The sequence below is a fragment of the Octopus bimaculoides genome, chromosome 4 (genome assembly GCF_046866305.1).
Source record: "Octopus bimaculoides isolate indiv1 chromosome 4, ASM4686630v1, whole genome shotgun sequence".
In the NCBI taxonomy this organism is placed as follows: domain Eukaryota; kingdom Metazoa; phylum Mollusca; class Cephalopoda; order Octopoda; family Octopodidae; genus Octopus; species Octopus bimaculoides.
The window spans coordinates 85,524,063-85,581,562 of record NC_142931.1 but is presented as its reverse complement, the minus strand read 5'-3'; the positions used below and the strand labels follow the sequence as shown (position 1 = coordinate 85,581,562).

At 37.5% G+C, this 57,500-nt stretch overlaps 3 protein-coding genes across 5 annotated transcripts in view; 2 read left to right on the top strand and 1 right to left on the bottom strand.

The window, feature by feature from the left end:
* Positions 1-16,137: 16,137 nt before the first annotated feature.
* LOC106870726 (uncharacterized) lies at positions 16,138-23,736 on the top strand. The gene is made up of 4 exons (XM_014916897.3): positions 16,138-16,231; positions 19,153-19,325; positions 20,147-20,228; positions 23,433-23,736. The coding sequence occupies exons 1-4, from the start codon at positions 16,219-16,221 to the stop codon at positions 23,588-23,590; spliced, it is 426 nt and encodes a 141-aa protein (XP_014772383.1). The 5' UTR covers positions 16,138-16,218; the 3' UTR covers positions 23,591-23,736.
* Positions 23,737-37,079: 13,343 nt separating this feature from the next.
* LOC106870724 (uncharacterized) lies at positions 37,080-49,294 on the top strand. The gene is made up of 4 exons (XM_014916894.3): positions 37,080-37,189; positions 44,837-44,997; positions 46,783-46,864; positions 48,673-49,294. The coding sequence occupies exons 1-4, from the start codon at positions 37,177-37,179 to the stop codon at positions 48,828-48,830; spliced, it is 414 nt and encodes a 137-aa protein (XP_014772380.1). The 5' UTR covers positions 37,080-37,176; the 3' UTR covers positions 48,831-49,294.
* A 6,324-nt stretch (positions 49,295-55,618) lies between these two features.
* Positions 55,619-57,500, bottom strand: part of LOC128247685 (chitinase-3-like protein 1) — a 64,399-nt gene continuing 62,517 nt past the window's right edge. For all 3 annotated transcript variants that reach the window (XM_089350913.1, XM_089350914.1, XM_089350915.1), the window contains exon 9: positions 55,619-56,909. In XM_089350913.1, coding sequence (XP_089207039.1) covers positions 56,772-56,909 — 138 coding nt within the window. In that variant the 3' untranslated portion in view covers positions 55,619-56,771. The remainder of the gene's footprint in view (positions 56,910-57,500) is intronic.

Sequence of the window (57,500 nt, the reverse complement as noted above, 5' to 3'; positions counted from 1 at the left end):
AGTAGTGAGCTGGCAGAATCATTAGAGCATAGGAAAAAGCGTTTTACGGCATTTCTTTAGGCTCTTAAAAGTTCAAACTCTGCTGAGGCCATCTTTGCTTTTCACCCTTTCAGGATCGATAATATAAAGTACCAGTCTCGTTCTGAGTTCGATAAAATCGACTTGCCCCCATCACTCAGAATTGCTAGCTTTGTGTCAAAATTAGAAAGAATTATGATAGTTTTTCCTGAACACTGAATTTTTTTTCAGAATATCACAGGTTCTTCATATCTATACATAACACTTCTTCCTTCTTCCCTTCAAGTAGGGGAAACCTGATCTAGTTGTTACACGGGTAGCTTGTTACAAGCCCATTGTTTCCAACTTCAAAAAATAAGTGGCACTCGGTCTCTACCTCGTGGAAGCGAACTCCTTAGCATCATGACTGCACATGTGTATTGCACAGGCGGGATGTCACCAGGAAAGGTATGGCTTAAAAAACGATTTTTTACTCCAAAAGTGAAATGTTGCCACAAAGTTATTTCCTTAACTACTAAAGCACAAGTGGTGTTACTAAAGTAGTTTGTGGCTCATTAGGAAGTGTTGGAAGTTGCCTTCGATACATGAAGGTATGTCCTGGATGCCATACATTGCTAGTGCTGTGTCCGAGGTAATCCCCAGAAATCCATGGTCGGGGCTTATTGTCACAGTGTATCAACTTACCCTAGGCATGTAACAACTTATCCCTTCTATTTCAGTTTAACACGCCATGCATAGAAATTACAAAAGGAAGACTACAAGGGGGTGGGGGATACCCCTCCTGATGTCATGGAAAGAGCCGCCAGAAAAGTTGTGGATGAAAAGAAATTATTACGGGATGTTGCCGTAAAACAGCGAATAGTAGATGAAATAAACGAACGGAAATCCAAACCAAAGAAGGCAACTGGTACAGAAAAGGCAACAAAGGAGAAGGGAAAGTCAACTAAAACAGGTAAAGGCAAAGGTAAGTAGACTCGCAGCTAGCAAGTCGCCAATTGGAAATCCCCTGTCCGCTCAGATCGGTATTCCAACTGCCTTCCAGGTGAAGAATGGGTGCAATTCATGATCTGTAAAGACTAGGCACACACCGACTGTACCGATGGTCGACAGGACTTTCTGTGTGATCTGTGTGGCGAGAAGTTACTGGAGGACGATTTCGACTAGATGGCACATATAACAATGGGGTAATTGGCTGATGAGGACTTTCAGTATTGCAGTTAGGATATGAGATGGTTCAAAGCACAGTTAATTAATTAAAATAATACTTCCTAGATGCAAGAAACAGGAGACGTATTTATTTTAAACTTGTTTGTTAACATAATTCCGAGTTATAGATAGTTGTAACAAAGTAGCCCAGTAAGCGTCACAACGTACCCCGCACACGGGGGAGATTGCTACAGCTGACACCTGTCTAATTATTGTTATGTAATTTCTGGGGTTTTTTTGCTAGTGATAACAATAAATAGAGATGTTTTACAAATTAAATCTGAAAAGAAACTTCAGCTGTGTTCATTTATGTGGGTGCCAAGGCAAAAAAATGAAACAATGCAACAACTAGACCCGTCTTCCCTACCCACAGACTTCAGTCCAACATGCATCACACTTACTAAACCTTGCTAACACAAAAAATAGCAACGAAGGAGTTAGCTATAGCCGCCAATGAGGAAGCTTCTGCATGGTCACCCTACCTGCAGGAATAGCACCTTAACGTCTTAAAAAACATAAGAAATGTATAGGACAATGTAGTTTTTGCCGCACAGAAGGACAGAATGGTCACGGCTGAAATTCCTTTGATCATAATACTATTCATTCAGGAACGACCTTGATCTAAACAACAAAAATCATAACCGAAATAGCAGCCAAATCTTCCTCATATCACACCCCTAGAATTCTAAAAATAAATACAATTTTTGGCTTACTGTATTATGTTATTCTCAGTTCAACTTTATATTTGCTCTGAAACATAATCTCTTTGTGTATGGAAAATCCACGCCCTCACGACAAATCTCTCAGACATTGATATTAGCAACATTAACTTCTAGTTACTCTTGCTCAAAGCCTCTGACTCACTTTCGCGGTCTATCTCTCTCTCTCTATATATATATATATATATATATATATATATATATATATATATATATATATATATATATATATATATATATATATATATATATATATATATATATATATATATATATATATATATATATATATATATATATATATATATATATATATATATATATATATATATATATATATATATATATATATATATATATATATATATATATATATATATATATATATATATATATATATATATATATATATATATATATATATATATATATATATATATATATATATATATATATATATATATATATATATATATATATATATATATATATATATATATATATATATATATATATATATATATATATATATATATATATATATATATATATATATATATATATATATATATATATTACAACCTAAGACGAGTAATGATATTGTGCTCAGGTAATAACTTTATAAACGAACGAAGAAAGCATTGCAACAATTCCAAACCGAAGTACAAAATGGCGAACTGTAACTTCAATTGTCCACAATGCAAAAAAAACAAAAAAACAAAAAAAAACAGCAGCTAGTGTGCTGAGGCGAAAGGATTAAATCCACAACAATGAATTAATGTAAATCGAACGTCACCTGATAGAATCCATGAAGTGTCCCCTCGGACGAATCGGCGTAAGCTTAAATAATAAACGATGTGGGAGTGAAAAACATCACATGATAGAATCGTGTCCATTGATTGGATGCATCTTAATAAACAATGTTTTGTGTCGAGACAACTGGAGTTATCTCAATTTATCAATCTGTCTAAGGCGGCGAACTTGGCAGAAACGTTAGCACGGCAGGCGAAATGCTTAGTGGTATTTCGCCTGTTTTTACGTTCTGAGTTCAAATTCCACCGAGGTCGACTTTGTCTTTCATCCTTTCGAGGTCGATAAATTAAGTACCAGTTGCGTAATGGAGTCGATCTAATCGACTGGCCATCCTCAAATCACTATATCAATTTGTTTATATATACCGAATGCGAAAGAACCTCCGCGCGCTTTAAATCATCAAGGCCACTGGCCTTGACTACGTCCATTCGAATATCCCCAAATGTTGCCTATCAGAGCTTGACTCTTAACTCAATAAACTTTTTAATTTTCATTTTCTTAAGGGTTATACTCTAATCACTGGAAAGACTATAATGTGTCCTATTCCCAAGATAGATAATGCACTTAACTCGCCAAACTACTATCTAATTACATATGCTTTCAATATCGCAAAGGCGCCACTAGCAATAATCTCCAATAATCTTAAATCGCTTACCCTCTTTCACGACAGCTAATAAGGCTACCGTAAAGCTATATGTATGAGAGGGCTATTCTTCATACATACGTACCACAGACATATGTATATGCTCGCATACATATATTGTATAATTTTCGGAAAACAATGTAGTTGGTCAAGATATCAGCAAAGCTTTCGACATTGTCTGGCATACAAAGCATGTCGAAACTGCCTATCAGCGGGCCCCTTCTATCCGTTTCTCGGATCTGTAGCTTTCTATCAAATCGTACAATCACAGAAAATGTTTCTGTCCCAAACGCTGTCAATTCAAGTGTACGCCAGGTTTTGATTTTGTCCCAATCTTTTTTCTTTCTTTATACCAATGACCTAATTTCAGTCATGTCCACAGGCGCCCACTCTACCCTTCTTCAACCAGGCATAATCTACATACAACTTAAGGAACTCACGCTAAATTTGTATTAAATCCATGAACAGAAACCTCAACAGCGACCACCTATGGGACCATGCCAATCTGGACTTTTTCAACAGAAAAATATTTTTAAAAATGAAAGCAGAAAAAAATGAAAATGAAGCAGAAAAATCCTTGCAGTTTACCCTTAAGCATAAACAACACTCAACTAGAACATTCACAGTCGACCCAAATGTTAGGCATGTTAGGCATCCTTTCTACTACCAGGACCGCATCACAAAGTCCTTCTCTTCGCACTCCAACGTCACCAAACACGCCAGCCCCGATTAATTAATGATAATCTACAAAGCTCAGGTAAGGACCACACTAAAATATTTCATATCTGCGACGGTGCTCCTGCTGCACACAAAGACATCATTCGGCTGACTGGAATAAAATCATTCCCAGGCATGTATATATACATACGTGAAGGCACATAGCTCAGTAGTTAGAGCGTCGAGCTTACGATCGTGAGGTTGTGAGTTCGATTCCAGGACTGGGCTGCATGTCGATTTCATGAATAAGATATTTTATTTCACGTTGCTCCAGTTCACTTAGTTGTAGAAATGAATTGCGACGTCACTGGTGCGAAGCTGCATCGGCCTTTGCCTTTCCCTTGGATAACACTGGTGGCGTGGAGAGGGGAGGCTTGTATGCATGGGCGACTGCTGGTCTTCCATAAAAACAACCCCAGATTGTGCATTCGCCAGCGAGGCGATTTTCAGCCCAGACTTATATCCCGGGGGGGAACCTTTTAGGTGCACTCATGGTCATTCGCGACCGACGGAGTCGGGTTTATATGTACAGACATGTATGTATGTGAGCATATGCATGTGTGTGTGGTATGTATGCATGTAGTATGTAATATGACAGGAAGTATAGAAAGACAGGTATAATGTCTTGCGGCTTTTATCTAAAGTGCTCCCCTTTGCCGTTCTAGCTCGATAAAAAGATATTGCACCGATTCAATTCGTTAGAGCCCTCCCCAAACCCACAAAATTACAGCCTTGTGTCCATATTGTAAATATTTAGAGTTAATTCGTTTCCTGGATGTTGAAAAAAGAGTTTGAGCTACTGGGAGAGACTGAAAGAGCTACGACTCTACTCCGTGGAGCGAAGATGGGAGAGGTATGCAGTGATATATGTGTGGAAGATACTGCAGGGGCTGGCATCAAACTTTGGAACTGAAAGTTATACCGGACTTCGAATTGGACGTCACTGCACTGTTCCAAACTTCCCGGTTGTCCCATCTAAGGTGAGGAAAATGTACTGCAAAAGCTTGTGATTCAAGGACCCACAGCTATTCTACGCCTTGCCAAAACATCTGAAAGATCTGAGCTTGACTTCTTGCTATCCAGGATCCCAAGCGAACCAATATCAAGTCAGGAAACTCAAAAGAGGGCAGCGGTGTCGAACTCCCTTCTTCACCAAAAGCCAGTCACATAGAATTGGACAATTAAAAGATGATTACACTGGCGGTGCCCCAGCATGGCCACAGCCTTAGGGCTGAGCTGAAACACATAAATGTATAAAAGAATAACTTATAAAAAAACATTTTTTTTAATAAGCATTCAAGGGAATTGACTCTTGACAACACGAGTGAATATTTGAAGAGTTATTTCCCTTTAAAATTTTCTTCACAGTCTGATTTTAAAGCTGAAAAAATAATTTTTTCCCCCTCTAAAATGCGAGAAACTTTTCCACCCGTCCTGCTGTTTATAAAGGAGAAAATAAAATAGAGTCTGCTTCCATATGCTTCTTCTTTCTTCTTTGTTTGCCATACTACTGGACAAGTTTAAAGCTACCTTTATCTTATGAAGCATGACAAACGTCCGCTTCTTTTCCATCAGCACTGCCCTATTCCTGTGAAAATCACTGGTTTAGATCTAGGTCAGTGCTGATTGAGCAAACCTTTCTTTTATTCGATCACACTGTATATGGAACTTCAGTGCCCACTATTTGTACCTTCTAAAACAGTAGGGCATGATTTGAGGGAAATTTAGTTACTACTTCTAGTAGATGAAGCGACTACATAGAGGCTCCTACCTCGGCTCAGTTGTTGTTTAGTCCAGTTACTTATGATCGAACTAACCTATGATCAAAAGCGTTCCTAATTTGACCATCACGTCTTTTATTCAGATATATTGAACCTATGCCTCTATAATCCAATGTGCTTTTCCTTTTTAAAACATTTAGCGACCGTGTAAAGACTCCATTAGTTTCGACTAGGTGGTTGGCTTCGCTTACTCACACCTTTTCACAGCCCAATAGTAAGAATGCATCTGGTTTAAAGTACTTTTAAAGAATCATCAAATGATATTGCTATGAATGTCTTTTCTATATTGCCTAATCACACGATGACGGACTGCAATCTTCTGCTGGATCAGAGTTGACCTGCGTTTAAGCAGCAATAACACTATGTAACTGACCAATAAGAAGCATTATAACTACCAACATTGCCGTAAATAACTCTGCATATTTGTTTTATTTTACTCTGTTTATTTCGTGCATGCAAGCGTATTCAGACAAACTGAATGCACTCTATCTAAAGCAAGAAAAATATTGGTTTCAAATTTTTGCTAAAAGGCTAGAAATTTTGGGCGAGCAGTTAAGTCGATCACATTGACTCCAGTGGTCATCTGGTACTTATTTCATCGACTCCGAAAGGATAAAAAGCAGTGTCATCGTCTGCAGAATTTGAACTCAGAAGGTAAAGGCAGACAAAACGTTACATGCATCTTTGTAAAGCATACTAACGATTATGTCAACTCGTCACCTTAAAAGCAAGAAAGATATTACGGAGGTGTTCTTTCCTGGCAAGCGTGTTGATCTGAGACTGAGTGTTAAAACTAAAACGGTTGCAGTGTAGAAGATACGTGTTAGATATTCAAAAACACACAAAAACTGTTGACTTCTCTTAAACATTTATTGTTTGTTTTGCGGCATTAATATTTTCGTCGCTGTTGAAGGCGGCAAGGTGGCAGAATCGTTAGCACGTCGGGGAAACAGCGGCATTTCGTCCGTCTTCATGTTCTGAGTTCAAATTCTATCGAGGTTGACTTTACCTTTCATCCTTTGGGGTTCGATAAAATAAGTACCAGTTGAACACTGGGATCGATGTAAACGACTTACCCATCCCCCGAAATTGCTGGCCTTGTGCCAAAACTTGAAATCAACATCGTCACTGTAGTTTGACGTTGTCAGTAACCAGACCACAGATTCGAACGACGAACATTTTAACACGATGTTATAAACAGTAAATGGTTGAGTGAAGTTAACAGTTTGTGTGTTCCTGAATTGCTAACATGTGTCTTCCATCCTGCAATCGCAAGAAAGATAATTATATAAATAAAATTTTAGTAAGAGTTGTTTCCTTTTACAATATGAGAGTGGGCTGAAAAGTTCACCGGCTGACTATTAGTGATGCCAGAGCTGTGAAATTTTGCATGCATTAATTTTAACTCTTCATATTGATAATCGAATAGTTGTTTGTTTTTTGCAGGTAAACTGATATCTGTTCATAGAAAACTTCAAAAGTAACTAGTAGCGACTTTTCTTGGACATGGACAAAATTTAGCTCTCAAGACCAAACAACCAGGAAAACTGACAAAATGGGTCTTGTTTCCTCAGAACAATGCTCCAGCACACAAGTCCTTGATTTCAATGGCTGTCGTGCATGACTGGCTTTCAACTGGTTGATCGCTCTCTCTATTCTCCTGATTTTGCCCCATCTGACTATCATCTGTTCTTCCATCATGGAAAAACACTCGACTGGAAACCAGTATCGCAGTGATGATGACGTCATATCTGCTGCTGATGACTTTTTTGAGCAACGGGATCAAAGCTTCTTCACCAATGGGATTCAAGCACTGCATCACGATGAAAGAAGTGTGTGGACCGCATGGGGGACTAGGTTGAAAAATAAACCTCATTTGGTCACATTCCATGAGAGTATCTTAGTCAACCTATGAACTTTTCATCCGACCCTCGTATGTCTCGTGAATATATATATATATATATATATATATATATATATATATATATATATATATATATATATATATATATATATATATATATATATATATATATATATATATATATATATATATATATATATATATATATATATATATATATATATATATATATATATATATATATATATATATATATATATATATATATATATATATATATATACATATTATTGACTGGTGAGAGAGTAGATAGATTGAGAATTATTAAAACGAAGGTATGACAATGCGATTAAGAGGTTCGTTTCGCTGCAAAGTAGTTCTGGGTCCAATTTTATTATGTGGCATTTTGAATAAGTCTTTTCCACTATATTCCAGTATTGGCCATATAATTAGTACTTTAAATTAGTTAAACAGGAACTGTACTGACGTATGTGGCATGTGCGCGTATACGTGAAGCATGTGTGTACGTGCACGCGTGCGAATGTGAGTGTATGTGTGATATATGTATACAGACAGACAGAGGTACGTAGGTACGTATGTACATACATAGATACATACGTACATGCATACATATATTCATGCATATGTATGGCCGAACACTTCGTCGGTTAAGACGATGAGTGTTCCAGTTGATTCGATCAACGGAACAGCCTACTCGTGAAATTCACGTGCAAATGGCTGAGCACTCCATAGTCACACATACCCGTAACATAGTTTTCAGGGAGATTCAACGTGACACAGAAAATATGAGAATCCTGGTCTATTGCATTGCAGGTACAACTTATTTTTGCCAGCTGAGTGAAATGGAGCAACGTGAAATAAAATGCCTTGCTGAAGGAGACAACGCGCTGCCGGAATCGAACTGAATATGCTAACCAACAATCCACGCGCCTTTATGTGTGTATTATACATATATACATACATGTACATATACACAACCTGTATAATTATATTGCAATTGTACTTTTAGGTAATATTTATTGAAATAACTATTGGAACTAAATATTTGAAATATTATTGATGTTGGTTGCTATTCATTGGAATTTGTCTTATCTGTTGCAGCCTATTCCATGCTATATGCAACGTTGTACATGGAATTATTATGTAAATTTTCAGAGTTTAACACGGTGTAGTATATCGGTTCCAAATTTTGGTACAAGGCCAACAACTTCCCGGGTGAGGGTAAGTGGATTACATTGACCACAGTGATCAGCTGGTGCTTATTTTATCGATTCCGAAAGGATAAAATTTTATCGATTCCGAAAGGATAAAAGGTAAAGTCGACTTCGGCGGAATTTGAACTCAGAACTTAAAGACGGACGAAATGCTGCTAAGCATTATACCCGGCGTGCTAACGACTCTGCCAACTTGCCGCCTTAAAACGCCTTAAATTCTGATATTGGTTTTAGTTTTAAATTTTGGCACAAGGCCAGCAATTTCGGGGAGGGGTTAAGTCGATTACATTGACTCCAGTTCTCAACTGGTACTTATGACCCCGGCAGTATTTGAACTCAGAACATGAAGACGGACGAAGTACCGCTAAGCATTTTGCCCGACGTGCTAACGATTCTGCGAGCTCGCCTCCCTAATTTCATAACTAATATTAATGGCTCAATGGCTATTTTTCATGGTTAAGTACCACATCATAAAGGAGCTAAGGCACCATACTTTTCTCACGCACTCTTATAGTTCGTGCGTGTGAAAGCGGGTACATTTGGTGCGTGTGTGAATACATATATGCTAGTTAATGTGCTAGGACATATAAATGTGCTAGGACATATAAATCTAAGCGATAAATATTGTGCATATGTGTTATAAACGTAACGTGTGCAAGACAGTGTTGTTGTTGTTGAGGATGATGATGATAACGATGATGATGATGTTGTCAGTGTTGTTGTTGTTGTTGTTGTTGTTGTTGTTGTTGCTGCCATCGTAGTTGTTTTGTAGTTCCAGATCATTCTTCGTTGAGTGAACTCTTGATTAAAGGCATTCCAGCCATAACCATCTTGTCTGGTTAGCGGTAGGTAGAACTATAGTATCTGTAGCGTGGTTTCCTTTATTCAAAGAACATTTGCTGCTACTTATAGCACATCGAGTAATCATCTATAGTCATTGACTTGATATATGTGATGTTGGTGAGATTAGCTTCACATATTTTAATTGTACCAAACTGAAAGTAGATCGATTGTCTTCCAGAATGTTCTATTTGACACAGAAGCCATTGAACTGAGAAATACTGCATCACTTTTGGCCTACAATGGCAGTAGCGTATCTATATAGTATAACCATAACTCCGTCTTAAAAACTATGGTTCTGATTCTTCTATATAAAAAAAAACAGCACTTGCGCTGAACAGTAGGTCACTTCATACAAGTTCCAAATGTAACCTGCACTAAAGTACGACACTTATGCGTGACACAGCGAGGATACTTCACGTACTCACGCCCACACCCACAACACCTACAAACACACAGACAGTTAGAGAGAGAGAGAGAGAGAGAGAGAGAGAGAGAGAGAGAGAGAGAGAGAGAGAGAGAGAGAGAGACAGACAGACAGACAGACAGACAGACAGACAGACAGAAACAGAGGGATGGCTGACTGGCTAGCTGGATGGATGGATGGATGGATGGATGGATGGATGGATGGATGGATGGATGGATATGAATGAAATGACGAGGACTGATAGATTTAAAGGAATACGTATGGTTGAATAGAAGTAGTAGAGAATACAGGTAGAATATGTAGTATGTCTGTATGATTGTATTGTATGAGGACTGGAAGGTGAAAAACAAGTGCTAAAGTATCGTCATATGTAAGCTGTTAAGGTGCTGAATCGACATTCTTGTATCCATCTACCAAGCAGATTTGTCAGTGTGTTATACTTTCAGTGTGGCTCCGACAAATATCCCAGGAAATGTTTTCGTTGGTGTGTGCATTTTCCTAACATTTCTGATTTTAAATTGAAACAGATAACTGCTATCTTGAGTGTTTCAAAATTAAACTTTTAGCTGATGATCAATTACAGTTTTCAATGCCGATCCTGTATGGTCTGTTTTCGTTTTATTCTGAAGGAGGAGAGGAGGTCTAGTAACTGTAAGGAAAATTTGTTGAAAGATTCTAAACTTTCATACGCCAGCACAATCATTGCAGGAAAAGTAGTGATGATCAGCGTCAACAAATATCATTTAATGATCACAAAATTTACCAAGCTAGAATATTGTGTTCGTTTTATGTATATATATATATATATATATATATATATATATATATATATATAAATTTATTAATGAGGGTAGAAATCCGAAGATTAAAGGATGATCCCGCAGATATTTACTTATGTAAATGTTAACAGGTGAAACCATGGTACGTAAATTAATCGTATTTTAGTATTTTTTCATTTGTCTTACTCATTTACAGTCTGTTGTGTCGCTGATTTTTTTCTACTGAGAACATTCTTTTTCGTGGTTGGATGATTCAGCATCTATTTCTAGCATTCAGGAATCCACATTTGCTGGTCATTCCTCTTATTCTTATATATATATATATAATGTACTCTTCCGTGATCGTAAGATCAACAAAAAAAAGTATCCATCTGGTGAGAGATAAATATTATTTAATAGACACAATACATGTGTTACTAATAGTTTTTTTGAACATGTCAAATGATCTTTGTACTGTGCATGCAACCACTAACACTGATTCTGAGGAAAGCAAAGGTTGGGTATGTATTCAAAAGCCGCCAACAAAAAGTCAACCACTTGTTATTCATGGATGACCTCGAACTTTATGGTAAAGATGAAGGCCAAGTCAGTTACCCTGTTGATACGGTGTATACTTTCAGTGCTGATATCAGAATGGAGTTCGGACTGAGAAAGTGTGGTGTGTCAGTCTTGAAGAGAGGCAAAATCAAATGTATGGACGGGCTAGAGATACCGTCAGGAGAGGTTATGAAGCAGATAGAAGAGACTGGCTGTAAGAAAGTGGGGATATTGGAAATGGATAAATTGATGGAGAAAGAAATGACGGAAAAATTTAAGGTGGAGCACTTGCACAGTCTGATACTTAAGTCGAAATTTAATGGACGAAATACGATTGAAGCTATCAACACTAGGGCGGTTAACTACTTAGCTATGGATCAGGGGTAATCACATGGACAATAGACGAATTAAATCGCTTAGACAGAAAGACAAGGAAGTCACTGACTAGATATGGGATACGCCACCCAAAAAGTGACACAGACAGACTGTATGTACCAAGAAAAAGAGGGGGAAGAGGACTTATTGGATGCGAACACAGCATCAGAGCAGAAGAAAACAACAAAGCATGGTATGTAAAAAATGCCGCTATTATTAAAAGTAGGAAGGTCAGGCTGGTGCAGGATGAAACATTGCAAAGATAAAGCAGTATACAAGAAATTGAAAACGAGTGAAACTGAAATAGGTGGGTAAAGAAAAGAATGCATGGTCAATTTCATAGGGATGTTGAAGATAAGACAGACAGAGAAAAAAGATGGCTGTGGATGAGTAAAAGTGATTTAAAACCGGAAACGGAGGCCCTAATCTGTGCTTCCCAAGAGCATGCACTAAGAATAAACTACATAAAATACAGAATAAACAACACATCAGAAAGTGATAAGTGCAGAATCTGTGGACAAAGCGGTGAAACCGTATGGCATATTACCAGCCAATGTACGCCACTAGCCCAGAAGGAATATAAGAGACGCCACGACAATATGGCCAGGCTTGTCCATTGGACACTTTGCAACAAGTATGGACTTGACAGAGCAAAATATTGTTACGACCACAAACCTGAGGGCATTGTCGACAATAGAAATGCAAATATCCTATGGGATTTTATGATGCTGTGCGACCACGAGATTGAGAATAGGAAACCGGATATAGTGTTGAGAAAGAAAGCAAACTGTGCTGGATCATAGATATAACATCTCTAGCTGACAACAAGGTATGCGATAAGGAAGAAAGATAAGTCGAAGGATATAACAGGTTAACTTGGGAAGTTAAGCAGTTGTGGTCAACGAAAAAGATAGCAGTAGTACCAATAATTATCGGAGCCCTGGGAACAGTGAGCAAAAATCTTGAGAAGTACCTGGAACAAATAGGGGCTGCAATAAGGGTGGAGCACTTGCAGAAAACAGCACTGCTTGGAACCGTGCTCGAATACTCCGGAAGGTGCTCGAAAAATAAGAGTCGTTACCTTAGTTCACTGGTAGTGAACAGTTGATACTGCAAAGGTAACAACAACAACAACAAAAACAACGACAACGATGACGACGACGACGACGACGACGACGACAATGATGATGATGATGATGATGATAATCTATCCTGATGCAGTAGCAAGCAGTGGCTGTCATGGCTTCTGATCTTAAACCGATTGGAAGTGTTATCATCTACATTGTTTTGTCTTGTTATAGAAGTGGGACTACAGCAAATATTCTGCTTAATACCACAGATTTGGCTGTCAGTTGGTTGACCTTAACCAGACGACCATGTCCCTTAGTGGCTGACGATATGTGCGTCTCTGATCACGAACAGAAGTAGTGGGGGAGTATCATAGCCATGTTTTGAGAGGAATCCTTTGGGGTTTGGATAATTCACCTTTGGAAACATGGGTGTTGTGTTCATTATCCTTAAACAACCCTTTTCAGAGATCTTTTTGAGCGGGGTGGGCTACTCGACTTGAAGAAAATTCTAACTGGGCCCCACCTGCAAGGCCACGAACTGTTTATCTTGATATGATATCACTATGTTGCGCACATATGGTTGTGATGCATGTATCTGGTATACCCTTATCAGACGGGTAGTCATGATGGGTATAATGGGCTTCTTATAGTTGTACCTCAGTGTCACTTTGATAGCATGCACTGATCTCTCACTCAATAATAATAATAATAATAATAATAATAATAATAATAATAATAATAATAATAATAATATGCCTGCCAATTTAGCCATTTCATCAATAAGTACACTCGTCAATTTTTAAAAGTGAATGGTTTCAATAATCTTGTTCAGTCATGTAAAAGAAGTGAAAAGAAGAGTTGAAGAAGAAGCAGGAAGAATTCGCAAAGATAATTATCCCATTAAGCGGGAAATATTCTTGTATTGATAAATCGAGTGATCAAGTTTGAATGGAAATAAATATTTTGTCAAATTGTTCTTACTTCTTTTTCCTCCTCTTTAAGTTCTCCCTTTGAGTGAATAAGACTATTTGGAACCGCCTAGTTCTAAATAATGACAAGTGTTCTTACTGTCAAGCTCGCCAAACTGGTCAGTGTATTATATTCTTGACGATGTTCTGAGTAATCAGTTCCCATAGGCGCTGGGAATGATCACTTACGTGGTGCATAGAACTAACTCAATAACTGCTTATATTTTAATGAACATGAAGAAAGATTGGCTGAAATATAAATAAATGTGAATTGGTGAAATGATTGTAAATATTCCATTAAAAGTAATATCACAAAGTTCCATTCTTCGATGCTTGGATACTGTTGCTGATTATTCGCAATTTACGATGAGATCATGTTATATAACAGTCCCATCTGCTGGCGTTGGCGAAATTTTGGTCTGCTAATATTATCTGTGCTTTTTGCAGCACTTAACATTTATACTAGATGATATCTCTGAACGATAACCGCAGTCTACAGCGTTTAAAAGAACGTATACGAGTCAAGCTGGTCATGTCAATTAATATTCGCTATAGATGTTGCTTCCATCGTTAATAGCTAATACACACACACATACAGACACACACACACACACACACACACATACACACACATTAATATATACGCATGTATGCATGTATATATATATATATATATATATATATATATATATATATATATATATATCGATTTAAATGAGAGCTCAAAACTGATCCATTGAAAATACTTTATTATAATAATGAAAATGACTTATGATCATTTCGATGCAATATCCAGATTGATTCATGCATATTATAAAATATGGGATACTGCATCTCCTCAGGGCCTTATTATTAGTAGCAGGCAGACAATAAAAATAGATAACATTCATATACAACATTCATAGTTGACCTATGAAAACATGCAAAAAAAAACAAGTTGAAAAGACATGAGATGTTATACAACCGTACATCATAATGGTGTTGAAATCATGAACATATCAAGCAAATGATTCAAATTAATGATGCTAGACTATGAAGTTCGGTAATTAACCAATCCGGAACGCTGTACATTTCGAAAAGGATCGTTGGAGTTATAAACATAAATACAAAACTCAGACCGGAGAAAAAAGCAGTTAGATATTAAAAAAATACATTTTTAATAGAAGATCCTGGTCAAATAGAATAGAATATTTTTGCCTAATTTTTGGTATAAAAATATATATAAATATATATATATATGTGTGTGTGTGTGTGTGTGTGTGTGTGTGTGTGTGTGTGTGTGTGTGTGTGTGTGTGTGTGTGTGTGTGTGTGTGAGTGTGTGTGCCTGTGTGTCTGTGAATGTGTGTGTGTGGGGGTGGGGGTTGTGTGGGGGTGGGGGTTGTGTGTGTGTGTGCGTGTGTATGTGTGTTAGCTCTTTAGCTGGAAAACATCTCAAAAACCTTAACGAAAAGTGACGAAATAGCAAGAAGCCAAAATGACACAAATGAAGAAAGCCTCCGAATACACACAGCAGAAAAAATTTCACGACTCTTACATACTAAAGCCTCGTTCAGGTGCACCAAATGTAACCCAACCCAGCTTTTTGATATTTATATAACTATCAATATTTTGTTAGTTCTGATTGATAAAGTTGGTTTTCGTTTATCAGGATTCATGGGAAAGAAAGTATGTTTGATAAAACTGCGGAAAGCAATTACTACATCACACAATAGAAGGATATTGATAAAATATAAACAATACGTATAAATAACTGTGCCTGAGTGTGTGTATGTGTCTGTATGTGACTCTGTGTGTGTGTGTGTGTGTGTGTAAGTATGTATGTACATATATATATATGTGTATATATATACGTATATATATAAGTGTATATATGTATGTGTGTGATTGTGTGTGTGTGTGTGTGTGTGTGTGTGTGTGTATGTATATATGTAAATATATATATATATATATATGTATATATATATATATATATGATTATCTACACACACAACACATACATACATAAATACATATATACTTACCATTGTGTGCGTGTTAGTGCGTATATATATACACATAGATATTTAGACACGTACATGCATACATACATACATACATACATACATACATACATACCCAAACGCACACGCACACGTTTATGTATATCTATAAGTATATATTCCTGCATATATAAATAGGAGATACATAAGACACTTCAACAGTTCATTTACTGTTAAACAACAACAATGAGACTTTCTCGTAAGTAAGATGGAATCTTCTAATCTTCCTTTCTCTTGATTTTCATCATACTTTCAAATCATGAACGTTTTTCACTCTACTGTATTTTTTTCCCTTTACTCTTTGTTAACGTTTGCTCACTCCTAGTCAATCAGCCCTACGTATGATGAAAACCCTTTTAGCCATCATTATTCTACATATTTCTGTTTCAGGTATAGTATATGCATGGAGGCGCAATGGCCCAGTGGTTAGGGCAGCGGACTCGCAGTCATAGGATCGCGGTTTCGATTCCCAGACCGGGCGTTGTGAGTGTTTATTGAGCGAAAACACCTAAAGCTCCACGAGGCCCCGGCAGGGGATGGTGGCGAACCCTGCTGTACTCTTTCACCACAACTTTCTCTCACTCTTACTTCCTGTTTCTGTTGTGCCTGTAATTCAAAGGATCAGCCTTGTCACACTCTGTGTCACGCTGAATATCCCCGAGAACTAGATTATGGGTACACGTGTCTGTGGAGTGCTCAGCCACTTGCACGTTAATTTCACGAGCAGGCTATTCCGTTGATTGGATCAACTGGAACCCTCGACGTCGTAATCGACGGAGTGCCAACAACAACATAGTACATGTAGGATTATATTTGTTGTTGCAGTGTAACACCTGGACTATCCTGTTCCAGTATAATTATTTCAAGTTTGTTTTTTCATGTTCTATGCATTATTAATGTTATATAACTCATTGGGAATTGACATTGTATTGCGAATGTTTTTCGCTGTTGGCTACTAAAGATATAGCTTATGTAAAATTGATATAGCTTACATATGTACATATATTTATTTTGAATCCGAACACTTCAAGAGATGAAGAATAAAATACGACGAGGAAAACACCAGGGCAATGGTGATGAAAAATCAACTGACTGATTGTTTAACCAGTATATTAAACGAGCAATCGATTAGTTAGCTAGATGTTTGACCAATGTGTGTTAGCACTCCGTCGCTTACGACGTCGAGGGTTCCAATTGATCCGATCAACGGAACAGCCTGCTCGTGAAATTAACGTGAAAGTGGCTGAGCACTCCACAGACACGTGTACCCTTAATGTAGTTCTCGGGGATATTCAGCGTGACACAGTGTGACAAGGCTGACCCTTTGAATTACAGGCACAACAGAAACAGGAAGTAAGAGTAAGAGAAAGTTGTGGTGGAAGAGTACAGCAGGGTTCGCCACCATCCCCTGCCGGAGCCTCGTGGAGCTTTAGGTGTTTTCGCTCAATAAACACTCACAACGCCCGGTCTGGGAATCGAAACCGTGATCCTATGACCGCGAGTCCGCTACCCTAACCACTGAGCCATTGCGCCTCCACGTTTGACCAATAGATTAACAATAAAGAAGTGGCATTGAACCAGTGTGAGTGTAGTTATTATTATTAGCGTTACGACCTTCTCAAAACACATGATATATATATACACACACACACACACACACACACACACACACGTGTTCGCGCGCGCGCATGTGTGTGCGTGAGCAACCATTACTCAAGTTTCATGTCCCAAACAAAATCTAACAGTACATCGTTATCTCAGATTATCCATAAACTAAAGAATGACTCAACTCCTTACACTCTCCAATGGTCCACAGTCACCCGCGCCAAATTATACAGCGGCTATAATAACAAGTGAGATTTCTGCATGGGTGAGGTCTTACCTATTATGCAATCCACAGATTGTCTTACTGAACGCATCATTATAATTTCTACCTTCAAACATTAACCATTAAATCTATTCTCAAAATACAAATAACACCCTCCCCCCCCCCCTACCGCCGCATCTTTTTCCCTAGCCTTCTTAAACTTTTCCTCCCTTATTTATCCTCACTACCACTATATATCAAACCACCAATATATTCTTATTATTTTCTCTTTAATTCCTTATTGGCGTTTATATAGTTTTCTCTTTATCTTTCCTTATCATTTATAATCTTTGTTTCTCTTATTTCACCTGCCTTCCCCCTCCTACCCTCTTTGCAAACTTACAAGTGCATACGCCCACATACACCTCCATTACCTCATACTGTAAACACGCTCGCCGCACACAACATACATTCCTTAAGTGGTGGCTAGTAATAGTCGCTACAATTCTTCCCCATTCTCTCTTAATTTCCATTTCTAATTCTACCCCATCTCTCTATGCATACTTTTTTCTCCCCTTGACCGCAAATATTTTCCCACCCTCTTCTCTCCACATTATCTTTTTTCTAATACCACTCCCCTTGTTAATCTCTATGATTCGGCCAAAATCACACTGTGGGATACTACTGGTCAAATGACCTTTGTTAAATTCCTCATTCTTCTCACTCCCTTTGTTTTTATTCCTTTTTTTATTCTTAATTTCTCTCTACAGTTATAATCTCCACTCTTACTACATTCCCTACACATTCTGATCGAATCTTCCATGTGTTAACATGTACCGCCTTGCGATAATGTAAACTTTCATTTAATAGGGATATCCGTAGCCTGACGAGTAGCCTGCGGTATACACCACTTCGGAGGTTCCGCTCGCTATGAAACATATGTAGCCTGGAGCTTATCTAATCCATTCCGTAGCTCTTGTATTCTTATTTGCATACCCAGCAACCCTGGTCGCCTACTGTGAAATATAAAAAGAACTTTGTTCAGTTTATCATACTTCGATATGCAAAGATCGACAATCTTCCGTCTCAATAAACCACTATTGTCCGTGGAAGTTGTTTTTTATATTTACTACGGATTGTTTGAAACTAACTTTCTTCCTACACCTCGATCCTTGGATAATATATTTACGCACACACACACACACACACACACACACACACACACACACACATACATACACACACTGATATATATACATACAGACAGACATACATACGTGAGTACATATTCACATTCATATATATATTTACAGTTGTATTTTTACTTGTGTTGGTCACTGCCTATTGCCAGTTCAATTCCTGTGAAGGCTTTGATGTACAGCAAACGCTTACCAAAATAAAAGAAGCTTTAGAAAAAGGATTTGGAAATAAATTTAAAAAATTCTTCCATGGCATCACAAAGTTTTTCAAAGAAATAAATGGGAAGGTATGTAAAATGTCTTGTTCATCCCTCCCCATAAATGAGCTTTTGATACAATAATCCGAAATTACAGTTTTGTTACCAGGGTTTCGTTACTACTATGTCCATTTTAACATGTCTATATGTGTATCAACTAACACTGTGTTACCATGATTGCAACCAACACGTTTATACAGTATGTTTGTGGATATAAAAACAGCAATTGTACATGCTTGATTTGATTTGTGTGGGTTACAAACAGTTGTTAGATAGAGAGGGTACACACTTGCTGATAAAGATTCCAACAATAAACATATACAACTCTTACCCCCGCCTCTCTCTCTATTTTCCTCTACCCCCCCTCTCTCTCTCTCTCTCTCTCTTTCTATCTCTTTATCTAACTATCTGCCGACGATCATGTAGGAGTTGAATCGATATATATATATAGAAACACAATCTCAAAAGCTTCACACATCATAGAAATTTGGAAAAGTACAACTTCAGACATGTCTTAGCACCACAAAAACGTAGATATTCAAATATATTTTGAAACAAACGCTACTACATAAAACTTGAAATAGGTCATATACGTTTAAAGAAAAATGCTTAGATATATCCGGCACACGGGCTAAAACGGCTACTTATGTGTGTGTGTGTGTGTGCCTCTGTGTGTGTGCCTCTGTGTGTGTGCCTCTGTGTGTGTGCCTGTGTGTGCGCTCTTGCACGCGCGTGCGTGTGTGTGTGCGTGTGTGTGCGTGTGTGTGTGTGCTTGTGCATGTATGTATGCGTGCGTGCGTGTGTGTACAGTAACAATTTTCAACATATCTTCCTTACTATCTCTTCTCAAGTTTGAAATCGATGGAACCCCTCTGGTGATTACCTTCTTCGCAGACGACTGTGAAATGAAGATTACCGGAAAACGAAGTCTATGTAAGTCTTATTTGGTTTATTGCGAAATATTAGACACACATGTAATTTTATAATTGTTAATATTTATACATCGGAACAGATATCATTTGTAGTAGTTCTGTCTACATCTACTTATCTATCTGTTTCTCTCTCCCCAACACAAAAACACAACCGCACGCCCCCCCCCCACACACACACACACACGCATACACATACACACAGAAGAAGAGAGAGAAATAGATAGACACCCAGAATTTAAAAAAACTAATTCAGAATGCATGAAACAACATGACATGTCGTACTCAGTTGTATTTATTTATCCAAAAGCCTTAGCTTCAGCGGTTTAAAAAAGATATAGAAACATCCTGCTTTCCTAAGGTAAACAGAAAAAATACTAGGAATCTTCTTAAGGATATATTTCGGAATAATTGGCCCTCTTCAGAAGTGTACTAGGATTCCTTGGTTACCTTGAGAATTTTAAATTGAAATCGCTATAAACGTATAACAGTAGCTTTCAAAAGTACATTAACAGCTATTTTGATTTGCACGTTACTTTGGTTATTTCACCTGAAAATGAGTATAAGACCAATTGTAGAACAGATTTCTCTTCGTCCAACTGCCTCATCCAGAGGTTGAAAGGGCCAGGAATGTGTCTAAATCTCTTTGTGATTATATAGGCACCTACAATAATTAGCGAAAGCATGATACATGCTACCATATCATGCTCACTTGTGAATGGCGGTGAAGGTTTACGTCTATAAATATATGGTGGGGTATATATTATGTAAGTGTGCTAAACCACAGCTGAAAGTCTATATATATTTTATTTTAGTTGTGTTCTTTGGCTCTAGCCATCAGAGCTGAACCATCGATTTCAGAGTAAAACTTTTTGTCCTTCGTGTCGTCTCTATACACATATCCAGGGCCAAATATTTTGTTGGCTTTGTCAAATATATATGAGATTTTTTAGATAGTGGAGCCACGAACTGGTAGCTATTCTCTGTTTTGGACGAAGAGTATTGAAGATAACCGATGCAACAAACTGGTGTAAAATACATCTACATATCTCTTAAAATTCTCAGAAAGGCTTGATTAGTTTACGCAATCATTGCGTAAACCGGCTGTATATTGGAGGGTATCCAAATACGCAGGTAAACGAAAGTGTTAAGAGTTTTGAATTATCTTCACGTCTTGGATATGGTTCATTCGTTGGAGTTCCTTTTTACATAACAGAGAGAATGATTTCACGACATTGAAAGACGTGTTATTCGCCTTCTTCCAACTGTAATTCGCATCTATCTGTTGGCGCGCATAACTGTCGTCTGTTTTGAACACCAGCAATGTTATAGGAGAATGCCATGCAGCATCTGTTCCAGTTCACTGGATCCTGACAGCACCGTCCATGACATTATTGTTGCCAAATTGTATTGACCTAGCCTAACTACGGATACTCCGACTATGTATCCCACATAACAGTCCATTTTATGTTTTGGCTATTTATTTCTCGGTGAACGCCTTGTCTCTTCGTTGAGTTCATCTCTCTTCCTTTCTTACTTCCTCCTCCTTTTTCTTTTTCTCTTTCTTTCTTTTTTTTCGCTAGTCTCTTCTTTTGTCTCCTCTCGGACTTCACCTCTCGTTCTCTCTATCCTTCTTTCACAGTCTAATTCCACTGTTCACTCCTTCTTCCTTTAAGAAATTACACCTAAGTCACTTCATCTGCTACCTCTCTCTCTCTCTCTAGCTCTCTCTCTCTCTCTCTCTCTCTCTCTCTCTCTCTCTCTCTCTCTCTCTCTCTCTCTCTCTTTCTCTCTTCACTTTTCTGTATTCAAGGCGCAAAGTCCGACCAATCCGCCCCTCATATATTTCTTTCATTATACTTACCTATATACACAATAATCCCTGGTTTCTACGTTTCGTTTCATTCCGATCGAAAGACACATTGAATAAATTTTCTTCCGTCTTTCTTACGTTTTCCGTTTGTCTTATCCGTGCTTCTAGTTAATCTCCATAGCTATTTTAAGACAACAGACTTAAATATCTGTCTTATTTAATTCTTCATAACTTTCGTATACTTACTGCCGTTGTCACGTGTGTCTTACATACTTCATATAGCCCTGTCCTAACTACACTATTCCGTAATAGCATTTGTTACGAATCTACCGACTCTCTCCAAGCAGTGATCTTAGTGTTTAAGAGATAAAATCGATTTAAGCTTCATTCAACGGCTGATAGTTTCGTCTACGTCTATGTTTTCCCATCTTTTTTTGTTTTCATTTAACTCGTTCTCTTTTGTCTTTATTATTTTTATTTTTCCTATTTTTATATATTTTCTTTTTACTGCATTTGGACTCACGGTGGTAGTGTCCTATATATTATCCTTTCTACTATAGACACAAGGCCTGAAATTTTAGCGGAAGGGGTTCTGGTGAATTACATCAACCCTTGTACCCAACCGATACTTATTTTATCAACCCCGAAAGGATGAAAGGTAAAGTCGACCTCGGCAGAACTGAAGCTCAGAAACTAAATTCGGAAGAAATGCGCTAAGCATTTTGTCCGGTACGGAGTCAACTCTGCCGACCCGACGCTTTTGACCCACTTATAATAAGCCACTATTAACAATATATGATAGATATTAGGCTCTGTGTGTGTTTGTGCATGTGTGTGTGTGGGGGGGGGTGCGTGTGCGTGTGTGTGTGTGTGTGTGTGTGTGTGTGTGTGCTGAGTCTTATATTCGTTGTTTTATAAGAATCACTTTTACTTGCAACTATTAAGTGTTTAATTCAAATTACGACAAACGTAAATAAACAAAAGAAGTTTGCTTTTTTAGAAGCGTTGAGATCTCTTAGAAAGTTATTGAGAATTTAAAATCACTTCTTTAACTTTCTAAGACATCTCAACGCTTCTAAAAAAGCAAACTTCGTTTGTCGTAATTTGAATTTAACATATGATAGCGTGTCATAAAGCGAGATTTATATATCTTAAATTTGCAGAGGAATTTGTAGTGGGTAGTTTAGCTTAATCGGTCAAAGCATCGTGACGCGTAATCACGGGGATGTGAGTTCGAGTCCACAGCTAGCCACCTACACTTTTCTCTGCAAAATAGAGGTAGTTTATCCTGTTCAGGCTATATTATTAGCATTATTCTGCGATTGAGAATTTATTAAGTGTTTATATATTTGCGCATGTATATCTAAACATATATAACGTTTTGTCAACTTTCAGTTGAAGTGAAATGTCCAGCTGATGTGACTGAAATCATCACGCAAACCAAACGCCACTGTGAAAGGTCAAGTCAGATAAGCGCCGTCCAGTGTGCTACCAAAATGGTACTCGAAGAAATTCAGAAGAATATTGAAATCGGCAAAATCTCCGGCTCGTAACTTGTATCAACACATATAACGTGTTATACACACATACACACACACATACATATATATGTATGTATGTATGTATATATGTATAACTATATATATTCTCAGCAAAAACACCAGCTACAAATAAAGCACTAGAATAATTTTGCTAGCAATCTTTTATTGTCTTTTATTAGCTATCAAACGGTGCGTGCGCGCGCGCGTTTGTGTGTGTGCACGTGTGTGTGTGTACGTGTGTGTGTGCACGTGTGTGTGTGCACGTGTGTGGACGTGTGTGCGCGTGTATGCGTACGTGTGTTTGTGGGTGCCCGTGTGTAAGTAAATGTGTGTGTATTTACTTACATGTTGGTAGATTGACACACATCAGAGTTACTTCACTCTTTCGAAATCATTAAGAACATCAATACTCTATGCTGTCTGTTTTAAACATGTATAACATATGACAAGTATATTTACATTCGCTCAAACACTTCAATGACAGTTACACGAGGTGGGAAATATAGGTAAATATCAAACTTTAGAACCCATGCAACCAACCAGTTTATTCATCTGTTGTTCATCTCTTAGTTTCTGAGTTTATCAGTCTCTCTATATGTCTATGTGTCTCTGTTTGTATATGTGTGTATGTCTTGTCTATCTATCTATCTATCCATCTATCTATCTATCTATCTATCTATCTATCTATCTATCTATCTATCCATCTATCTATCTATCTATCTATCTATCTAGTATGCCATGTCTATCTATTTATCTAGCTAGCTAGCTAGTCTCTCTGCCTGTCTCTACCTCTTTGTCTGTCTGTCTATCTATCTCTGTCTGTCCGCACAAACCCAATAAATGTGTAATTCGTATGGTTATGTCGTGAAAGCATGCAGTAAGAATATGAGTACTTCGCCATTTCCAGTGATAATGGACCGGGACATAAAAGAATCTAGATTCTACTGTCTGTGACGCAAGAAATCTTCTAAGGAAATAAAAAAGATAAAGAAGATAGCACTACATACAACATAAGCCTGACATCCAACGACAGTATAATCCAAGAAAAAAGGTAATGAAGAAGCAGTGTAAGAAGGAAGTTATTAATGCAATCTTTTATCTTTCCAACTCACAAAAATAGCTGACTTTGAGTCCTTATTGATTGTGTTCGTTAAAAAAGGAGGTATTGCAAATCAATTTTAGCAACAGCAACTAAATACTATCAAGAAATTAAACTAGAGTTTCATCAGATAAAATCTAACCTACATTAAGAGTAGAAACATACATACTATTGACACCCAAATCATTAAGATGTTATTAAATCATTTCTATCTTCATATCATCGCCATATGTTTCGATGGATGCATTCAAAATACATCCGACAGGATGGGTAATGTTGAGCAATGCGTCAATTTTATCGGGGTGGGGATATAAACAACAGTACTCATCAAATAAACATTTTAACAGATATAAGAAACCATGTTAAAATGTCTATTTATTTCGTTCCTGACTAGATTCGTAAAGTGGAAAATTTGTATAATGGGGTATTATTGTCTCTAGAAAACAATGAATGTACCTTTAATTGGTTCCTACAAAAGAAGCTGATTCTTAAACTTTCTAAAATTGAAAAAAAAGTTAAGATAAAAATAGCAATATTCAAAAGTATAATTTTTTATTAAATCACAAACTACCTTTGGGTCTGCCATGAATGAGGCTTCTTGAGCGCATGTCAATTTCATTTGTTGAGTTTCTTCTTGTTTTGATGTTTGGTCCGCACTACACTATATATCTACGTTAAAGAATTGTCTAAAGTTTTTTGTTGAAAAAATTTCTTCATTTCACGGAAGATTTCATGTTAACAAACGTGACTTCTCATTAAATTTGCAGCAACAGCTGAGCTTCTTTCAAAATCAGCATCTTGCTACTGAAAGATTTCAATTGCTTTTTCGATGTGAAGAAATGCTTCATTTAGCTTTTTCGCAGAGAATCATCTTTCAGGTGGTTCTTCATTTTCTTCTTCGTCTTCACGTTCAAACTTTTCCATTTCTAACAATTCTTCATTTGTGATTTCATCAGTCAACATAAAGAGCTTCTTTAACGTCTTCAGGTGAAATTTCGAAGTTCAATTCCTTTACAATGTTTATGATCGTGTCAGTATTTTTTTTTTTGAAGACCTTCATGAAGATTAATCAAATCCTTTCAAAATTATCAATTAATTTGGGGCAGAGATTTTTCCAAATTCCTTTCATGTTCTTTACAGCGATTTTATCCCATAATTTCTTTATCAATTTTATTGCATCAAGGATGTTGAAACTCTTCCAAAATTCTTGAATCGTAGGACCATTTCCTTTATCAGTCACTTCGATGAGTCTTTCAAAGGTAAAACGGAGATAGTAAAATTTAAACGATGAAATGATTCTTTGATCCATAGGCTGCAATGAAGATGTTATATTGGGAGGTAAAAAGTCGACATTAGAATTTTGATGGAGATGCTTTAAAAATGCAGCATGACTGGGGGCATTATCCATTATCAAAAGAATCTTGAAAGGGATGTTTTATCCATACACTATTTTTCTACTTCGGGAACAAAGCTATTAGAAAACCAATCTACAAATAGAGTTCCTGTTTCCCAAGCTTTTTCTATTATGCTTCCAGATTACAGGAGGCTTCGTCTTATCAATTCCTTTTAAAGCACGGTGGATTTCAGATCGATAAATAAGTTTGGACTTGAGTTTGCAGTCTCCTTCACAATTTCCTCCCGGAAGCAATGTTATCCTCTCTTTTGCAGCTTTGAATCCTGACATTGAAGATTCTTCTCTCGCAATAAAAGTCTTTGAAGGCATTCGTTTCCAAAATAGGCACATTAAATATCTGTGATATTATAAAGCCTTCTTCTTCAATCAAATTTTCTCATTGGCGAGGAAAAGTTCCTGCAGCTTTTTGATCTGCGCTAAATGATTCTCCTTGAATTTTCACATTGTATAGATTTGCTGGCTTTTTGAAACGATCGAACCAACCATTGCTCGCTACAAATGTTTCATTTTATCCATTTCATGTATCCTTAAGCGAGTTAAAAAGTGGAATTGCTTTACTGTAAGTGGCATATAAAGTCTATGAATTTAATCGTTAATTCAAGTTGTCGAAAGGTTTTCTGTGCGTGAAATTAAACTGTCATTATTTTTTCTCCGTAACCAAGCTGAATTTAGAGAGTGGTTTCCTTTAACTTTATTTAAATAATCTTCCTTTTGCTTCAAGATGGTACAAACAGATGAGGGAGCCGTATCAAATTTTTTTTATATAAATCTTTAACAGTCGCACCTTTTTCGTGTTGTTTAATCAATTCATATTTTATTATTAAATTTTTAAGAGGCATTAAAATTTTTTAAAAAGGATGAATGGAATGAAGGACGATAAAATGTGGGCTAGCGTAAAGGAAGTCGGGCAGGCACTTACACACTTCAAATCCAAAAAGAGTTGTAGGCAATAACTCGAGGTAACAGGTGCTGCCAGACCGGAAGTGATGCTCGTTGCCATGTTAACGAAATTTTTCGTTTTTCATCTACAATTCGTAAAGATGAGGTTTTGTAAATCGAGGTTACGTAAAACGAAGTATGCCTGTATATATATACACACACCAACGCACATGCACACGCACACACACATACGCACGCACGCCCACACACATGAACGCACATATACCTCCACACACACAACCCTCAACACACACACCCAGTAACCACCACGCTTACACACGCTACTACGCACACAAACACACACACACTACCACGCACACACACACACACGCCACCACGCACACACACACATACACTCACATACACACGCTACCACATACACACGCTACCACATACATACACACATACCGACTATCTTCATACCCTCCTGTCCCATAAAGCACTTTCTCTTCTTCTTCCTACTTCCGGTCACTTCAGAAATGTAACCGCACTGTAGGTGATTTTTCCTCCTTCTTCCTTCTTTCTCTTTGGACTTTTCTGTTTTTCTTGTTTCCGACGGAGGGCTTTGTCCGAGACGTAAAACAACAATTTTCTTCTTTCTCCGAGCGTCATTTTAATACATTTCTTGTGCTACGTCCCCACATAGCTTCTTTCAGTCTCTGTCTACCAAATTTACTTACGAGAAAAATCGGTTGGCCCGAAGCTATAGTAGAAGACACTTGCCCAAGGTGCCACGCAGTAGGAGTGAACCTGGAACCATGTGGTTGGGTAGCAAGCTTCTTACTACACAGCCACGCCTGCGCCCAGTGAGAAGGATACTTCGTTAAAAACTGGGAGAATTGTCTTAAACATCATTAGCATGGATTGTAAGTAGACATAAGCCTGTAAGGATTATTACAAGTATTCCGTATATTTATTGAATAGCAGTGAAAGATTCAATATATTTAGGTACGTTTAGACATCACTAATCAACCAGTCAACCATCTTTCCTTACAGTTTAGCTTTGTCTTGTTCAAATTGTCAAGAAAAATGTCAGACATCCTCATCTCAGTTTGTCTGCTTCACAGTTCAAGAATGCAACACATCGGTTGTTTATCAAAATGGAAGAGTAAAATCACCCCACCCCATCCCACCACCACCAACAACAACAACAACAGCGAAAGTAAACTAGTGATGATTAATAATAATAATAATAATAATAATAATAATAATAATAATAATAATAAGAATAATAATAATAATGATAATAATAATGGTTAAAATAGTGATTAAAAATATATAAAAAAAAAATTTGTAAAATAAAATTTAAAAAAAAGGAAAATTTAATAATTTAACTTTACTTAAAAAAAAAATTCAAACAGTACACCAAATCGCTTGTCCAATGGTTATAATGGAAGCGCGCCTGTCAGGAATCTGTCAGCCTGACGACGAAAAATTTTCAAATGGCAGAATATCTTCCCCGAATACGAACCTGGAAGGTCACTTAGACGGGATTTGTCCCAAATTAAGCCCCCAAAGTTCACCACCACAACGACCACAAAATCAAAAATGTAAAAGAATTAAATGGAACCGGGAAGAATATAAAGAAGTAATTTACGCTTATTACTTTGCATTAAGTAGGCCAACCCAAGAGAAACACACCGCAAACTCCTACAGAATTTGGAGGAGCCGGAATCCAGCTAGCAGACCAAACCTGGATGAAAACAGATTAGCAAATGTTAGAAGAGATATCCTCAGAAATACCAGACTCACAGATGCAGAATTGACCTCTATTAAAAGAGCGGTAGAGAATGACCTAAATATAAGTCAGGAAAGAAATAATGAGGCAGAGGAGAGGAACGTTGGACCACAAGCATTGGCTGAAAGGCGACCATCTGCCGAAACCACTCAAGAGCCTGAAGAAAAAGGAGAATATAATGACCCTAGGGAAAACAGCCAGGAAAATGATGTCGAAACAGAATTTGAAAACCACATATTTGCTGAACAACACAGAAAATTTATCACTGAAATGAAGCAGGAAGTTCTGAATGAGCTTGCAGTTGTAGGGCATACAAATATGAATGATAGGCAACCACTCCATAAACTACCAAATGCACACCAACATAAAACGCAAATAAAAATTAGCAACTGTGTTACACAAGAGATCATACAACAACTAAAACCCGATCTTAATAAATTAAATGAAATTATTTACTCTGTTGCTAAGGTAATCGAAAGACGCTGTTTAACACCCAAAAAGCCAGCAATACCAAATTCGAAAAGAAAATCAAACTGGAGGAGTAGAATTGAAACTGAGATTGAATCGTTGCGAAGGGAGATATCAATATTAACTGAGCTAATCTCTGGAAATGATATAAAATCAAGAAAAAGCAGGAAGATCGTGAGGAAATATGGACTCTCAACAAGAGAAGAACTAATGTCAGCGAATGAAACACTTAAACAAAAAGTTCAAGCGAAGGCTCAGAGAATACGCAGATTTGAGAAAAGAATCAGATTCTACAGGCAAAATATGATGTTCAAATCCAATGCCAAATCAATTTACAGGGAAATAGGGAAAGAAAAAATAACCATTGAAAATCCACCCCTAATGGAAGAAGTTGAAAACTTTTGGAAAGGGATCTGGAGTGATGAGAAAACATACAATGAAAATGCAGACTGGATCAAACGCACCCAAGATGCCTACAAAAATCTACAACAACAGGTATGGGAAGACATTTCAATCACCGACTTAAGGAGGGCACTAACGAAGGCTCATAAGTGGAAATCCCCTGGTACTGATAGAGTACCAAATTTCTGGCTCTCATCACTCTCGTCCGCACACAAAATGTTAGTAATACTATTTAATAGTATTATGAAAGACCCAGAAAGAACTCCCCATTGGATGGCAAAAGGTATTACTTACCTCCTCCCGAAAAATAACGAAACCAAAGACCCAAAAAACTACCGGCCTATAACATGTTTGTCTACTACCTATAAGATTTTGACATCTATTCTAGTGGAGAAAACATATACGTTTATGGAAGAGAATAACCTCTTTCCCACTGAACAAAAAGGATGCAGACGAGGCTCATACGGATGCAAAGATCAGCTCTTAATTAATCGCATGATCCTTGAGAACTGCCATAACAAGTGCAGGAATCTCAGCTCTTCATGGATTGATTATAAAAAAGCCTTTGACAGCATACCACATTCGTGGATTCTGAAATCGCTGGACATTTTCAAAATTTCTCCTGTGATTTCAGATTTCTTAAAGTATAATATGTCACTATGGAACATGTAGCTGCAATTATATCATTCTAATGGAGTATTGCACTCAAACAATATTAGCATAAACTGTGGAATTTTCCAGGGTGACTCGCTCTCACCACTAATTTTCTGCATAGCACTGATACCACTCTCAAGTGAACTGAATAGAACAGGGTATGGCTACAAAATTGACAAGAAAATAAGCCATCTATTTTATATGGATGATTTAAAACTATATGGCAAAGATGATGGAGAGCTTCAGGAACTATTACATACTGTGAAAGGATTCAGTGATGATATCGGGATGGAGTTTGGCCTTGAAAAGTGTGCCAAATCCACTTTTAAGAAAGGGAAACTAGTAAAGTCAAGTTCAATAGAATTAGATGTCGAAACAGTAATAAAAGAACTTGAGCAGGAACAAACCTATAAATACCTAGGAATAAATGAAGGCTCTGGTATCCAGCATGCAAGCATGAAAGAGAAGGTTAGGAAGGAATGTTATAGAAGAGTTCGAGCAGTTCTGAAGTCTGAGCTGAATGCATATAATAAGGTGTTAGCCATAAATTCCTTAGCAGTCCCAGTTGTTCTTTATAGCTTCAATGTGCTTAACTGGAATACCAGTGAAATAGTCAAAATTGATAGAAAAATCCACAAGCTACTGACTTGTAATAAGATGCACCATCCAAAGGCAGACGTGGATCGTCTTTACCTTCCCAGAGCTCAGGGAGGTCGAGGCTTGATCCAGCTTGAACTTACGTACAAAACCATCACAATCGGACTGGCCAAATACCTTGAAACAACCATCGATTGGATGCTGAAACTTGTTGAAAAACATGAAAGACCGAAAAAAACTTCACTCTATTCTGAAAGAGAGCAAAAAATTCGCTACCGAACTCTTAGATACCCACCAGCTTGATCAGGTTGAAGGAAATGCGCCAACTGCTGCTGCAAAGAAAATAAAATTAATTGCAAAGACAAAAGCACATGAAAAATTAGCTAGCAGATGGGAACAGAAACCTCTGCATGGCAAGTATGTGGCTAGTAGCAAACAAGCTGATGTCGACCAGAAACGCACGCATCAGTGGTTACGAAGTTCAGGGCTAAAAGCAGAGAGAGAAGGTTTCATATTGGCTGCTCAAGACCAAAGCTTATTAACCCGGAACTACCAAGCCAATGTGATAAAAAATGGAGCTGATCCAAAATGCCGATTTTGTAACGATGCGATTGAAACTATAGACCACCTAATATCAGAGTGTAGAGTCTTAGCACCTGTAGAATATAAAGCAAGACATGACAGAGTTGGCCAGTATTTACACTGGACAATATGTCAGCATTATAAAATCAAAACCGCTGACAAATGGTATAAACACCATCCTGAAGCTGTGACTGAGGGAGAAAATGTATCGATTCTCTGGGACTTCCCCGTACATACCGACAAGACTATAAAAGCTAATAAACCGGATATTATTATAAAAGATCAGACAAAGGAGACGTGTTTATTAATTGACATGAGTATTCCCTCTGATCATAATATAGCGGCGAAAGAATTTGACAAGATCAGTAAATATAAGGACTTGCTAATAGAAATTGAAAAAATGTGGTACCTCAAGGCGACTACCATACCAGTGATTGTAGGATCTCTAGGAATGATAAAAAAAAAGGTACTGAAACCTATTAGAAAATGATACCAGGCTTACCATCCCTACAGGAAGTGCAAAAAATCGTGCTAACTGGAACGACTCATGTACTGAGAAGAGCATTATCGCTATGAAAACAACATCCATTCATGAATTTTTTTTTTGTTTTCTTAAATACATGTTTTACCTGTGAATTTGCGTGTGTAAACTGGGAATGCATACAACGAGTTTCTCTGCCCTAGGTGTACCGAAAACACTCGGCAAGAAATGGAAGAAAATTTGAAGAAAGAAGAAAAAAAACATCAACAACATAATAATAATAATAATAATAATAATAATAATAAGAAGAAGAAGAAGAAGAAGAAGAAGAAGAAGAAGAAGAAGAAGAAGAAGAAGAAGAAGAAGAAGAAGAAGAAGAAGAAGAAGAAGAAGAAGGAATATATTAACAGACACGACAGAGCTGGGACCTATATACACTCGAAGCTATGCCAACACTATGGAATAACAGCAGAAAAAAGATGGTATAAACACACGCCAGAAAAGGTCACAGAAAACGAGAAAGCAACCATACTCTGGGATATGCCAATACACACATATAGAGAAATTAAGTCAAATAGACCAGATATAATTGTCAAAGATCATGAAGGAAAAAAATGCTTTCTAATTGATGTATCAATACCAGCAGATGACAAAATTTCCCTAAAAGAAATAGAAAAACTTTCAAAATACAAAGACCTGGAAATAGAGGTAACTCGAATGTGGAATCTAAAAACTGAAACAATTCCTATCATAGTAGGTGCCTTAGGTATAATAAAAAAAAATATTCAGACAAAATACAGAAAATTGCACTACTGGGCACTGCATACATCCTACGCAAAACACTTTCAATACAGTAACCATAAGAGCATCACAGCAAACCACAGAACGTACCCAAGGCACACAGAGCTGCGCTCGGTAGTGAAGTGAAAGCACGTTATAAAAATACAACTACTGAACAATAATAATAATAATAATAATAATAATAATAATAATAATAATAATAATAATAATAATAATAATAATAATAATAATAAATGCCCTGGTGCAGTACCAGGCAGTGGCTCTCATGGCTTCTGATCTTAACTAATTGGAAGTGTTATCATGCATCAGGTCATCCCATAAGATCTGTCCGAATTTTGAATAAAGAAAACAAGTGATCAAATGTTATATTTAATTGAAATTTAATCATCAATGTACTTTCCCTGATTATCTATGACTTCCTTCCATCTATTTACAAACTTTCTAATCCCATAAATGTAAAACTCTTTTGGTTTCAAAGCGAAGAACTCTGAAATGTCAGTTTCGACTTCCTCCTGGCTTGCGAAAGTTATGTCCCCCAAATGATTCTGTAAACTACGAAACAAATGATAGTCTGAAGGAACAAGGTCGGGAGAATAAGGTGGATGAGGAATTTTTTCCCAACCAAGCTCTTCTATCTTCTGTGATGTGATCTTTGCAGTGTGGGGTCGCGCATTGTCCTGATGAAACATCACTCCTTTTCGATTCACTAAAGCGGGTCTCAAAATGAGACCCAGATAAAGAGAAGAACCTTTTCCCCATGAAGTTCCTTTCTCGGTTGTGGTTGAACTTTTTCCCTTTTACCAAGTCACTGTTTATGACGTTTAACATTTCGATAGAAGATCCATTTTTCGTCACCAGACACAAGTCTATCCAAAAAGGGTGAAATGAGGTCGCGAGAATGGAGAGAAGAGCAGATGTCAACTGGGGATTTGCGGTTGCTTTCGGACAATTCATGAAGCACCCATTTTCCAAGTTTAGGAACTTTTCAAAGTTGTTGAAGATGACGATGAACAGTTTTATGGTTTGAACTAAGCTTTATTGCCAATTCTTCAAGTGATAATGCTGGATTTTCTTCAAGTAATGCCTCAAAGAGCTTATCATCAAACTCAACTGGACGTCCTGTTCGATCTTCATCTTCAAGGCTGAAATCTCCACCTCTGAATTTTGAAAACCATCTTCTGCAAGTTCTTTCATTCAAGCGTTCTTTCCCATAAACTGAGTGTATGTTTCGTGTCGCTTCGGCTGCAGAGTTTCCTTTTTTGTACTCATAAAGCATTATGTGCCTCAAATGCTCTTTGGATACTTCCATGTTAGAAAGGGTTTTAATCAAAGAAATTTTAATTCTATTATTCTGTAAAATAATATCTAATTAGTTTACACAAATGCATAAAAATAATTTTTAATTCCCTTAGACATTCTAAAATACTATTAAATTTCATTGAATTTTAAAAAAGGTAAAATCGGACAGAACTTATGGGATGACCTGATACATTGTGTTCTCGTGGTATAAAAGATGGGCTACAGCAATATTCAGCTCAATAACACAAATTTGTTTATCAGTTGACTAACCTTAACCAGTTGAGCATGTCCCTTAGTAGCTGACGATATGTGCATCTCTGATCACGAGCAGAAGTAGTGAAGGAGCATCATAGCCATGTGTTGAAAGGAATTCTTTGGGGTTTGGATAATTCACCTTTGGAAACATGGGTGTTTTGTTTATCATCCTTATACAACCCTTATTCAGGGATATTTTTGAGCGGAATGAACTACTCGACCTGAAGAAAATTCTAACTGGGCCCAAACTGCAAGGTCATGTGCTGTTTATCTTAATATGAGATCACAATGTCACGCACATATAGATGTGATGAATGTGCCTGGTGTACCCTTATCAGATGGGTAGTCCTGATGGATGCACTGGGCTTCGTATATTTTACCCCAGTTTCACTTTGATGGCATGCACTGCTATCCCACTCAATAATAATAATAATAATAATAATAATAATAATAATAATAATAATAATAATAATAATAATAATAATAATAATAACAACAACAACAACAACAACAACAACAACAACAAAATCCAATAATTGTCGGAGTCCTCGGAACAGTGAGTAAAAATCTTGAGAAGTACATGGAACAGACAGGAGCTACAATATGGGTGGAGCACTTGCAGAAAACAGCACTGCTTGGAACCGCTCGAATACTCCGGATGGTGCTCGAAAAATAAGGGGTGTTACTTTAGTTCACTGGTAGTGAACAGCTGGCACTGTAGTACATCTCCAGCGTTAGAAGATGTACAAAGACAATAAATAATAATAATAATATACTGGCCAATTTAGCCATCTCATCAATAAGTACACTCGTCATTTTTTAAATGTGAACGGTATCAATAATCTTGTTCAGTCATGTGAAAGAAGTGAAAAGAAGAGTTAAAGAAGCAGGAAGAATTTGAAAAGATAATTATCTTACTAAGCGGGAAATATTCTTGTATTGATAAATCGAGTGATCAAGTTTGAATGGAAATATATATTTTGCCAAATTGTTCTTACTTCTTATTCCTCTCTTTACGACCTCCCTTTGATCGAATAAGACTATTTGGAACCGCCTAATTCTAAGTGATAACAATTATTCTTACTGACGAGATCGCCAAACTCGCCAGCATATTATTTGCTTGATGATCTGAGGAATCAGCTTCTATAGGCGCTGGAAAGGATCACTTACGCAGTCCATAGAACTAGATCAATAATTGCTTACATTTTAATGAACACGAAGAAACATTAGTTAAAAATGTAGATAGGCGCAGGAGTGGCTGTGTGGTAAGTAGTTTGCTTACCAACCACATGGTTCCGCGTTCAGTCCCACTGCGTGGCACTTTGGGCAAGTGTCTTCTACTATAGCCTCGGGCCGACCAAAGCCTTGTGAGTGGATTTGGTAGACGGAAACCGAAAGAAGCCCTTCGTATATATGTATATATATATATATATATATATATATATATATATATATATATATATATATATATATATGTGTGTTTGTGTGTCTGTGTTTGTCCCCCCACCATCGCTTGACAACCGATGCTGGTGTGTTTACGTCCCCGTAACTTAGCGGTTCGGCAAAAAGAGACCGATAGAATAAGTACTAGGCTTACAAAGAATAAGTCCTGGGGTCGATTTCCTCGACTAAAGGCGGTGCTCCAGCATGGCCGCAGTCAAATGACTGAAACAAGTAAAAGAGTAAAAGAGTAAATGTGAATTGCTGAAACGATTGTAAATAACGTATTAAAAATGCTATCGCAAAATTCCATTCTTCGATACTTGGATACTGTTGCTGATTATTCGCAATTTCCGATGAAATTCCGTCATATAACACTCCCATCCGCCGGTTCTGATGAAATTTTGTCCGCCGACATAAACTCTGCTTTTTACAGCGCTTAACCTCTGTACTAGATGATATCTCAGAATAACAACCGCAGTCTACAGCGTTCAAAAGAACGTATCCAAATCAACTTGGATATACTAATTAACGTTCATTATAAATGTTGCTTCCATCGTAAATAGCTAATGCACACCCACATATACACACTCACTCACATAGACAAATGTATTCATGTGTTATATACGTATGTGTGTGTGTGTGTGTGTGTGTGTGTGTGTGTGTGTGTGTGTGTGTGTGTGTGTGTGTGTGTGTGTGTGTGTGTTAGCACTTTACTTGGAAAATATTTCAAAAGCTTTGGCGAAAAAGAGGCGAAATAGCAAGAAGCCGAAACGAAACAAATGAAGTGACCCTCGGAATATACACAACAGAAAGAAATTTCACGACGCTTCCAACTAACTCCTCGTTGTGGTGTACCAAATGTAACACAACCTAGCTTTTTGGTGTTTATATAACTATCAATGTTTTGTTGGTTCTGATTGATAAAATCGTGTTTGTTTATCGGGATTTGTGAGAAAGAAAGTATGTTTGATAAAACTGCAGAAAATGATTACTACATCACACAATCGAGAGATGTTGATAAAATATGAAGTGCTTATAATTAATTATGCGTTTTAGCGTGTGTGTGTGTGTGTGTATGTGACTTGGTATGTATATATATATATATATATATATATATATATATATAATTATCTGCACACACAATACATACATATATAAATACATACTTACATGTGTGCGTGTTAGTATGTACGTTTATATATTCATACACACATACATATATACTTGCATGCATGCATACATACATACATACATACATACATACATACATACATACATACATACATACATACTCAGACACACATGCCCATATACACACGCACACATGTATGTATAGCAGTGAGTTTATATTCCTGCATATATAGATAAGAGATACGTAGGACACTTCAACAGTTGGTCCTCGATAATTTACCGCTAAACAACAACAATGAGACTTTCCAGTAAGTAAGATGGAATCTTTTAATCTTTCTTTCTCTTGACTTTCATCATATTTTCAAATCATCAACGTCTGCTGTAGTTTTTTTTTTTTTCAATTTTATTTTTATGCTGCTGTGTTAACCCTTGCTCTCTCCAAGATCAGTAGCCCTACATCTGCTGAAAGCCACTCAAGCCATCATTATTATGCATATTTTTGTTTCAGGTATAGAACATATAGGATTACTTTTGTTGTTGGTCTTTGAAACCTGGACTGCCCTGATCCAGTATGATTATTTCGAGGTGTTTTTTAAAAAGTTTTATGCATTATTGCTGTTAAATCTCATTGGGAATTGATATAGCATTGCGAAAATGTTTTTTACTGTTCGCTACTAAATATATAGTTTATGTAAAAATTATAAACCTTTTCTTGGATCTGTCATGACTTTTACATATATACATAGATTTATTTTGGGCCCAAACACGAAGAATAAAATACGACGAGAAAAAAAAACAAAGCTATGGGACTGGATGCATTACGAACAGTCACTGAACGCTGTCTAAAGATGTTTAAACTCCACAAAATTGAAAATAGATGTTATATGCTATCTACGGTATAGAATATCCACATTTATCTAAAGTGAATTTATGTCTATTGCGAATACTTGTTTAACATTTTATTTAAAATAAAATCTTAAAATGGAAGCTGACTTTATCATTACAATCTATCCTTCGTTTTAGATGTATGTATTGGCATGTATTGCGAGAAACAGCTAGGGTCCTTTCTCTTACATTTTATATCGTTCAACCTACACAAGTTAATGTGTGAAAAACAAAATAGGAATTTTGAAAGAAGTATCTATAAAACTAGTTTTTATACATTCAATGGCTATGGGAGTTTATCAAAATATAATAGCAGTCAAAGAGATCCATTGATAAAAAAAAAAACATTGAAAACCCGTGGTTAAGACAAATACACAAGTCTGTTCTTATAAATGAGACATTATGAAAATTGAAGAGAAAATTTACATAAGAGGTTGTAGATCTTCAACACCAATGTTATCACTCACGCAATATGCATACATTGGTGCTTTCCTGTGGCTAGTTGAGCATATATATGATGGTATAGACATATATATATAAAGGGTAGGGTTAACGACAGCAGAATGCATATAACCCAGTTGTTCTCAAACTTTTTGTATCCGGGACCCACTTTTCTTACCCCCAATAATTCCGGGGCCCACTGGAATGAAGACCATATTAGCACTATTGATTTAATATAAGTAGCTAATTTTATGTTGCCTTGAAAAGATTAATGTAGAGAAAGACGTACAAATCCGGCATACTGCATAAATCCTTCTGTCCCTAAAGAGTTAAATTTTGTCTCTTTTATAGAAATTTCGAATTTTTGCAACAGCTTGCATGTGGCCTGGATTTGAAACAAATTTAACCCCTCTTTCATGTAGTCCAACACCCATTTATACCAATTTACCTGGACTATTATTTAGTGGTTCTTGTAAGTGATTATAACCTTTTTAGAGGTGCCGAACCCCAATCACGCCCACCGACCACAAACCCAACCTTTATCCAATCCACCGACCAATTACCGAACCTCTTACATCGCAACTTATATCAAAATGAATACATAAATTTATGTCAGAGGCCTTCTGCCGAACCTATAGATTTGGCTCACCGAACCCCCGGGGTTCAACTGAACACAGATTAAGAACCACTGTCCTAATGCATCCATTTGACACTTATTGACACTACCAAAAAATGCAAGTATAGGATATTTACTTTACTTATTCTCACTCAAAAAGACAGATAAAAAAAAAACAGCGAAATAATTATTAATGAAATAAATCGGAAAATATGAATTAAGTTCAATGACAGCAGTGTACTTGGTGTCTTCCAATCAATTTGTCCAGGTCCACCTTCATATCTTGGTTCAGCTTAAACTGTAAATCACGTCTCTTCTCAATTTGTCGTACATTTCTTTTAGTTGTTGGAATATGATTTGCTGCAGAAAATCCAACTTTACCCAAACACGTTATAGGAAACCATTAAAGAAAGGGCAACACCTTTTCGAAGAGGACAGGAAATGAGGATTTCACTTCCAACCATGCCATCAATCCTCCTTTTTGGTGTCAAATGATTGTTTTCTTTAAGTTCGACCAAATCTGTGGCAATGATAGGATCGATGCTATCCTCGCTTAAAACATCAAAATGAGCAACATCAGAAATCGATTTAGTGGGTTTTATTTCGATGACATCCTTAAACCATCGATTGATACCTTCTCTTAAGCTTTCCAAATGATTTGTAAAGCTTGCAATGACATCGGAGGAAGAAGAGGCTTTTACTAAGTTGCCAAAGAACGTGAAGACCCTCTTCTGAAGGTGCAGCTGCCAAAGGTTCAATTTGATAACGAAAGGACGAATTTTTTCCACGCATTCCACAGCAGTGGTATCCCGCTATTGCAAGGTTTTATTCAGTTGGTTGACATGCGAAAACAGATCAGCCAAATAGAAAATTTTAGCCTTTGTGTCATCTTCATTCATGGCCGAAAATAGGTCATTAGCCTTATCTATCTGTTTTTTTGGGCAGGCTTGCGATTTCATAAGATTGACAAAGGAAAGAGCCATGGTCCACATTTCAGCTAGACGAAGAAGGGAATCGCCTTTGGAAAGCCATCGAACCTCGGTGTGCATTAGTAGTGTCTGATGATCGTTTTCGCATAGTTTTTGAAAAATTCGGTCGTGAAAGGCATTGGCTTTAATGAAATTGACAGCTGAAACAACAACCTGTAATGCCATCTCCATATCGCCACCTAGGGATTTTGCAGTCAGATGTACCCGATGAATGATTCAATGAATGGACAAGTGCGGAGCAACTTCTTTGAATTTTGCTATGAAACCATTGTGTTTGCCGGTCATCGCACAAGAACCATCTGTCGCGATTTGAAAAAGCTTTTCCAGGGGTATTCCCTTCTGTTGAAGATATCTGTGAACAGCCGAAAATATAGTTTCACTTTTTGTATCCGGCAGTTTCTTCAGGAAGAGCATTTCTTCCAGCATTTCTTCGTCAAAATATCGAGCATATGCCAATAGCAGCGAGGAGTTCCTGATGTTTGTCTCGTCGATTTGGAAAGAAAACTTCGAGATTCTTAGTGTCTCAACTAGCTGTTTATCGAGGTCTTCCGCCATCTCACCTTGTCTGTGCTTGAAAGTATCATTCGGAAGGGGGACTTTTTGTGAGACGGTTACGGCGTTTTGAGTTCATTTGCACAGATAACCATAGCTGGTTTCACCAAACTTTCACCAATTGTATGCGGCTTACCCGCTTTTGCGATCAATTGGCTGACCAAGTAGCTCACTTTAAATATATTTTTGGTTTCTTCACACACACACACACACACACACACACACACACACACACACACACACACACACACACACACACAACATCAACACATGAACGCGCGCGCACACACGCACACACACACTCACACATACAAGCAGCCATGCGGATGTACACACACAACCACACACACGAGTGCATGCCCGCCCCCTCTATCTACACACAGACTTTTCGTTTACTTTCAGCCTTACATCCTCTTTTAAGCAAACACACAAGCGAGTATGCAGGTACACAGGTATGAGACCGATTATCAGACAGACTCACAGCAAACCCAGGAGAGAGAGGAGAAGTCACTAAGTCACTAAAAAGGTCGGAAATGATGACGAAAAAACAACTGATTAATTGTTTATCCAGCATAATAAACAAACAATCGATTAGATAGCTGACCAGATGTTTAATCAATTGATTAACAATAACGAAGTGGCATTGAACTAGTGTGAGTATTATTATCATTATTGGCGTAATGACCCTCCCTCAAGACACAATATGATATATATATTAATTACTGGTGAAGGCCAGTTTATAGGGTCACCCTGGATTTCTCGCCATAAAGGGTACCTTTCTGACATATTTTCAGACCTTAAGACCTGTTGGCATATGGCCTCTTTAAAATATGGAGGGGGGAAAACGATACAGATGTAAACAATGGGGATTATCTCCCATTGGAGCTGGTCATCGGCTTCCGGCTGCGTCGTCCTCCTTCAGTCACGCTACCTGTCGGCTAGGAGGGTAAAAGGTAGAGTACTCTCATCAGCAATCAATTTCCAGCTGTGGTGTAATTATCGTTAATACTGATATTATCGTTATTATGCGGGTCCCAAAACATTAATAGGAATCTCCTGAAATGCAAGATCGGTCCCAAAATCTCCGTTCGGGGTTCGGTATGGTCCCTGGTACGTGCGAGTTTTTCAGGATTTCCATGCGTTCGGCTATTCATAGCTTGCAGCGTTTCGTTACATTTATGTACGAACCCGGACGGTGGAGGGTTTTCGATGATATCGAGTATGGAATTCCATCTTCATTCAGTTGCCAGAAATGGCTGGTCAGCGATGTTACATATCTCCTTTCCAGGACCCTGAAGGAGGATCTATGGCTGGAAAGACGTTTCTTAACGGAAATTTCCATGCATCCAATGTATTTTCTTGGATGCGTGGAGTCGGTGTCGTACCTACTTTCGCTGTTGTTTTTGCTGCTATCGGTGCTGTTGTGGTTGTAGTTTCCGATATTGTTGCCGCCGTCGGTGCCGCTATTGTTGCTGTTGCTGCTGCTGCTGTTGGTGCTACTAATGGTACTGATTCAGATGGTGCTGGAGCTGGGGCTGTTGGTGGAGCTACCACTGGAGATTGTGGATGCTTCGGTAGTGTTACTTCGCCCGCGTGTGTTGCCGGTGGTGCATGTGTTGGTGCTGCTGCCGTTATTGCTGCTGCTGTTGCTGCTGCTGTTGTTGCTGCTGTTGCTGCTGCTGCTGCTGTTTCTGCTGCCGTTGCTGCTGCTGCTGTTGCTGCTGCTGCTGTTTCTGCTGTTGTTGCTGCTGTTGCTGCTGTTGCTGCTGCTGTTTCTGCTGCTGCTGCTGCTGCTGCTGCTGTTGTTGCTGCTGTTGCTGTTTCTGCTGCTGTTGCTGCTGCTGCCACTGCTGTCGACAATGATGTTGCTACCGCTGTCATTGTCGTTGCCGGTGCTGCCGACGATGATGTTACTGGGGTCGACCAATGTGATGCTGTTGTTGCTGACGCTGTGGTCGACGATGAGGTTGCTGCGGCCATTGGTGTTGGTTTTGGTGAAGGTGGGGTTGGTAGTAGAGGTGGTAATGTTATTGCCGGATGTGGAGGGGGTGCTGTCGATGTTACCTAGCCGGAGTTTTTCGCAGTGTCCACGTGGTCTCCGCCAAATAGCTGACCAGCGCAATGCTTCTACATTTTTACGGAGGCCACAAGCCCCTTAAATATGGAACGATTCGACCTTGGATACTCCAACAAAAACATCCCCACGCGTCCAACGAACTATATACCCGAATGATTCTGGAGAAGATCATGGACGTGATTAGGCGTATTAGATGGAAAGATTTCCACTGCGACCTAACCGCACCAGGCCCGGAGGGATACAACTACGGCATTAGATCGAGGAAATACCCGCCCAGAATTAAAGACCTCGAACCCTTTGAAGCGGACCTCCTAGGAATTATCCCAAAACTGAAATTCTGTAAGTCTTCTTCCGCCTTCCAACGTAAACTCCGTGCCGACTTTAGATCATTAAAAAACTCGGATAGGTCCCTAATTTTCTGCGATAAGACGAAAAACTTATATAGGCTAGACACCATAGAATACAATAAATAGGCTACTAGAAAATAATATTACACAGACTTACAGACGCCACCCCCACTCCCGCTTACATATAGGGACATCAACAGTGAGGTTAAAAAATTAGCTTACAATTTAGAGACAGGAGACAGGATAGAAATCCTAGCTAAAAGAAACGCTTTCATTACCATGAATGATCACAAACCAAACTTTGCCTCTGACCTTAAGTGCCGCCTGATCAACCCAGCCAAATCCGAGATCGGTCTGGCGAGCAAACATATTTTGCAAGATATCAGCAACACCATAAGAAGGGTCAGTAACATCTCCTTGTGGCGCAGCACCAGCGAAGTGGCCGCATGGTTTAACGTCAACAAGGGTAGAGGCAGAGCAAGGTTCAACCCAATTCGATATAGTCGATTCGTACCCGTCTATATCGAAAGGGTTACGGACCAAAGCGCTTTCTTTCGCTAGGAGCCTAACTAACATTAGCGACAGGGATATAGAAATTATTATTCACGATAGGAATACAGTACTGTTTAACAAAGGTTTGGCGTGGGTCAAGCAATAGGACCCCACGGGCTCCTTTGAATCAGCACGCTTGACTTCATGGGATTGAAGATCACCATAGAGACTAACCTCACCACAGCAGACTTCTTAGATGTCACGCTGGACTTGGGTTCCGGTACCTACAGGCCCTACCGCAAACCAAACGAGAGACTAACGTACATCAACACAGCCTCATGCTACCCACCCATCGTGTTTAAGAACCTGGTAAAGGGTGTTAGTAAGAGGATTTCGAGACTTTTCTCTAACCCAGAGGTCTTCGACGCCCTAGCCGCCAGCGGGTTCAAGGACAGCATCTCCTATATGCCGGAACCCAACACTCGCAGAAGGAAACGCCGCAGAAATACAATTTGGTTCATCCACCCAACCCACCCTTCTCCTTTAATACTATAACGTGGATAGACTTTTCCTAAAATTAATAGACAAACATTTTACAAACTCTCATAGGTACGCTCCCATTTTCAACAGGCACAACATTAGGGTCTCGTTTAGTTGTGCAACTAGTATTTAGAGAATCTTAGTTAGAGCCCCTAAGCAACGGGAAGAAGCGGGTTGTTCATGCAGGATCCGCAACAGTTGCCCAATAGAAGGCCGCTGCGAAACCAAAGGTGTCGTCTATCAAGCCGAGGTGCGGACGAACCCAGCCAGTTCTAGAAGCAGAAACTATAGCAGCCATAGTAGCTGCAGACACGAGGGCAGAACCAGCAACACTGACACCACCACCACAGCGAACAGCCTTACCGGCATCAACGACAGCAACAGCAACACCAACAGAGCCAACTCTATATTTGTATACTTCATTCATCTTTTTTTTTCTATTTATTTATTTGTTTCCTAGCTATAATATATTATATATGGTATATTCACAAATATTCAAAATCTACCAATCAAATAAAATCTCAATACGTAGTTTTAACTTTTAACCTGCCAATATTATACACTTCCCTCAAAAGTTGCGTTAGCTCTTTTTGAACCCTGACGAAGTCCTACCACATATACCTTGAATATGGCAACTTCCTTAGCATTAAACGATATGCTTGTAGATTCCCATCAGCTCGATGGTACGACTGAAACATAAATGTAGGTTCTTTTTTCTATTTTCATCTTAATTTATTTTTCTTCAAGCTTTCAATTTTCAATCAATTTATTTATGTTTTTTTTTTAAAAAAACGTTATCTTTTTATAACATGCAAATAAATCAGTAATTACATCCATTTATTTTCCATGTTTTTCTTATTTTCTCTATACATATATATATATTTATATGTGTACGTGTGTGTGAGCGTGAGCGTGTGTGTGTATGTTTATGTATGTATGTATGTAGATGGATAGATAGATATACATACATGCATATATACATATACACAGTCATATATATATATATATATTTACAGTTGTCTTTTTACTTGTGTTGGTCACTGCCTACTGCCAGTTCGATTTCTGTGAAGGCTTTGATGTACAGCAAACACTTACCAAAATAAAAGAAGTTCTAGAGAAAGGACTTGGAGATAAACTTAAAAAATTCTTCAAATTGATTTTCCCGGAAAGTGGGCAGGTATGTAAAATGTCTTGTTTATCCCTCTCCCTGAATGGGCTTCTGATACAAAAATCCGAAATCTCAGATATGTAACAAACGTTTTGTTTCGGTACTGCTGTGTACGATTGAACATAACTATTTGTGCATCAGCCAATACTTTGTGTTATGACAATTGCAACCAACACGTTTATACAATATTTTTGTGGATATAAGGCGGGGAGCTGGCAGAAACGTTAGCACGTCGGGTGAAATACTTGGCGGTATTTCGTCTGTCTTTACGTTCTGAGTTCAAATTCCGCCGAGGTCAACTTTGCCTTTCATCCTTTCGGGGTCGCTAAATTAAGTATCAGTTGCGTACTGGGATCGATCTAACCGACTGGCCCCCTCCCCAAAAATTTCGAGCCTTGTACCTAGAGTAGAAAAGAATATTCTGGTGGATATAAAAACAAACAGCAATTATACATGCTTGATTTAATTTGTGTGGGTTATAGACAACTGTCAGATAGAGAGGGTATACGTTTGCTGGTGAAGATTCCAATACACATGTACAACTCTCTCTCGCTCTCTCTCTCTCTCTCTCTCACTCTCTCTCTCTCTCTCTCTCCCTCTCTCTCTCTCTCACTTACTTTCTTTCTATCTCTCATTCTATCGCTCGATCTATCTGTCTACGATCATATTGTGAAGATCTTTACACTCATCGTAACACAGTTTTGGCTAATAAATTTATGGACATGTTCTGTAATACATTACAACAATAATGCTGAAATTTTATTTATACCTTGATACAATCATGAGACTAACGACAAAATTAGTCCTTCATATAAGTTTAAAATTTGTTGTTTTTGTTATTGTTATTCTTTAGCCTAAGAATAGTAACAGCAAAATTTGATAAAATTTGAGGAAATGGTAAAGGTTGAGATGGTAAATAATTATGATGTGAATAAAGTACAGAATTCAAGAAGATATAGAAAACAAATCATAAAGCGATAGAATGTAAAGATCCAGTATGGAAGACTTAGCCTTAGATACTATATGAACTCTTAAATGCATTTCCAGAGAGCTGATCTAATTTTCATATATTCGGATTACTAAGTGCGTTAGTGTGGCTGTTGTATTTATTTTAAATGTTGTAGGAGTTGAATCTCTCTCTCTATATATATATGTCTGGAATTGTTAGTGGTAACAGGAGGTTGAAAAGAAAGTCTTTTCTGATTTCAAGGAGGGAAACAAATGTTTATTCTGTCTTAATTACAGCTTCCAATTGACGATGCTATGTCGCATTAACTATCTTTCCTCCAGAGTATTAAACCACAATACAAGCTATATTATCCTGTACCAGTCCTCTTCATGAATAAACCCCATTTCTTTTGGCCATGTTCCTTTTTGATGTATTGCATATCAATTTTGGAATTACACGAAAATATATTAAGTAAAACATAAAGAAGGGATTTTCTTCGATCACAAAATTAAAATTATCAATAAACAGAATGTCAAAAGCTTTACACATCATAGACACCAAGAAAAGAGCAACTTCAGACATATCTTAGCACCACAAAAATATATATATCCAAATATATTTTGAAACAAATAGTATTACATAAAAACTTGCAATAGGTCATTTACGTTTAAAGAAAAATGTTTAAATATATCCGGCATATTGGCTACAAAGGTTACCTTTACGCGCGCATGTGTGTGTGCATCTGTGCGTGTGTGTGCGCGTGAATGTTTGCACATGTGTATGAGTGCATGAGTTTGTATACAGTAACAATTTTCAACATATCTTCCTTACTATCTCTATCCAAGTTTCAAATCGATGGAACACCGCTGGTAATTACCTTCTTTGCAGACAACTGTGAAGTGAAGATTGTTGGAAAACGAAATCCATGTAAGTCTTATTTGGTTTATTGCGAATTATTAGACACACATGCAATTTTATAATTGGTACCATGCATACATAGCAAGAGATATCATTTAATGCAGTCCTGTCTACATCTCCCTCTCTTTCCACTACACAAATACACAACCGCACGCCCACACACACACACACACGCGCACGCACGCACACACACACACACACACACACACACATACACACACTGACACAAACACTGACCTACACACACACGCTGACACGCACTGACCCGGACACACACAGAGGGGGAGAAAGAAACAGATTGACACCCAGAATACTAATTCAGAATACCTGAAATATGGTATGTCGTGCTCAATTGCATTTATTTATTCAAAAGCCTTAGCTTTAACGGTTAAAAAAGATATTGAAACAACCTGCTTTTCAAAAGCAAGCAGGTAAAAGTACTGGGAATCTTCTTATGGATATATTTCGGAATGATTGGCCCCCTTCAGAAGTGTACTAAAATTCGTTGGCTACCTCGGGAACTTTGAATCGAAATCACTGTAACAGTAGCTTCCAAAAGTATAACATTAACAGTCGTTTTGATTTGCATGTTGCTCCGGTCACTTCACCTGAAAATGTGTATAAGACCAATTGCAGAGAAGAGCCCTCTTCATCCAACTGTCTCATCTAGAGTCAAGTTGAAAGGGCCGAGAATGTTTCTAAATCTCCTCGTGATTATATAGGCAACTAAAACAGTTAGCGAAAGCATAATACAACGAAGGTTTACGACTATAAATATATGGTAGGGGCATATATTATGTATGTATGCTAAACCACAACTGCCAGTCTATACGTATTTTATTTTAGTTTGTGTTCTTTGATTCTTTGGAGAGCTGAAACATCGCTTTCAGTATAAAATGTTTTTCCTTCGTATCTCTATTTACATATTATGGGCCAAATATTTTTGTTAGCTTTGTTAATATATGTGAGATTTTAGATGATGGAGCCAAGAACTGGTAGCTATTCTCTGCTTTGGATGAGGCGTATGGGATGAAGACGGTTGATGCAACAAACTGGTGTAAAATGCTTCTCCATATCCTTTGAAGTCCTCAGAAATGTTTGATCAGTTTACGCAAACATTTCAGAAATGTTTGATCAGATTTACGCAAACATTTCGTGAAGCAGTTTTATATTTGAGGGCATCGAAATACCCAGGTAAACGAATGAGTTTTGAATTATCTTCACGTCTTGGATATGGTTCATTCGTTGGAGTTCCTTTTTACGTAACAGAGAGAATGATTTCACGACATTGAAAGACGTGTTATTCGCATTCTTCCAACTGTAATTCGCATCTATCTGTTGACGCGCATAATTGTCGTCTGTTTTGACCACCGGCATTGTTATAGATGAATGCCACGCAACATCTGTTCCAGTTCACTGGATTCTGACGGCACTGTCCATGACATCACTGCTGCCAAATTGTATCGACCTGGCCTATACTAAGAGACCGTCGTTGTAGGTGAACACTATGAATAAAGATTCAATGTCCATGGGGAAGAGGAGACGTGAGGAACCGGGAGGGAAAGAAAAGGAATGGTAGATACGAAGGGAGTGGTTGGTGTCATGAATCTGAGACTGAAGGCAGCGACTAAAGGGGAAAGGATGAGGTCAAGGTATTTGGAAATGTGTTCTGTGGGGCAGTTACAGGTGAAATTTGTGAATTTGTGAACTGAGTCCTATATTCGTTGTTTTTTGAGAATCACTTACTTGCAACTATTATACGTATATGTATATGTGCATGTATATCTAAATATATATAATGTTTTGTCAACTTTCAGTTGAAGTGAGATGTCCAGCTGATGTGACTGAAATCATTACGCTAACCAGCCGTCACTGTGTAAAGTCAAGTCAGAAAAACGCCGTGGAGTGTGCTACCAAATTGGTACTCAAAGAAATTCAGAAGAACATTGAAACTGGCAACATCACCGGCGTATAAGTGTTTCATATATATATATATATATATATATATATATATATATATATATACATATATATATCGTTTTTTTTTTAGAAAAACATAAATCTGGAGAAGCACGCTTTAAGAAGTAGAACAGTCTATATTAATTACGGGTGAAGGTCGGTTTATAGGTTTATCCTGGGTTTATTGGGTTACCCTGGAGATAATTCCCTTTGATTATATCCGTATCGTTTCTCTCTCCATATTTTAAAGAGGCCATGGGCCAATAGGTCTTAGGGTCTGAAGATACGATATATAGGTACTCTTTATGGCGAGAAACCCAGGATAACCTTATAAACCGGCCTACACCAGTAATTAATATATATATATATATATATATATATATATATATATATATATATATATATATATATATATATATATATATATTCTCAGCAAAAGCACCGGCTACAAATAAAGCAATAAAATAATTTTACTAGCAATCTCTTATTGTCTTTTATTTGTCTTTTAAAAAGTTTATTAAACAGTGTGTGTGGTGTAGGGGGTGTGTAAGTGTGTGTGTGTGCCAGTGTGTGAATGCGTCCGTCTGTGTATATACGTGAGTTTGTCTGTGCCTGTGTGTAACTACAAGTGTGTGTATTGTTTACATGTGTTGGTGGATTCGTACACTGTGTTTCTTCGCCCTTTCGAAATCATTAAGAACATCAATACGCTATGCAGTCTGTTTTAAACATGTATAACATGACAAGTATATTTACATTTACTTAAACACTTCAATGACAGTTACACGAGGCGAGAAATATAGGTAAATATCATACTTTAAGAACCCATGCAACCAACTAGTCCATCCATCTGCTGTTTAACCTAACCTCTTAGTTTCTGAGTTTATCAATGTTTATATGTCTATGTGTCTGTGTTTGTATATGTGCGTGTAATTATATCTATCTATCTATCTATCTATCTATCTAGCTATCTATCTATCTATCTATCTATCTATCTTTCTTTCTTTCTTTCTTTCTTTCTTTCTTTCAGTCTTTTTATCAATCTATCTATCTAACTAGCTAGCTATCCAGTCTCTCTGTCTGTCTCTGCCTCTTTCTCTGTCTGTTTATCTGCATCTGTTTCTCCGCACAAAGCCAAGACACATGTTATTCGTACGGTTATGTCGTGAAAGTATGCAGTAAGAATATGAGTAATTTACCATTTGCAGTGGTAATGAACCGGGACATAACAGACCTAGATTCTACTGTATGTGACGCAAGAAATCTTCTAAGGAAATTAAAAAGAATATAGCACTACGTACAACATAAGCCTGACACCCAACGCCAGTATAACCCAAGAAAAACAGGTAATGAAGGAGCAGTGTAAGAAGGAAGTTATTAATGCAATCATCTATTTTTCCAACTCACAAAAATAGTTGACTTTGAGTCCTTGTTGATTGTGTTCGTTAAAAAAAGAGGGACAGTAACTAAATACTCTCAAGAAATTACGTTTTGTACTTCGGTTTTTATAATAAAATTAGCGCTTTCATACATAGTGTACTCATCAGATTTCAAATGTGTTTAACTGACAGTCGAATTATTGACAACTTTAGTACTTTATAGAACGCTACAGCCAGCTGAATTTTTAGAATACCTTTTTGACCAATCCACATGCTCTTAAACATCACGGTTTGCCAGGAGTACCGATATATTATCTAACTTGTTTATATTTATCAATCCACATCATTAACTGGTTGTTATATTATCGCTGTTATTTCCGTTAAGAACAGGTTTGAACATTTTAATAAACCATTTTTCTTTTATCTTTCTTCCAGCCCCACTTGTGTCATGTAGTTTGTGGAAAGGAAAAATTAGAAACATGTCTAGATGTTCGCTGAATGGAATTTGACGAACATTAGTGTTCCGGATTTGTTGTCTGTGGACTCGTGAGCATTGCTATAAGGCATTCCCTGTCTCGCCTATATATAATTCCTCGCAATTCGGTCATTTAATGCAGTAGATCAAATTTCTGCTTCTGCCGTTCATATCTGCATTTGCGAAAATCTGTCTATTGTTTGTTCTACCCGTTATGCAAGTATTGACACATTCAACATCTGTTATCATTATACTTGGATACTGTGAGTGCGTTATTCCGTTTTTCATGTTGAATTTTGCCTTTGTTTATAGTTTCTTTTGCTTAAGATAAGTGTTTGATTAGTTATTATGTTTTTTTAATTTTTCACTTTGTTTCATGATTGGCAAATTTTGATGATATTAAATATGTTTTGGTGATGCGGATTGTGTATTACTAGAAATGGTATTGTGTTCCTTTGATGGGTTCGTCTTTTTCGTGTTGCTCTAAGCTGTTCCATCTCTTTTTCTCGTTGTATGCTATTTTCTATAAGTAGGAGAGGGTAATTTTGCTTGAGCGGAAATCTTGAGCGGAATTGCGTGTCGTTCTCCCGCTGGCGCCAGCTATCCTGAGGGAAACTTCGGAGGGAACCAGCTACTAGACGGCTCGATTGGTCTTTCGCCCCTACACCCGGTTCCGACGATCGATTTGCACGTCAGAGGCGCTTCGGACTTCCACCAGAGTTTCCTCTGGCTTCGTCCCGACCGGGCGTGGATCGCCATCTTTCGGGTCCCCGGCCGCCTGCTACACCTAAGTCGGAGCGGGAACGCGCGGGCCCGACCCGGGAACGATGCTTCGAAACGCCGCGTGTTAAAAAAAAGGAAGCGAGCCGCCACCACCGCTGCAACCGACGAGAAGACGACGACGGCGGCTGCGGCAGCGGCCAAACTCCCTTCCCCCGAGCGGCGACGTGTCACGTTCTCGCTTTCGCTGTGCCGTCGGAGTTCGCGAAGTGAAAGGCTCCAACGACTCGCAGTCGACTGGTACTCCTCGCTCCGTGTTTCAAGACGGGTCGGGTAGGTTGCCGATGCTCGTCGCTGACCGGCGGCAGCGGGCGGCTTTTCGGGCGATCCCGCCGACTCCTCCAGCAACCGCTCCTGCAGCACCACGCGAAGACGAGGAGCGAGAAGAAGAAGAAGAAGAAGAAGAAGAAGAAGAAGAAGAAGAAGAAGAAGAAGAAGAAGAAGAAGAAGAAGAAGAAGAAGAAGAAGGAGCAGGCGGGCGGCCGCGTCGCTTTCGCGACTCGCTGCGTCGTGCTTGCTGAGGGTAAGGTGCGTTATGTCAATAAATGGTAATTTGTCTTGTGAATTTGAGTCTAGGGTGTAGATTATTGAGGAAGGTGCTGAATTCTTCCAGATTTTCTAGGGATTTGGTCCAAATTAGGAAACAATCGCTGTTAGTTTTGATGTAACAAACTTATATACAAACATTCCACATGATTTAGGACTTACTGCCATAAAATATTGGGTCGAAAAATATAGAGAAGCGATCCTCAGTAGATTTACTGTAACCTACATACTAGACGCGGTCAGCCTCATCCTCGAAAGCAATACATTCCTTTTCAATGGAAAAAAAAACTACCTCCAAATTCGAGGCACAGCTATGTGGACGCAATTTGCTCCAGTCTTCGTGAACTCAGTATTGGGATACTTGGAACAAAACTTATATGAAAAAAAATTGAAGAGAACAACGGCATGACTTTTAAAAAGCATATAGAGGGCACATGGAGTTGTGGTGGAATCCTGATACCCCCTGTGGGATAGCAAGTGAGCTGTCCTAAAACTTATAAAGGCGCATGCGTACTGACAGTGTGATGTGCAATGAGGTATGTGACGTAGAAATTGTAAGGTACAAAGCGCCGTGTTTTTATTTGCGGAGTTATTGTTAAAATCGTTGTTGAACCTGTTGTGTATTGCTGCTTGTGATTGTTTTTTGTTAAAATTGTTACCTGCTTGAGTGGCCGTTGTTGAAATGTTGTGCTTTCCCCTACGGGGGAAAGAACATTGTTATTGAAACTTGTTGAAACTTTTTGAACTGTATCCTTCATCCTATGGGGGAAGGGATTGAACCTTTGAACTTTTGAGTTCTCCTTTGGGAGAATTTGCTTAAAACATTTCTTGTTTTTCTCTTGATGAGAAGTAATTCTGTGTTTAGGAGAGGACGTCGTTTTAAAAGTACAAGTCGAGGGGAGGAAACCACGCTGTTTGAAGTGTGGGCAGAAGGGCCACTTGCGAGTAGAATGTGGCCCTCCCAACACAGAGGCAACTCCCTCGACAACAAACGAGGAAGAAGGCAAAAAAGAAGAAAGAGAAGAAACCAAATAACTTTGGTGGTGGACTTAACAAATTGTTGAGCACTGTTATCACAGAAGTAAATAAAATCAAGGCACATGTTTGATAAAATTGATTCCTTACTGATTCAACAGTTCTACATTAGGAATGATAAAGATTTTGAATTACTGTTGTTGCATACAGTAGTTTGATGGAGGATAATGGGAAACCGCCAGAAAGTTTCTATCCCCTTTTTAAAACAGTTGTTGAATTCTTGCAAGACTCGAATTCTGTTTTTGTTTTGTTTGTGTTTTTTGCTTTTTGTTTTTGTGATGAACTAAAAAGTATCAAGCAGGAATCACAAAGCTCAATGAAATTAATTTGCCACTGCAAGGAGATGGGGTTAAACTTTTCTAGGTAAAATTAGTCCTCTCCACGTTTCTCTTCAAGTTAAAGTTATTCAAATGTAACATAAGCCGTCGTGAGTTCTTTTAGTTTCAGAGCCTTTCTGATTTGGAAATGGAAAAGCGCATACCAGAAGATAACATTCACGTGTATTGTTCACACTTGTGTTGCTTAAGTATATTGTTCACATACATATGTCTCTGTGCAAATATGAGCTGCACAAAGATATATCTGACAGACTTCAGTATATTTACTTTTGCTTGAAATACCAGTCCGAGTGATTCCTAGATATCTGTAATGAGTAAACAAGAATAGCAGATAAAGAATTGGTTTCACTTTAAAATGATACTGAGCTGAGGCCAAAGTTCAAAAAATCATATGCATTTCTGACTGGTACTCTGCCCTGTGGCACAAAGTCAAGATGTACTTTATTGCTCTCCCAACATCATATTCAGTAGAGTACAGCTGCCCAAATTCTTTCTACGCAAAGTAAAATTAAGCTGAAAATTATTGAACGCGAGGTTATGACTACTTCTTAGTGTTTTTCAGCTTGATGTTGAAAAGCTGATATCCCTGCACAAAGTACACCCATTGCAGTAAAAAAAAGGGAAAGCAACGTAGTGACAAGCGGGATGTAAATTTTCTCTTTCATGTTGTTAAGTTTTATTTGTGAAATACGTTTTGAATTTCCATTAGAATTACATCTATGTTTGTTGTGAGTGGTGGGGAACACTAGGAATGTAGTCCGAAAAAGTTGACGATAAAGGCCCATATATGGCTATTGATATCATAGGCATTGGCTGCTGACAACAAAGACGCATATATGGCTATTGATAATAGAGGCTTTGGCTGTTGGCAACAAAGGACCATATATGGCTAGTGATAACAGAGGCTCTGGCTGCTAACAGCAAAGGCCCATATATTGCTATTTATAACAGAAGCTCTGGCTGTTGGCAACAAAAGTCTATATATGGCTATTGATAACAGAGGCTCTGGCAGTTGAAAATAAAGACCCGTATATGGCTATTTATAATAGCTCTGACTGTTTACAACAAAGGCTTATATATGGCTATTGATAACAGAATTAAGCTTGGTGTTTAACATTTGAGTGTTCAACTAAAGTGAGTGTGTATCGCAGTTTGTGCGTGTGTGTAATGGCTGGTGTTTATATTATTGTCAGCTTAGAGCAATTAATTAGAAAACCATAGTTAATATTCATTGTCACTTCTTTTACTACAAGTTCATATTTTCCCTAATATTTCATTTACTCCTCCTTTATTTTGCAACGATTAAAATAATACCCAAAACAAGCTACCAGATCATTCCATGCGTTATCACGGAAGACCTCGATTTCATTTCAGCTGATCTAAATACAATGGAGCTGATGATACTTTCTCCCCCTTTTAACGATCGAGAACACTTCTGTATAGACACAGAGTAATGAACTCTTATCAAGCTGACATTTTCATTTACTGGAAATCCAAGATAAACAGGAATAATACTATTGAGATTTCGATTAAGAAAAGAACAAATCCGTGATAAACAAGAATAACACTGTATTTATTTTATTTATTTATTTTATTTATTTTTTTATTTTCTATCATTCTGTGAACAATAGCGTCGTGGATATGGGGTTTCCAATATGACAATGACCGGTTCGCTGCGTTTCCCGATGGCAAAAGTGATAATGGATTGTATGTCTATGTAACACGGATTGAAAATATTACTCAATGTGTGTATCTTTTGATATTACATATCCAAATTTTATATATATATATATATATTCCTACAAGACTTCATTTTAGAATTCTCGAAACAGTTCACTAAGTTTTCTGCCTTATACTCCGGTTCTTTGCGAACTTCAAATAGAAACAGAAGTATTATATGCACACAGATACACACACACACATACATTCATAAATATATATACACACGCACGCACATTTACATACATACATATACATACATACATACATACATACATACATACATACACACACACACACACATATATATATATATATATATATATATATATATATATATATTAGTATATATATATATATATATATATATATATATATATATATATATATATATATATATTAGTATATATATATATATATATATATATATATATATATATATATATATATATATATTAGTATATATATATATATATATATATATATATATATATATATATATATATATATATATATAATTTTAAAAGCGTGTAGTAAATAAACACACGAACATATACTAAATACAAGAAAACACAGAGCACACACACACACACACACACACACACACACACACACATATATATATATATATATATATATATATATATATATATATATATATATAAGATGCGCTTCCACATGACTCTCACCTTGCAAAATTCAGTTCCAAAGCATTGTATGCGAGGAAGAAAAAAGCTACACATTCCTATATTATTAAAAGTGGAAATATTCGAATAACTCAGTTGACTACCTTTCTATTTGAGTTGAAATCTTATCAGGGTCACCTTTCCCTTACGCCATTCAGGATCCATAAAATAAATACCAGTCAAGTTTAATAAAGTGAGGCAATAATACCCGCTAAACCTTGCACTTAATTTAGACGTATGTAGTTTTCGTTGGTGCAGAAAGAAAACTATTTTTCCCGCATTACCACGACTCATATACCTTCACAGCACACGTAGATACACTCACAAACGCGCACACACACACACACACACATACCAACACGCGCACGCATTCACAATTCCTAATTCCATAAGCCCAAACAGAGGCGTGCCTTGTTTACTACCCACTCCTAATCAACCGCTAACGACGCAATGAACCAACAGTGGCACCTTCACGTGACAGTAACATCATCAACCGATACGAACACCGCTAGACACCATTGGTTGCATGTCGATAATGGTTCACTAATAAAGCTTTATTAATGTCTCTGATATTCATTCTATTATCCAACCAGAATACATAATAAATATACAGATGTGTACGCAAACATACGCGCACATGCAAACGTTATTTTGAAATATGTATAGCCCTATCTCCTTCATTATCTCCATTACTCTCTCTCTCCCTGTCTCCCCATCTATCTCTCCTTTTCGCTCTCTCTCTTTATCTATCTATCTGCCACTATCTATTTATCTATCTATCTCTGTATTGCGTCCATGTATGCATGCATGTAGATATATATATAACTGTATTATATGTATGTGTATGCGAGCGTAAGTGTATGTGACTGCGTGTACGCGTGTTCATCAGACTGGAGTAACAGAATGAAGAAGAGAGGATTTTGTGTGGTAGAGAGAAAGAAGGGGAAGAGGGAGAGAGAGAGGGAGAGAAAGAGAGAGTATGGGATGGAAAAGAAGTCTTCATTTATCTTTGGACAATAAGGCTGTCTTCACGGCTTGTACAATTGGAAACTTAGTACCATTTATTTTCCCTTTCGGATCACCGAGTGTCAGATTCCATATAGCCACACCAGCTAGTCTATCTTTGAAATATAAAGCCTGAAAAAGAAAGGAAGGAGTAATTAATGAGTGAATAAAAAAACTCTGTGTGTGTGTATATATATATATGTGTGTGTGTGTGTGTGTGTGTGTGTGTGTGTGTGCGTGTGTAATAATGATAATAATAATAATAATATTAGGGATAAAAATCCAAATTTACACGTAAAAACTCAATTAGATTCAATTTATCAAAAATTGAAATTAATTTAAGTTTCACAGAATAAGATATATAAATATATAATTTAGAGAAAAGAACCAAAGTTCACGAACTCATCCATGAAAATCCACAATCACATATAGAAAAATTTAATAAGTAAATACACTAAAAAGAACTATAATAAAATACAAAGCAATAGTCATTAAAATAATAAAACGACTACACGTGTTTCATAACCAAATTTTCAAATAGAAAATAAAATATAATCAAATTGATTAAAATAAATCGATCGAAAATCAATTCTATTCAAAAATATAGCTAATCTTCGGGTTAAAATACAACAATAATAATAATGAAATGAATGTATATATATCAAACAACAATAAATAACAAATGAATTTAAATAGCTTCGTTGAGATAAGTATTGCTTTTAT

Bases quoted from the DNA above. Each gene is read 5' to 3' on its own strand.
- LOC106870726 (XM_014916897.3), top strand. The intron at 19,326-20,146 runs GTATGTAAAATG...TCTCTTCTCAAG, and splicing joins TCAAAGAAATAAATGGGAAG to TTTGAAATCGATGGAACCCC. The intron at 20,229-23,432 runs GTAAGTCTTATT...GTCAACTTTCAG, and splicing joins TACCGGAAAACGAAGTCTAT to TTGAAGTGAAATGTCCAGCT.
- LOC106870724 (XM_014916894.3), top strand. The intron at 44,998-46,782 runs GTATGTAAAATG...TCTCTATCCAAG, and splicing joins TTTTCCCGGAAAGTGGGCAG to TTTCAAATCGATGGAACACC. The intron at 46,865-48,672 runs GTAAGTCTTATT...GTCAACTTTCAG, and splicing joins TGTTGGAAAACGAAATCCAT to TTGAAGTGAGATGTCCAGCT.